Raw genomic sequence first — 72,089 nt, 5'->3', positions numbered from 1 at the left:
GCTTCAAACATCTGCCCCAGCCGTCTGCTTAACCTCCACTAGAGACTAAAATTATGGGGGATCCCACGCCAATTTTTTTTTTAATAAATCCTTTATTTTAACACTAAATGACACTTGAGGGGTTAATAAAGATGCCGTCCCTAAATTATTATTTATTTTTTAATTAATTTTTCCCAAAATTTTGACGTGGGCTTCGCCATATTTTTGTATGCCAGCAGGTACAGCATCCAGGAACGGGCTGCCCCCAACTCCCGGCTGCCTATTTGTACCTGGCCGGACACAACAATATAGGGAAGCCCTTTTTTTTTTATTATTTCATGAATTTCATAAAATAAGTTAAAAAAAAAATACGTGGGGCTTCGCCCTATTTTTATGTCCAGCCAGGTACAACTAAGCAGCTGGGGGCTGGAATCCACAGCGCAGGGTGGCCCAAGCTTTGTGGGCCCCCCCTGCTGCGAACTGCAGTCCGCAGCCACCCCAGAAAATGTTGCGTTCATAGAAGCGCCATCTTCTGGCGCTGTATCCAGCTCATCCAGGGCCCTGGTGTGGTGGCTCACTGGCTAATAAAGGGGTTAGGGCCAGCTTTGTATTATCCGCTGGCCCTAAGCCCGAAATTCATGGGGTCACGCCAATATTAGGCTATGTGCCCACGATGCAGAAATGAAGCAGAAATTTTCCGGAGTTCAGGCAGCGCTGCTCCTGACCGTGAGAAATTCCCACGGTACAGCAGGGCCGTAAAGGAGGTCACCAGAGCTGCGCTGACTGAATGCACTCTGGTGACCTCAGTCAGGGGCTCACGCTGCCGGGAGCGGACGTGTTCCCGGCAGTGTGAGCTTACAGCAGAAATGACAGCTGTCACATCTCCAGATGTGACAGCTGTGCATGGGAGATCAGCGCAGGAAGGTGGACAGGTAACTATTTTTTTTTTTTTTAGTAAACTAAGAATTAAATAAAATGGTGTGATTTATTTCAAATAAATTATTTTTTTCTGGGTGTAGTGTGTGTTTTTTCTTTCTAACACTTTGTAGGTTAGTAATGGGGGTGTCTTATAGACGCCCATCATTACTAACCTGGGCTTCATGGCAGCTGGCGCTGACATGAACCCCACCACTTTTACCCCCTGCCACCGCACCAGGGCAGTGTGGAAAAGCGAGGCTAAGCGCCAGATTTGGCGCACAAATAGGATGTGCCAAATCTGGGGCGGCTGAGGGCTGATATTATAGCCTGGGAAGGGGCCTATAACCATGGCCCCTTTCTAGGCTATTAATATCAGGTCGCAGCTGTCCGCCTAGCCTTTGCTGGCTCCAATTTATAGGGGGACCCTATTTTTTTTTTTGGGGGGGGGGGTCCCACCTGTAGAATGGGCTGTAAAGCCTAAGCTAACTGCTGCGGACTGATATTAATAGCAAGGGAAGGGGCCATGATCCTTGGCTACTTCCCAGACTATTAAATCAGCCCTCAGCTTTCCCTCTTTTCCTTAAAAATACGCGTGAGCCCACCTTTTTTTTATTTATTTTTTTATACATTGATTAGGGGTTGGACTAGGAAATGACATCAAATTGGCCTTTTTTTTTTTTTTTTCTTCACTAACTTTATTTGTCTTCAAAAATGCTTCAAAAACGCGTCAAAAACACACATAGAATCCGCATGCGTTTTACTGGCAAGGAGATTCGGAAATGGTCAGGAAAATTTCTGCTTCATTTCTGCATCGTGGGCACATAGCCTAATATTGGCGTGACCCCATGAATTTCGGGCTTAGGGCCAGCGGATGATACAAAGCTGGCCCTAACCCCTTTATTACCAGTGAGCCACCACACCAGGGCCCTGGATGAGCTGGATACAGCGCCAGAAGATGGCGCTTCTATGAACGCAATATTTTCTGGGGTGGCTGCGGACTGCAGTTCGCAGCAGGGGGGTCCACAAAGCTTGGACCACCCTGCGCTGTGGATTCCAGCCCCCAGCTGCTTAGTTGTACCTGGCTGGACACAAAAATAGGGCGAAGCCCCACATATTTTTTTTTTTAAATATTTCATGAAATTCATGAAATAATAATAATAAAAAAAAAGGGCTTCCCTATATTGTTGTGTCCGGCCAGGTACAAATAGGCAGCTTGGAGTTGGGGGCAGCCCGTTTCTGGATGCTGTACCTGCTGGCATACAAAAATATGGCGAAGCCCACGTCAAAATTTTTGGGAAAAATTTATTAAAAAATAAATAATAATTTAGGGACGGCATCTTTATTAACCCCTCAAGTGTCATTTAGTGTTAAAATAAAGGATTTATTTTAAAAAAAATTGGCGTGGGATCCCCCACAATTTTAGTCTGTAGCGGAGGTTAAGCAGACGGCTGGGGCAGATGTTTGAAGCCTGGGAAAGGGGTAATACCCACGGAGCTTCCCAGGCTACTAATATCAGTCCCCAGCTGAATACCTAGCCTTTACTAGCTATTAAAATGGGGGACCCAAAAAAAAATGGTGTGGGGTCCCCCCTATTTTAATAGCTAGCAAAGGCTAGGCAGACAGCTGGGGGCTGCTATTAATAGCCCAGGAAGGGTACCATGAATATTGGCCACCTCCCAGGCTAGAAACACCAGCCGTCAGCCGCCCCAGAAATGGCGCATCCATAGGATGTGCCAATTCTGGCACTTAGCCTCGCTCTTCCCACTGCCCTGTAGAGGTGGCAGTGGGGTAATAGGGCTGGGGTTGATGTCAGCTTATAATGCTAGCTGACATCAAGCCCAGGTTAGTAATGGAGAGGTGTATATAAGACACCCCCATTACTAACCTACAAAGTGTTAAAAAGAAAAAACACACACTACACCCAGAAAAAAATAATTTATTTGAAATAAAACACACCATTTTATTTAATTCTTAGTTTACTAAAAAAAAATAGTTACCTGTCCACGTTCCTGCGCTGATCTCCCATGCACAGCTGTCACATCTGGAGATAGTGACAGCTGTCATTGCCGCTGTAAGCTCACACTGCCGGGAACACGTCCGCTCCCGGCAGCGTGAGCCCCTGACTGAGGTCTCCGGAGTGCATTCAGTCAGCGCAGCTCCGGAGACCTCCTTTACGGCACTGCTGTACCGTGGGAATTTCTCACGGTACAGCAGGGCCGTAAAGGAGCTAACCGGAGCAGCCCTGCCTGAACTCCGGCGAACCCGCTTATGCAATGATGGGGCTGCTTTACGGCCCCGTCATTCTAGCGGCGGCAGCGGTTTAGAGCGGTCACATTTTATGTGGCTGCTCTAAACTGGAGATCTTCGTGGGACACTCGTGGACTACTACGGAGGGGTAAGGATAAGGTTGTGGTTTATTATTTTATATTTTATTACAGGAGATCGATGGCTTCGGGGAATTAGGTGTCTAGGTGAGTATAGGTGTAGTTTTTTATTTTTTACTTTATTTTAGGTGGCGATCAGGTAATGTATGAACTAATTTATTTTAGGTAACCACTGGCCACCAATGAAAAATGTATTTAAAATTTATTGGGGACCAAAAACAAAAAAAATATATGGGGGGCCTAAAAACATAAAAGATGTATAGGGGCAAAAATAACATATGGGGCAGTTTAAATAGCAGGATCAGGCTGATGGGAACTACTGCTCCCATCGAGCTGATCCTGCTGGCACGAGTGGACGGGGGACAGACATAGGCCGATGGGAGTAGTAGTGTCACATCGGCCTATGTCTGCCTGCACGCAGACACCCGCAGACATCGCGCACACACCCGCACACATCGCACAGACACCCGCGCACACACCAATCATGATGGGTCTGATGGTCTGGGAGGTGAGGCTGACCTGTGCGGCCGTGGGAAAGTTCATGTGAGTTCATGCAGTGAAGCATGAACTCACATGAACCCTCTGAGGGCACCACAGCTACTTCAAATGAACAGCTGATCAGCATCACCTGATACCTCAGCTGTTCATTTGAAATAACCGGCGGGAGAGCGCAGCACAGAACGGGAAAGCCGGCGGTGAAGTCTTTTCCCTGCCGGCTTCCCCGCCTGGGTCCTTCGCTCCCTGCTCCTTGGTGCTGCGCTCCCCGCCCGGTCCTAACTTACGATCGGGATGTGAGGTGGCGGGGGGAGCGCAGGATCGGGGTGGGAGGCTGCGGGGAAGCAGTATGGGGCTGTGTGATTGTTTAAAAGCCGGCGGCTTTTTACCGCCCGCCGGCTTTTAAACAATCAGGAGAATTCTCTCACGCTGGGATGGCATTCCGATATTAGCGTCCCATTGACTTGCATTGGTTTCCGGTATCGGAATCGGCGACATCCGATACTTTTTGGGTATCGGTCCGATCCAATCCGATCCGATATTTCCCGATATCGGAAGGTATCGCTCAACATTAAGTAATACATAAGAATAATATGTACTATGTCTGACCACTACAAACACTCATCTGAACTGGTCCAAGTGCTGTCAGGTTTTTTCACGGGCAGCACTTAGACAATACGGTCGTGTGAATATAGGCTTATGATGCATCTGGTAATAAACATGTTAAGGATGGGCCGCTACTCATGGGCCACTGCTGTGTGCTTGCCCCCCAGGCTAAAATTTGCCAGCCAGCCCCTGCTGCACCGGGTGCCAGAAAAACTAGATACACTTTTGGAATAGGTATCTTGCAAAGTAAGGATGGGGTTTGGTGTTTTTAAGTGATTTTATTGACTCTGTGCATTTATATTTTGTATCAATAATATGATATGGTTATATATATCTTCTGGATATCAGGAGGGCTTATCCCTGTGCATTGACTCTCTCCTTCTCCTTCGATGTCCTGTATAGGCCAAAAAAACTACGCGTTTCGAGGACTCACAGTTCCTCTTCGTCAGCTTCTCGCTGGTAGTCAAACTGGTAACCTAATAAAGTCCAAACGCCCCCCACAAAGATAATACAACCAAAGAAATGGAGGAAGATCCAATTCTATCAAGATGGTGCAAAAGGACATATGGAGGTGCAATAGAACTAAGATAGAATTCCAATAAGAATAGACTGTGTGTGAAAAAAATAATAATAAAAAAGACTTTGTTCAAACTTTCACAATTAGTTAAAAATGAATAAAAATTATATACTTATATTTCTGATGGCTATAAAAAACAGTCTGTTAATCAGTGTATATTACCAGGATAGTATAAATTCGGCACTTAGTACCATCCAGAGATAAAAAGGAAAAAATGAAGGAGAAAAATAAAAACATTATATTGTATCTCCAATAGGGGTATCAATGTATAGAAACAAATACAGATATAAAATAGGTGGATTCAAAGGAATATATCCAAAAGACATATTATATTGATAAAATATAAGGAGGTTCATAAAAGTGCAATGTAAATGTTCAATTGGTACTGGGATAAAAAATACATACAGTATATACCGCTGCGAGTTGAAGGCATACAGCTGACTCTCGTGATTAAGGCCCTTCAGAGCCAAGCTATTTAATGTGAAGAACCATTTGGATTCCATCCGCGACATTAATCTCCGGTAATCACCTCCCCTCCATTTTCTGGGGACTAATCGGATCCCACAAAACTTAGTGTCCTTATCAGATTGGTTGTGGAACTTCCGGTAGTGCCGGGACAGTGGATGCCCTTCAAAACCTTCATTCATGTTGATAAAGTGTTCCTTCAGCCTTTTGATAACTTGCGCTTTGTACAGACATCTCCTCCTGCCAAGGTATAAAAAGGGCGTGGCTTGGGGTGTGGATAGGGGCGTGGCCAGACTACGCGTGCCGCATGGTTTCGCCCTCTTTCTAGTCCTCATAGGTTGGCGGTATGCTTGTACTGAGGAGATCTGGGATATCAGTGATTAGGTCCCATATTGTGCACTGTAAGTTCTGGAAAAGCTCCTTCTATCCGTCTCTGTAGCACCAGAGGAAGAACAGAGGGGAAAAGACAGGATTTTCTACATGTCGCGTTATGTAGATGTTCTGCAGATTTATCACAACCGTCCACAAGAAGAAACTGCCATCACAGAGCCGCCTTTAGCTGTTGGAAAAGTTTAAACTTAGTTTTGAATAGTTGCTATAGGCAGCAAGGATTTTCTATTTATGCTGGGTCACATGATGCTGGTGCTGGGTGATGTCATGTGACTGAATGTTGTGGGTGATGATGTCACAGAGGGCGTTGTGATGTCACCCTTGGGGTATATAAGGGGGCTCCATCCACCTGGAGCTCATATCTCATTGGCCATATCTTGGTGCTGAGATACCCCCTGGAGACAATGAGGATCGCCATATTGTTTCTGTGCTGTACCCTGTTCTACCCTGTGAATTACCATAGGCTGCCGGTGAGTACCTGTCTATTATTACATATGGAGGACGTTTAGAATCAGCTGCGGCAGGGGAAGGGGATGGGGAGGGGGGTCCTGTAAGAATTTACCTGCGGGAATAAGAGGTTATGGCAGGGAAAGGAGCTTAGGAAGTGACAGTCAGAGGGGATATAAGTGTGGGGTGACCCCTCTGACTCCCACATTCCTGCCTTGTCCTTGTAGTGATTAATGACTTTGGTGTTGTCCCTTATATATCACTTTGCAGTCACCAGTGATCGCTCCGCACTGTGATCCTAAACTACAGTCTCATTTACCTTTTTGCAAACGCCCAGAAGGGGAGGAGTGACATCACACCCATGTGAGCAGATCCCGCCCACTTTTACTGCAGTCGTAATGCGAGCTAGCTGTATTCTGTTTTCATGGAAATATCAGCAGCTGCTCCCCCTAGTGTTTACAAGATGAAAACATCAAAAGAGTTAAAATATTTTTTTCAGATTTTATACCATTAAAACCTTTTTAAATATATATGTGTATTTATATATAAATATAAATACTTTACAATTTTACAATTGTAAAAAAATTGCTGACACTTTCCCTTTAAAAGATCTAAAGACGCTCTGCTTCATGTGCCATTGTGACCAATCACAGCACAGATTATATTTTTTAAACTTTTCTTGAAAAACTGAAGCTGCTCCGTGATTGGAAATCATGTGGAAGGGTTCTCTTTTAGACATTTAGTTAGGTCCAAAGTATTAGTGACATGATGGATAGAACTGTGCAATGATGTCACAGAGGGCTTTGTGATGTCACCCCTGGGTATATTAGAAGCCTCGGCCCATCTGCAGCTTGTATCTCATTGACCATACCTTGGTGCTGAGAGACCTCTGGAGATGATGAGTATCATCCTATCATTTCTGTGCTTTACGTTGCTCTACCCCCCACATTACAGTACACTGAGGGCGAGTATGTTCTCATCAATATGGAGGTCACAAGGATCAGCTAATGAGAATATCGCCTCTTGCAGGACTTCTCATACTGGACACGTGACCGTGCGTCATATGAAAGTCCAACTGTAAACAATATTCCATGGACCCTGGAGGTGAATCCCAAACTTCTTCCTGATCTTCTCAATGGGATATTTCTGAAAGTTGCTTGATAATGTATCCATCACTGTATAATAACAAGGGCTCTCTGTTTGACTGGATTGGGTATAAATATACAGGACTTTATTATGTTTTTTTTCTTTATTATAGGATGACCCACTACCCGTGGATCTCAGGAGAAGCACCTATCAAGCTTCCATCAATCTTCCTCTTTGGCTCTTCCGTGACGCAGTTTTTGTTGCGGTGATGACACTACTGACAATACTAGAGTATTTGGCCTTAAGTCTTGTCCTGAGCAAGTGGGCAATGTCTGAACCTGGTGAAACAATCAGAAAACTCCTGAGAACAAAACCATTCTGAAGGAACAAAGTGCTTGTAAGGAGCCGATTTGCATCCCTCAGATTCAGGAGCAAGACTCCAGGAGAACACCTGTCCTGCCCAATGGCAAATGTTCTACTCCATCCATGGCTCCTGCACCGCAGGATGCGAAAAAGGTTCCTAGTTGCAACTATAAAGTGGCGTTCAGTGATATTGTCTGGGTCAGAACGATCCCTCACAACAATATAGGAAGAAGAGCTCAAAGTTCCACGGAGCTTAAAGAGAGGTTACTGATTTTTCAGAGAAGCCAACAACCCAGAATTCCAGAGCCAAGAGCACCAGAACCTAGAACACCAGAACCTACCATGTCAGAACCTAGTATGTCAGAACCTAGAATGCCAGAGCCTGAAATGCCTACAACACCTCAACCCAAAATCAAGAGAAGATGCTTCCTTAGATGTCTTAGAGGCGAGGAAGATTGAGAAGGCAACTGCTTGAACTTTCCCATTGCTCGTGTTTTCATCACAGGTTAGTCGTATACATGCTGTCTGATGGGCACCATCTTACTACATACAATGCAGCATTGCACCTGAAATCGAATGGATATTTCGTCACACACTTGCACTTTAGCACCTTATCATATGGCGCATATATCTATGAACGCTTTGCTAAGTATCACTGTCTAGTATGTGCTTCTGATGAACCTATTTTAGGAAAACGTGTCGAGGTTTGGCATACTATGTACTTGAGTTTGGCGTACTATGTGCTTGTTGGTAAATTCTATTGCCATCTATAATCTACTAGATATTATAATGTCTCTGGTGGGATGCCCCATGCCGAATTGTTGATAACTGACTGAGCATTGTCCTCTATTTCTTATCTACTATGGTTACAGGTTGATGTGAAGAGAGCTGTGCCATTGATAGCGATTTTTCTACTGATTTGTCAGTTATATTTATGTTAGTTTAGCAAATTTCTGCTTGTGGGGTCTAATGTTTTAGCATAGTGTATGTTCTGTGAGCTAAATTGTCATACTTATGCACTAGATAGATTATAAATTGTGATGCTTATGTACTAGATAGATTATTAGTTTAATCGGTGATTTTTTAAATATTTTTTAACACCAGGAGACTCAAGAATCGCATCTTACAGAAGACAAGAAGCCTAAATGCCGAAGGGTGATGACCTGTTGATGGCCCACAGCTGGAGGGTCATTACCTCTTGATGGCACAAAACTGGACAGAAGATAAAAACATTTGATGGCACACAGCCGGAGGGTGATGACCTATTGATGACCATAGCCAGAGGGTCATTACCTGTTGATGGCACACAGCCGGACAGAGGATAATTTCCTGTTGATGGCACACAGACGGATGGTCATTACCTGTTCATGGCGCACTGCCAGATGGTCATTACCTGTTGATGGCACACAGCCGGAGGGTGATGACCTATTGATGGCCATAGCCAGAGGGTCATTACCTGTTGATGGCGCACTGCCGGATGGTCATTACCTGTTGATGGCACACAGCTGGAGGGTGATGACCAGTTGATGTCGGACTGCCGGATGATCATTACCTGTTGATGGCACAAAGCCGGTCAGAGGATAAGATCTTTTGATTGCATACACCGGATCCCTCCCTGATAACAAGGAACCCTGGGGAATACTGGTCATCTTGATCCCCCACTGACTATATACTTGCTCCACCTCAGCCTATACCATCATGGAGGACACTTCCACCTGTGTCCACTGTAAGGTTGGACTTTCTTTTATAATTACAGCAGATTAATAAACATCATAAAGCTGTAAAACTATCGAGTAATTTATTATAAATTATTATAAAGAAATATAAAGTATAATAGATAGCTATAGAGGGCACATAAGACGACTAACTATAGAAAGCATAGTATCGCCTGATATATACTGTATATTCTAGATGGCGCTATTATACTAAATACCTCACAACCTCCAGGGTGATATTACCGTACAATGCGAGATCACTAATAATGGCCACAGATTATGAGAAAATGACCAGCTCCATAGTCCTGGAGTTATTATAAATGTCTCTAGTGTGAGGCAGGGACTGGACGAGTGTTGGTGGGAGGTATATTCCCCCAGGACGTCCTTTATGTATCCATGCTGCAGAATCTGCCGTATACTTCTGTTCTAGCAGTCAGACATTTCACTCTGCAAATCACAGGCTCAACATTGTGTAAAACTACCACCGTATATAAGAGCACTCAGAATAAAAACTAGCGGCATGCCGTGCACTGCCCACGTCATGTGTACGGGATACAGGACCTGCAGGACCTGGTACGGCCATTATAGTTGATAGATTAATGATACCTGTGCAGATGAAGGCAAAAAAAATATGTGCAACAACAGGAGGAGAAAGTCTCAAAATGTAATTTGAAGAGTATAATAGAGAAATGGGAAACTTCTGGAGATGCAGATAAGTGGTACCAGGGCGAAACGTAAGTGTAGTCAGACAAGGGAAAAGTGCAAATGATCCAGCGTAAAGGTTTGTTTAGTAGAAAAAATATTAAAACTTAGCTTTTATTAGCCATATAAAACACTGCTCCACAAAGAATACAGCAAATGTGCAACTATCATAGCTTACAGACCTACGCGTTTCAACAAATCATGTCTTAGTTATGGCCCTACTACTAGAATGACAAAAAGGCATATATATATATATATATATATATATATATATATATATATATATATATATATCCACGTGCCTGTATGACCTCCCTACAACGCCTGGGCATGCTCCTGATGAGGTTGCGGATGGTCTCCTGTGGGATCTCCTCCCAGACCTGGACTAAAGCATCCGCCAACTCCTGGACAGTCTGTGGTGCAACGTAACGTTGGTGGATGGAGCGAGACATGATGTCCCAGATGTGCTCAATCGGATTCAGGTCTGGGGAACGGGCGGGCCAGTCCATAGCTTCAATGCCTTCATCTTGCAGGAACTGCTGACACACTCCAGCCACATGAGGTCTGGCATTGTCCTGCATTAGGAGGAACCCAGGGCCAACCGCACCAGCATATGGTCTCACAAGGGGTCTGAGGATCTCATCTCAGTACCTAATGGAAGTCAGGCTACCGCTGGCGAGCACATGGAGGGCTGTGCGGCCCTCCAAAGAAATGCCACCCCACACCATTACCCACTGCCAAACCGGTCATGCTGAAGGATGTCGCTCTCCACGGCGCCTCCAGACTCTGTCACGTCTGTCACATGTGCTCAGTGTGAACCTGTTTTCATCTGTGAAGAGCACAGGGCGCGAGTGGCGACTTTGCCAATCCTGGTGTTCTGTGGCAAATGCCAAGCATCCTGCATGGTGTTGGGCTGTGAGCACAACCCCTATCTGTGGACGTCGGGCCCTCATACCACCCTCATGGAGTCGGTATCTAACCGTTTGTGCAGACACATGCACATTTGTGGCCTGCTGGAGGTCATTTTGCAGGGCTCTGGCAGTGCTCCTCCTGTTCTTCCTTGCACAAAGGCGGAGGTAGCGGTCCTGCTGCTGGGTTGTTGCCCTCCTACGGCCCCCTCCACATCTCCTGGTGTACTGGCCTGTCTCCTGGTAGTGCCTACAGCCTCTGGACACAGCCAACCTTCTTGCCACAGCTCGCATTGATGTGCCATCCTGGATGAGCTGCACTATCTGAGCAACATCTGTGGGTTGTAGAGTCTGTCTCATGCTACCACGAGTGTGAAAGCACAACCAACATTCAAAAGTGACCAAAACATCAGCCAGAAAGCATTGGTACTGAGATGTGGTCTGTGGTCCCCACCTGCAGAACCACTCCTTTATTGAGGGTGTCTTGATAATTGCCAATAATTTCCATCTATCGTCTATTCCATTTGCACATCAGCATGTGAAATTGATTGTCAATCAGTGTTGCTTCCTAAGTGGACAGTTTGATTTCACAGAAGTTTGATTTACTTGGAGTTATATTCTGTTGTTTTAAGTGTTCCCTTTATTTTTGGAGCAGTGTATATAGATACATACAGTGAGTACGGAAAGTATTCAGACTCCTTTAAATTTTTCACTCTTTGTTTCATTGCAGCCATTTGATAAATTCTAAAAAGTTCATTTTTTTTCTCATTAAAGTACACTCTGCACCCCATCTTGACTGAAAAAAACAGCAATGTAGAATTTTTTTGCAAATTTATTAAAAAAGAAAAACTGAAATATCACATGGTCATAAGTATTCAGATCCTTTGCTCAGACACACATATTTAAGTCACATGCTGTCCATTTCCTTGTGATCCTCCTTGAGATGGTTCTACTCCTTCAATGGAGTCCAAATGTGTTTAATTAAACTGATAGGACTTGATTTGGAAAGGCACACACCTGTCTATATAAGACCCCACAGCTCACAGTGCATATCAGACCAAATGAGAATCATGAGCTCAAAGGAACTGCCCAAGGAGCTCAGAGACCGAATTGTGGCAAGGCACACATCTAGCCAAGGTTATAAAAGAATTTCTGCATTACTCAAGGTTCATAACAGCACAGTGGCCTCCATAATCCTTAAATGGAAGAAGTTTGGGACCACCAGAAGTCTTCCTAGACCTGGCCGTCCAGCCAAACTGAGCAATCGTGGGAGAAGAGCCTTGGTGAGAGAGGTAAAGAAGAACCCCAAGATCACTGTGGCTGAGCTCCAGAGATGCAGTAGGGAGATGGGAGAAAGTTCCACAAAGTCAACTATCAACCACCAGTTGGGCCTTTATGGCAGAGTGGCCAGACGGAAGCCTCTCCTCAGTGCAAGACATATGAAAGCCCGCATAGAGTTTGCTCACAAACACATGAAGGACTCCCAGACTATGAGAAATAAGATTCTCTGGTCTGATGAGACAAAGATAGAACTTTTTGGTGATAATTCTAAGTGGTATGTGTGGAGAAAACCAGGCACTGCTCATCACCTGCCTAATACAATCCCAACAGTGAAACATGGTGGTGGCAGTTGTTAGAACCCTCCTGTTAGTTTTTTCTATTTTGTGGTCACGTGACCTTCTGCCTATTTATTCCAGCTCCGCCCTTCAGGCTTTGCTGGACTTCAGTGTTACTTTGACTCTTAATCTAGCCAGGTGCTTTGTACCTACTGTATCTCTCTAGTTTGTTTGGTCCTTGGACCACTAAGTACTTTTGTCTGTTTGTCTTCTTCTGCTACTACTTCTGCCAGGAGGTGTCCAATTTTGTCCCAGTCCTTAGTTCTTTTAGGGACCCCTCCCTTTAATCTATAGGTCTGCGTTCAGACTAGCCGCGGACGAAGGCGGGTCTGTTCACAAGGAACAGGTTGCCCGCTGCATCGTAGGGAATCAGCTTAGTCCTATTGTATGGACAGATTTCCTCTCTTTCCTTAGTTCTTGTAGCAGATCATAACAGCAGTATCATGCTATGGGTGTGTTTTTCAGCTGCAGGGACAGGACGATTGGTTGCAATTGAAGGAAACATGAATGCGGCCAAGTACAGAGATATCCTGGATGAAAACCTCTTCCAGAGTGCTCTGCACCTCAGACTTGGCCAAAGGTTCACCTTCCAACAAAACAATGACCCTAAGCACACAGCTAAAATAACAAAGGAGTGGCTTCAGAACAACTATGTGACCATTCTTGACTGGCCCAGCCAGAGCCCTGACCTAAACCCAATTGAGCATCTTTGGAGAGACCTGAAAATGGCTGTCCACCAACGTTTACCATTCATCCGGACGGAACTGGAGAGGATCTGCAAGGAAGAATGGCAGAGGATCCCAAAATGCAGGTGTGAAAAACTTGTTGCATCATTTCCAAGAAGACTCATGGCTGTACTAGCCCAAAAGGTGCTTCTACTCAATACTGAGCAAAGGGTCTGAATACTTATGCCCGTGTGATATTTCAGTTTTTCTTTTTTATTAAATTTGCAAAAATTTCTACATTTCTGTTTTTTTTCAGTTAAGATGGGGTGCAGAGTGTACTTTAATGAGAAAAAAATGAACTTTTTAGAATTTACCAAATGGCTGCAATGAAACAAAGAGTGAAAAATGTAAAGGGGTCTGAATACTTTCCGTACCCAGTGTACATGCATGGAAATAAATGCAGAATTATATTTCTTAATACTGCAGTATCAGATCCGGTCTTGAATTTAACCCCTGTGGTATCCAATGTGAAAATCCACAGGGACTCCCGGTTCAGAAGTTTGCACTTATGATCCCCCCCTCGTGTGGATCTATATACCTTCTCTATCTCCATATATTTAAAGAATGAGGTGTCACCTTTATGAACTCTCGCAAAATGCCTCGATACTGCTGATGTATTTATGGCTTCCAAATTAATGGCATCAGAAAGATGTCTTCTGATACGGACTTTCAGCGCACCTGTGGTACAACCCACATAGTGGACCTTACACAAGGTGCATTCTATAAGGTATATAACCCCTGATGAATTACAATTGAGGAAATCATGAATTTTATATTCTCTATCATTACTTAAGGACATAAAACTATCTGTTTTAACCGCTTGTAGACACGCTTTGCACCGATTGGCTCCACATCTGAAGAAACCTTTTGTGCTGAGCCAATTTGGTTGTACAGTATTAGTCTCACTGGTGTATAAGCTAGGAGAAAGGATGGTTCCCAGAGCGGGCGCTTTCCTGGCTACAAAGCGGATGGCATTAGAAAGTAGGTTTTTTAGTTTCTTGTTCTGATATATAATAGGGTTATACTTTTTAATTCTAGATGTAATTTTATTATACTGAGGACTATAGGTGGTAGAAAACGTTACCCTAGTATCCAATGTGTTAATGTTATTTTTCTGCTTATTTCGGAGTATATCTTTCCCATTTATATTGGAGACAATTCTACTCGCTTTTCTTAACCACTTCGCACCAGAGCCTGTTTTTGCCTTTGTGACCGGGCCAATTTTTTCAATTCTGACCACTGTCACTTTATGAGGTAATTACTCTGGAACGCTTCAATGAATCCCCTGATTCTGAGATTGTTTTTTCGTGACATATTGTACTTCATGATAGTGGTAAAATTTCTTCGATATAACTTGCGTTTATTTGTGAAAAAATCGGAAATTTGGCAAAAATTGTGAAAATTTTGCAATTTTCAAAATTTTAATTTTTATGCCCTTAAATCAGAGAGATATGTCACACAAAATAGTAATAAATAACATTTCCCACATGTCTACTTTACATCAGCACAATTTTGGAACCAAAATTTTTTTTTGTTAGGGAGCTATAAGGGTTAAAAGTTGACCAGCGATTTCTCATTTTTCCAACAAAATTTACAAAACCATTTTTTTAGGGACCACATCATATTTGAAGTCACTTTGAGGGGTCTTTATGACAGAAAATACCCAAAAGTGACACCATTCTAAAAACTGCACCCCTCAAGGTGCTCAAAACCACATTCAAGAACTTTATTAACCCTTCAGTTGCTTCACAGGAATTTTTGGAATGTGAAAGAAAAAAATTAACATTTAACTTTTTTCACAAAAATGTTACTTTAGACCCAATTTTTTTTTATTTTCACAGGGGTAACAGGAAAAAATGGACCCCAAATTTTTTTGTGCAATTTCTCTTGAGCGTGCTGATACCCCATATGTGAGGGAAAACCACTGTTTGGGAGCACTGCAGGGCTCGGAAGGGAAGGAGCGCCATTAGACTTTTTGAATGTAAAATTTGTCTGAATAATTAGCAGACGCCATGTTGCGTTTGGAGAGCTCCTGATGTGCCTAAACAGTGGAAACCCCCCACAAGTGACACCATTTTGGAAACTAGACCCCTTAGGGAACATATCTAGATGTGTGGTGAACACCTTGTACCCCAAGGTGCTTCACAGAAGTTTATAATATTGAGCTGTAAAAATAAAATTTTCACATTTTTCCCACAAACCCGTTTTTCATCCCTTAATTTTGCATTATCATAAGGGTAATAGGATAAATTGCACCATGAAATTTGTTGTGCAATTTCACCTGAACACGCCGATACCCCATATGTGGAGGCAAATTACTGTTTGGGCGCACGGCAGGGTTTGAAAGGGAAGGAGCGCCATTTGACTTTTTGAATGTAAAATTTGCTTGAATAATTAGCAGACGCCATGTCGCATTTGGGGAGCCCCTAATGTGCCTAAACAGTGGAAACCCCCCACAAGTGCCACCATTTTGGAAACTAGACCCCTTAGGGAACTTATCTAGATGTGTGGTGAGCACCTTGCAACCCCAGCTGCTTCACAGAAGTTTATAATATTGAGCCGTAAAAATAAAATTTTCACATTTTTCCCACAAAAAATGTTTTTCATTCCCTAATTTTGCATTATCATAAGGGTAACAGGATAAATTGCACCATGAAATTTGTTGTGCAATTTCTCCTGAGTACGCCGATACCCCATATGTGGGGGAAAACCACTGCTTTGGTGTACGGCAGGGTTCGGAAGAGAAAGGAGAGCTATGTTGGCTGGGATAGGTTGCAGACACCATGTCACATTTGAAGAGTCGCTGACATGCCGAAACAGCAGAAACCCCCACAAGTGACCCCATTTTGTAAACTACACCTCTCAAGGAATTCATCTAGGGAAGTAGTGAGTATTTTTTAATTTTTCAATTTATACCATTGGGCAGTGAAAAAAGCATAATTATATTTTTACCACAAAAAAATGTTTTACCCTCAGATTATGCATTTTCACACAGGGCAATGGGTAAAAATGGTGCCGAAATGTGTCACACAATTTCTTCTAAAAGTGTCAATACCCCATATGTGGCTATATCATACGGCGAGATCTGGGGGGGATGGAGTGCTATTTGACAATTGGAGAACAAATTATTGTAGAATAGGCATTTGGATTTGGTAGCACAACATTTTCTGAATTTCTTTTGGGGGGCAAGGGCCATTTCGCTTTTCCAGAGCCTTTCTGCTACCAGTAACTTGGAAGTCCCTTATATTTTTAACAGATGATGGACCTGAGTGGGGACTAGCTTTTTTGAGGACTGAGTTGAAACTTTTATTGGGAACATTTTACGTAACATTTATCCGGCGCTCTAGGCTGAGCACTTACATCGGGGTTTCCATCTAAATTTCCATGTGATGTAATTCAGATGAAACCCCTGCGGGATCCATTCACTATAATGAGGCAGCAGAGTTACTCTGGACTCCGTCTGGCCTCTGTTTAGCGGTGTCCTTTTTTTCAGAAGTGCACAAAACTGTAGCCAACCGCACTTTTATGCACGCCTAAAACAAATGACACCGTGGGATCCCAGGCTAGATGGCATCCACAGTGGCCTATATCTGCCTCATCACAGGGAATCTTCCGTCATGGATTCCGGCTGAATCACGTATTTCAGAGAGTTACACGGAAACTCTGGTGTAAGTGCTCAGCGCAGAGCGCAGGATAAATGTGAGCAGAGCCTTACTCCGATCTTTGGGAGACATAATAAACAAATCAGTAGCAGGTGAAGAATTGGTTTTATTTATTTTTTACGCCGTTCCTCGTGCGGTATAAGTGATGAGATTACTTTATTCTTCGGGTCGGTGCGATTACAGAGATACCAGATTTATATCGGGTTTTTATGACTGACAGCTGTCACACACTAAGAGACGCTTTTTTTTGCAAAATCTGGTTTTTGCATCGCCATATTTTGAGAGCTATAATTTTTCCATATTTCAGCCGACAGAGTCATGTGATGGCTTGTTTTTTGCGGGACGAGTTGACATTTTTATTGGTACCATTTTTGGGTACGTGACATTTTTTGATCGCTTTCTATTCCGTTTTTTGGGAGGTAAAATTAACAAAAACCAACAATTCAGGAATTGTTTTTTGAGGTTTTTTTTTTATGCCGTTCTGTGTGTGGTAAAAGTGATCAGGCAGTGTTATTCTTTGGGTCAGTACGTTTACAGCGATACTACACTTACTGTATATTTTTTTTATGTTTTGGCGCTTTTACACAATAAAACAATTTTATAGAAAAAATATTTTTTTTACATCGCTTTATTCTGAGCGCTATAACTTTTTTATTTTTTGGCTGATGGAGCTGTATGGCGGCTTTTTTTCTGCGGAACAAGATGACATTTTCAGCGGTACTATTTTTATTTCCATTTTGCTTTTTGATCGCATTTTTTTACACTTTTTGTTTGGCGATATGATGAAAAAGCATATTTTTTTGCTCGGTTTTTTATTTATTTTTATTACGGTGTGCACAGAAGAAGTTAATTAGTGTGACAGTTTTATAGATCGGGTTTTTTCGGACGCGGCAATACCAAATATGTGTACTTTTTTTGGTTTTGCATAAATATACGGATTTATTGGTTTAATATTTTATTTATTTATTTTTATTTATTTTGTGATTTTTTTTAACAGTTTGAAAACATTTTTTTTAACTTTTTTTTTACATTTTTACTTAGTCCCTGTATGGGACATTAATTTTTATTTTTCTGATCACTGATCTCATGTAATGTAATAGACATGTATTACATTACATGAGATCTTCGCTGACTGTTTCACAGTCAGAGTCTCCTGCCAGGCTTCAGCTGCAGGCTGACCCTGGCAGGACACCATATATGGCAGATCTGGAGGCGGTCATGTGACCTCCAGCTGCCATAGCAACGCCAGGTCCTGGAAGGTATCAGGGGTCGTTGGAGAGGTAAGTAAGACGACCCTCTCTCCTCTGTCTATCTTCTATATGCTGTGATCACTATAGATCGCGGCATATAGAACATAGCAAAGGGTTAACATCATTGGGACCTGATCCAATCAGGTCTCGATGATGTTCCATGTCAGAGCTAACGCTCTGCACCGGAATTGCAGCGCTTGCAGGACCCTGGGGGTCCTGAGCGCTGCGAGACCACCCACCGTTTTTCAAACGTCAGCGCTGCACAGAGCCCAGCAAGCGCCGTCGTTTATCTACAGTGGGCGGTCGGGAACCGGTTAAACTGTATGATGGCCCCACAGCCCCTTATAAAGTGTATTCTGGCACCCACTCCCCATTTTATATAATATGATGGCCCCACTGCCCCTTATATATAGCATGATGACTCCCATAGCCCCTTATAGTATGATGGCACCCACACCCCTTATACAGTACAGACCAAAAGTTTGGACACACCTTCTCATTTAAAGATTTTTCTGCATTTTCATGACTATGAAAATTGTACATTCACACCAAAGGCATCAAAACGATGAATTAACACATGTGGAATTATACACTTAACAAAAAAGTGTGAAACAACTGAAAAAATGTCTTATATTCTAGGTTCTTCAAAGTAGCCACCTTTTGCTTTGATGACTGCTTTGCACACTCTTGGCATTCTCTTGATGAGCTTCAAGAGGTAGTCACCGGAAATGGTTTTCACTTCACAGGTGTGCCCTGTCAGGTTTAATAAGTTGGATTTCTTGCCTTATAAATGGGGTTGGGACCATCAGTTGTGTTGTGCAGAAGTCTGGTGGATACACAGCTGATAGTCCTACTGAATAGACTGTTAGAATTTGTATTATGGAAAGAAAAAAGCAGCTAAGTAAAGAAAAACGAGTGGCCATCATTACTTTAAGAAATGAAGGTCAGTCAGTCCGAAAAATTGGGCAAACTTTGAAAGTGTCCCCAAGTGCAGTTGCAAAAACCATCAAGCGCTACAAAGAAACTGGCTCACATGAGGACCGCCCCAGGAAAGGAAGACAAAGAGTCACCTCTGCTTCTGAGGATAAGTTTATCCGAGTCACCGGCATCAGAAATCGCAGGTTAACTGCAGCTCAGATTAGAGACCAGGTCAATGCCACACAGAGTTCTAGCAGCAGACACATCTCTTCAACAACTGTTAAGAGGAGACTTTGTGCAGCAGGCCTTCATGGTAAAATAGCTGCTAGGAAACCACTGCTAAGGACAGGCAACAAGCAGAAGAGACTTGTTTGGGCTAAAGAACACAAGGAATGGCCATTAGCCCAGTGGAAATCTGTGCTTTGGTCTGATGAGTCCAAATTTGAGATCTTTGGTTCCAGCCACCGTGTCTTTGTGCGACACAGAAAAAGTGAACGGATGGACCCTACATGCCTGGTTCCCACCGTGAAGCATGGAGGAGGTGTGATGGTGTGGGGGTGCTTTGCTGGTGACACTGTTGGGGATTTATTCAAAATTGAAGGCATACTGAACCAGCATGGCTACCACAGCATCTTGCAGCGGCATGCTATTCCATCCGGTTTGCGTTTAGTTGGACCATCATTTATTTTTCAACAGGACAATGACCCCAAACACACCTCCAGGCTGTGTAAGGGATATTTGACCAAGAAGGAGAGTGATGGGGTGCTACGCCAGATGACCTGGCCTCCACAGTCACCAGACCTGAACCCAATCGAGATGGTTTGATGTGAGCTGGACCGCAGAGTGAAGGCAAAAGGGCCAACAAGTGCTAAGCATCTCTGGGAACTCCTTCAAGATTGTTGGAAGACCATTTCCGGTGACTACCTCTTGAAGCTCATCAAGAGAATGCCAAGAGTGTGCAAAGCAGTCATCAAAGCAAAAGGTGGCTACTTTGAAGAACCTAGAATATAAGACATATTTTCAGTTGTTTCACACTTTTTTGTTAAGTATATAATTCCACATGTGTTAATTCATAGTTTTGATGCCTTCAGTGTGAATGTACAATTTTCATAGTCATGAAAATACAGAAAAATCTTTAAATGAGAAGATGTGTCCAAACTTTTGGTCTGTACTGTATATTATATAGAGTCATTACAATCAAAGAGATCTATTTCAAGTGTTTTTTTCTGTTAATGTTGATGATTATGGCCAGGGGCACACATAGAAATCGCGAGGCCCCATAGCAGAAGCTCTAATTGGACCCCCCCCACCAAAAAATAAAGAAATATTTGTCTGTGTCACAGAAGAGCCGATCTCACAACTTTCCAGCCTTTACTTTGTTTTTCTAATTTTCCTCCTACTGAAGTCCTAGATCCCTCTTTCATTGCCCCCATGAAGTATGATGCCAATAAAAGTGCCCCCCAAACACAGTATGATACCCCCATGGTGCATTCCTCCACATTAGCTTCTACATGAACAGTATAATGACCTTATTGTACCCCACTTCAACTCCCAAGGCAAAGTATGGTGACCCTAACACAGTATGATTCCCCCAACTGTGACTCCCACACAGCCCTCCATACAGTATAATGGGCCTACATACAGTATAATGGCCCACACTAGCCCTCCAAACAGTATAATGGCCCCACACAGCCCTCCAAACAGTATGATGGACCCCACACCAACCTTCACACCGTATAATTGCTTTCATACAGTATAACGGCCCCCCACATAGCCCTCTAAATATCATAATGGCCACACATAGACTTCCATATAGTATAATATGCCACCCATAATCCTCCATATAGTATAATGCACCCTCCAAAATCCTCCATATAGTATAATGCACCCCCCATAATCCTCCATATAGTATAATATGCTACCCATAATGCTCCATATAGCATAATGCACCCTCCAAAATCCTCCATATAGTATGATGCACCCCCCATAATCCTCCATATAGTATAATAAACTTCCCATGGTCCTCGATAGAATATAATGCACTCCCCATAGTCCTACATACAGTATATTTCACACCCCAAAGGGTAAAATGCAGCCCCCATATAGTATAATGCACCACACAGTCCTGCAGTATTATGGGCACCACGTACTCACTGATTTTAAAATACCGTATGTTTTAAATAAGACGACCCGAGTATAAGCCGAGGCCCCTAATTTTACCACAAAAAAACTGGGAAAAAGTATTGAGTTGAGTATAAGCCTAGGGCGGGAAATGCAGCAGCTACTGGAAAATTTCACCATCCTGGTATGTATGGCTCCCTCATCCCCCAATCCTGGTACACATGGCACCCCTCATCTCCCAATCCTGGCAAGCGTGGCCCCCTCATCCCCCAATCCTGGTATGTATAGCCTCCTCATTCCCCAATCCCGGTATGTGTGGCCTCCTCATTCCCCAATCCTGGTATGTGTGGCCTCCTCATCCCCCAATCCTGGTATGTATGGCCTCCTCATCCCCCAATCTTGGTATCTGTGGCCTCCTCATCCTCCAATCTTGGTAAGTGTGGCCTCCTCATCCCCCAATCCTGGTATCTGTGGCCTCCTCATCCCCCAATCCTTGTATGTGTGGCCTCCTCATCCCCCAATCCTGGTATGTGTGGCCTTCTCATCCCCCAATCCCCTTGTATGTGTGGCCCCCTCAACCCCCAATCCTGTTATGCATGGCCCCCTCATCCTCCAATCCTGGTATGTGGGGCCTCCTCACCCCCCCAATCCGGGTATGTGTGGCCCCATCATTGCACACTATCTGTCATCACTGTATTCCTGTGACAGCCAGCCTGTTGCTAATGTTCATAGGAGACCGTGATCTCTGCTATATATAGCAATGCTGTATATAGCACAAGCAATCAGATGATTGCAGGTTCAAGCCCCCTAAAGAGACGAACAAATACAGTGAAAAGTAAAAAAAATGAAAAAAGTATAAAAGTTCAAATCATCCCAGTTTTCCCCCCATTAAAAATTAAGAAATATAAAACATTTAAAAAATACACATATTTGGTATCGCTGCGTTTGTAAAAGTCAGATCCATCAAAATATAAAATAAATTAATCCATTTAGTAAACGGCGTAACTAGAACATTACATAAAATGCCAGAATTACAGATTTTCAGTCATTGCAACAAGAAAAAAATATATAATAACAGGCAATCAAAACATTGTATATACCCCAAAATGATATCAATATAACCATCACTTTGTGGTGCAAAAAACGAGCCCTCACGCAGCCCCATTCCCGAAACATGAAAACGCCGCGGCTTTCAGATCTCGGAAAGTGGCGACACAAGCAAATTATTTTTATTATTTTTTTTTTACCAATTTCTGAATTTTTTTTCATCACTTAAGTGACGATTTATAGGATTTATATTTAAGTAGAAGAGATGAAGCTTTACTACCTCCTGCTCCAGCTCCAGCACTTCACCGCTGCCGCTGATCTTTAGTCACTGGCTTCAAGGGTGACATCATGACTGCAGCTCTGCAGCCAATCACTTGGCTCAGTGGGCCATGCTGACAGAGTTTCTAAGCTCAGTGATTGGCTGCAGCAATGATGTGTGCTGAAGTTGAGCCATCACCCCTGCAGCCTGTCACAATAGAGCACAGGAAGCGCTGAAGATCTAGAGCTGGAGCAGCAGGAGAAAGTAAAGCTCTGTGTGTTTTCTCTACCACTGGGAACCTCCTATATATTACATAAAAACATTCCTGAAAACCTCTTTAATCTGACTTTATAGAAAAAGTCTATATCCGGCTACTGTCCTCCCCTCATGAATCACAAAATATGCCAAGTGTGAACAACTCCTGTCCCCAAATGAGGACTTGCAGGCGATCAGTTGATAGTCGGGGGTCTGGCAGTGAACACCCTCAGCAATCAGCTGTGTTTTGCTGGACGTAGCGGCCTCTCCAGGACACATGTGGTATTACATGGTTCGCTTTCAGAATAATATGTAATATGTAATACATGATATCTTGAAGTCTTCCAGAAGAAGATATTGGCAGACAGGTAATGACTTATTACCTACCAGCCATTGTCTCCTTTATCACTCGCTAGTTCTTATACACATTTGGATGATTTCACATCTTCGTTGGAAGCCGTATTAGGAACCTCCATCGCAGATTTTATCATACAGGACGAGTTCTCAGCCAACAGCTATTTGGCCATTGTTCACATGACGTAAGCCTATGTTATATACAGCAATATGCAGCAGGATACACCAGATCCAGGGAAATATCCGATCGCCAGAAATGGGGTCAGGAAGGAATTTTTTTCCCCCCCTGAAACAGAATTCTTTTGGGGGGTTTCTTTGCCTTCTTCTGGATCTTTGGGTCCCAATGACTCTCAGGTGGTCCCCAATGACCGCAGCTCGTTTTGTGGTCTCCACCGGGGCCAATCTGAGAGTGACTGTGACCATAGTTTAATTTCTTAAAGGACCAGTAATATTTTCATTACAATGTTGCTTATTGCTATTTCAATAAAAAAATTAATTCTATATATATATATTGTTTTGTGTGTTTTTTTCCTGGATTTCACCTTACACAGTGAGAATGATAAGAGTAATCACAAAATATGGGGGCTCCATACACAGAGAGAACTCTGGTACCAAATTCCATGACAATTGTTCTGGGGTTCAGTCTGTGATGGAGCAGTAACATTGTATCCAGGACGTCGTACACACCATGCTACAGAAAGAAGACTGAAGAAAGGGACGCAGCCGCAGAATACAGGAGACACAGGGTCTTGTGTAACAGTAAAAAACAGGAAAGATGTTCAATAAGTGGCCGGGGGGCTCCAGGACCAAACCAGGAGGGAGGCCTCAGTCATCAGTGGCCAATATTCGCATGAAGTGGCCCACATTTACCAACCGTTCTGCAGCCACTCGTTTACCTTTGTCCAACACCTCCGTCGGTCCTTGCAGTTATTAGGCCACCACTGAAATGCTTTTCTGACTACACACAGACACGTACATAGAAACCGTGCATGCCACCATCACCGTCCACAACCAGAGTCCTGGTCCAGACCAGTGGCCTTTCCAATTCAAGTCTACTTGGGTTTAAACAAGGGCACTGTCTCTAAGAGAACCATCTGCTTGCCACTTGGAACAGCAGTAATACAGTAACACCAGGTTAATATTCTTCGGGCACAGAGATGCACAGACAGTGAACCCTCTTAAAAAGAAGAATTGGACTGACATTCCCTAAGCAATAAGTACCCACACAATTGGAGGGACAGATTGCTAGCCCTTGCTGCACCATGGTGTATGCCCAGTGGTGGCCACTCTTAGTCTAAGTTGGCTCTTCAGATTGCATGGTGATAAAGAACCTGAGGGCCATATACCTTCAAGAAAAAGATCTCATAAGGACATGTCGCCTTGAATTGTGAAGAACACAATAATGTTTCCATACAATTCTATTGTGTTCTATTCAGGATATATTAAAAAAAAAGTCTGGTCCTTAGAAGTTATAAAATGAGGTCAATACAACCTCAGGTGAACAACAACACATCACAAATTACACCAGGTCACCGAATATTTACCAAAACATAGACTTAAATGCAGAAACAGTGTGTGAAAAATTAAAGGGGTTGTCCAATGAAAACAAGCTCCAATCTACAGGAACCTTCATCCCCTTTAGATTGGAACGGTGGTCCGCATGCTAAAATGCTGCTCCATTCATTCTATATGAGGCGGCCATGAAGTGCGCCTGACTTTTTTGGACCGATGAGACAGAGTAGCCTTACAGAGAAGGGTCCTTGGATTGGACGCCGAGTTACGGACCCCAAAGCAGCACTGAATATGATGTACTAGTGGGAGTCACGAGTGCAAGGGTTCAAGGGCGCCAGTAGTGGAAGACATAATGCGCGAAACCGAAGAACAAGTAAGCAGACCTGCTGATCAGCACTGCAGTGCCGAGGCCGAGTTATGGAGAAATAGGGAGCGACAGTGCGCCTCACCAGTCCTGGAGTATATTACAGAGGAAGGATACTGTGTGGAAAATGCTTCATACTGTAAAAGAAACGGCCAGAACACTTTGTGCCCCCCGATATCCCTTGTATGCCGGGACGTTGCTAGGTTCCTAAAAGATCAGGGGCCAAAGCCCCAAAGTAGGTGTTTCCTCCTACAACCTCCCCGCCACTTAAAAGAGGACCTATACATATATAATTACAGTACACCATTGTTGCTAACCTAAAATACACAACTGAAAGACCAATATTCCCCAAATTACTTCTATACAAGGCAATAATAATCCCGCTACACAATGCCCTCTACCATCAACACTACACAGTGAGTACATAGTATTATGATATGACCATTGCCTCTACATAAAAAACACACCGTACAAAGACCATCTGACTTCTCACATTTCCAGCACCGTCCCCATCTATTCCCACCCTGCACAACCTCCCCATGCTGCCTGCTCTTCCCACATGGAATAGGAACCTCAATACTTCAAAAATTATGTCATTACTATGATTACCCTCCACCAATTAATGCTACAAAGACTGCGTGCCAGATAGAGGGGACCTATAAAAATAATAGCATCCCATAGAAAGTAGTAAAGACCCCACTGTGCTACCTAGCAAGTAATAATGCCAGATATGCTCTTATGAAAGTTTCAATATCTGAAGTGTTCCCTCCAAGCAACAAATACTGTTGAGTATCCACTTTAAGTAATAATGCCCCCTTAAAGCCACAATCAAACTACACCCAACTACAAAGTTCTTCTTCAAGACTATGGACGATGATTTCGGGGTGGTGAAAGAAGAAATTTCTGATGATGCACCCATTTAAAAGAAATAATGTCCTGAGTGCCCCCATAGCACCCTGTATATTGTATGATAGTCCCACAGCTCACTACACACTGTATGATGGTCCCCACAGCTCCCTATGCACTGTATGATGGTACCCACAGATCCCTATACACTGTATGATGATCCCCACAGCTCCCTAGACACTGTATGATGATCCCCACAGCTCCCTATGCACTGTATGATGGTCCCCACAGATCCCTATGCACTGTATGATGGTCCCCACAGATCCCTATGCACTGTATGATGGTCCCCACAGCTCCCTATGCACTGTATGATGGTCCCCACAGATCCCTATACACTGCATGATGGTCCCCACAGCTCCCTAGACACTGTATGATGGTACCCACAGCTATCTACGCTCTGTATGATGGAACCCACAGCTCCCTATGCACTGTATGATGGTCCCCACAGCTATCTACGCTCTGTATGATGGAACCCACAGCTCCCTATGCACTGCATGATGGTCCCCACAGCTATCTACGCTCTGTATGATGGAACCCACAGCTCCCTATGCACTGCATGATGGTCCCCACAGCTCCCTAGACACTGTATGATGGTCCCCACAGCTATCTACGCTCTGTATGATGGAACCCACAGCTCCCTATGCACTGTATGATGGTCCCCACAGCTATCTACGCTCTGTATGATGGAACCCACAGCTCCCTATGCACTGCATGATGGTCCCCACAGCTATCTACGCTCTGTATGATGGTCCCCACAGCTCCCTATGCACTATATGATGGTCCCCACAGCTATCTATGCTCTGTATGATGGTCCCCACAGCTCCCTATGCACAGTATAATGGTCTCCACAGCTCCCTATGCATTGTCTGATGGTCCCCACAGCTCCCTATGCACTGTATGATGGTCTCTACAACGCCTTATAACTGGCATGATGGTCCCTACAACTCCCTATATCCTGTATAATGGCCCTCACAGCCCTATATATACAGTAGTGTATGATGGCCCCCGCAGCCCAATATATACTGTATGATGGCCCCCACACCCACTTGTACACTATATTATGGCCCCTACAGCTCCCTTTATACTGTATGATGGCCCCACAGCCCCTTATAAACTGTATTCTGGCACCCACTCCCCATTTTATATAATATGATGGCCCCACTGCCCCTTATAAATAGCATGATGACTTCCATAGCCCCTTATAGTATGATGGCACCCACACCCCTTATATATACAGGTGCATCTCACTAAATTAGAATATCATCAAAAAGTTTATTTATTTTAGTTCTTCAATGCTGAAAATGAAACTCATATATTATATAAAGTCATTACAATCAAAGTGATCTATTTCAAGTGTTTATTTCTGTCAATGTTGATGATTATGGCCAGGGGCGCACATAGAAATCATGAGGCCCCATAGCAGAAGCTCTAACTGGACCCCCCCACCAAAAAATAACTAAATATTTGTCTTTGTCACAGAAGAGCCGATCTCACAACTTTCCAGCCTTTACTTCATTTTTCTAATTTTCCTCCTACTGAAGTCCTAGATCCCTCTTTCATTGCCCCCATGGAGTATGATGCCAATAAAAGTGCCCCCCAAATACAGTATGATACCCCCATGGTGCATTCCTCCACATTAGCCTCTACATGAACAGTATAATGACCTTATTGTACCCCACTTCAACTCCCAAGGCAAAGTATGGTGACCCTAACACAGTATGATTCCCCCAACTGTGACTCCCACACAGCCCTCCATACAGTATAATGGGCCTACATACAGTATAATGGCCCACACTAGCCCTCCAAACAGTATAATGGCCCCACACAGCCCTCCAAACAGTATGATGGACCCCACACAAACCTTCACACCGTATAATTGCTTTCATACAGTATAACGGCCCCCCACATAGCCCTCAAAATATCATAATGGCCCCACATAGACTTCCATATAGCATAATATGCCACCCATAATCCTCCATATAGTATAATGCACCCTCCAAAATCCTCCATATAGTATAATGCACCCCCCATAATCCTCCATATAGTATAATGAACTTCCCATGGTCCTCGATAGAATATAATGCACTCCCCATAGTCTTCCATACAGTATATTTCACACCCCAAAGGGTAAAATGCAGCCCCATATAGTATAATGCACCACACAGTCCTGCCGTATTATGGGCATCACGTACTCACTGATTTTAAAATACCGTATGTTTTAAATAAGACGACCCGAGTATAAGCCGAGACCCCTAATTTTACCACAAAAAAACTGGGAAAACTTATTGAGTTGAGTATAAGCCTAGGGTGGGAAATGCAGCAGCTACTGGAAAATTTCACCATCCTGGTATGTATGGCTCCCTCATCACCAATCCTGGTATGTATGGCCTCCTCAACCCCCAATCCTGGTACATATGGCACCCTCATCCCCAAATCCTGGTATGCATGGCCCCCCCCTCATCCCCCAATCCTGGTATGCATGGCCACTCCTCATCCACCAATCCTGGTATGCATAGCACCCCTCATCCCCCAATCCTGGCATGCATGGCCCCCCCCTCATCCCCCAATCCTGGTATGCATGGTCTCCTCATCCCCCAATCCTAATATGAATGGTCTCCTCATCCCCCAATCCTGGTATGTATGGCCTCTTCATCCCCCAATCCTGGTATGCATGGCCTCTTCATCCCCCATTCCTGGTATATATGGCCCCCCTCATCCACAATCCTCGTATGCATGGCACCCCTCATCAGCCAATCCTGGTATGCGTGCCCCCCCTCTTCCCCCAATCCTGGTATGCGTGGCCCCCTCATCCCCCAATCCTGGTATGTGTGGCCTCCTCATCCCCCAATCCTGGTATGTATGGCCTCCTCATCCCCCAATCTTGGTATCTGTGGCCTCCTCATCCCCCAATCTTGGTATGTGTGGCCTCCTCATCCCCCAATCCTGGTATGTGTGGCCTCCTCATCCCCCAATCCTGGTATGTGTGGCCTTCTCATCCCCCAATCCTGTTATGTGTGGCCCCCTCAACCCCCAATCCTGGTATGCATGGCCCCCTCATCCCCCAATCCTGGTATGTGGGGCCTCCTCACCCCCCAATTCTGGTATGTGTGGCCCCATCACTGCACACTGTCTGTCATCACTATATTCCTGTGACAGCCAGCCTGTTGCTAGTGTTCATAGGAGACCGTGATTTCTGCTATGTATAGCAATGCTGTATATAGCACAAGCAATCAGATGATTGCAGGTTCAAGCCCCCTAAAGAGACTAACAAATACAGTGAAAAGTAAAAAAAAAAAAATGAAAAAAGTATAAAAGTTCAAATCATCCCAGTTTTCCCCCCATTAAAAATTAAGAAATATAAAACATTTAAAAAATACAAATATTTGGTATCGCTGCGTTTGTAAAAGTCAGATCCATCAAAATATAAAATAAATTAATCCATTTAGTAAACGGCGTAACTAGAACATTAAATAAAATGCCAGAATTACAGATTTTCCGTCGTTGCAACAAGAAAAAAAAATATAATAACAGGCAATCAAAACATTGTATATACCCCAAAATGATATCAATATAACCATCAGTTTGTGGTGCAAAAAACGAGCCCTCACGCAGCCCCATTCCCGAAACATGAAAACGCCGCGGCTTTCAGATCTCGGAAAGTGGCGACACAAGCAAATTATTTTTATTATTTTTTTTACAAATTTCTGAATTTTTTTTTCATCACTTAAATATAAATCCTATAAATCGTCACTTAAGTAGAAGAGATGACGCTTTACTACCTCCTGCTCCAGTTCCAGCACTTCACCGCTGCCGCTGATCTTTAGTCACTGGCTTCAAGGGTGACATCATGACTGCAGCTCCGCAGCCAATCACTTGGCTCAGTGGCCCATGCTGACAGAGCTTCTAAGCTCAGTGATTGGCTGCAGCAATGATGTGTGCTGAAGTTGAGCCATCACCCCTGCAGCCAGTCACAATAGACCACCGGAAGCGCTGAAGATCCAGAGCTGGAGCAGCAGGAGAAAGTAAAGCTCTGTGTGTTTTCTCTATCACTGGGAACCTCCTATATATTAAATAAAAACATTCCTGAAAACCCCTTTAATCTGACGTTATAGAAAAAGTCTATATCCGGCTACTGTCCTCCCCTCATGAATCACAAAATATGCCAAGTGTGAACAACTCCTGTCCCCAAATGAGGACTTGCAGGCGATCAGTTGATAGTCGGGGGTCTGGCAGTGAACACCCTCAGCAATCAGCTGTGTTTTGCTGGACGTAGTGGCCTCTCCAGGACGCATGTGGTATTACATGGTGCTCTTTCAAAATAATATGTAATATGTAATACATGATATCTTGAAGTCTTCCAGAACAAGATATTGGCAGACAGGTAACGACTTATTACCTACCAGCCATTGTCTCCTTTATCACTCGCTAGTTCTACACATTTGGATGATGTCACATCTTCGCTGGAAGCCGTATTAGGAACCTCCATCGCAGATTTTATCATACAGGACGAGTTCTCAGCCAACAGCTATTTGGCCATTGTTCACATAACGTAAGCCTATGTTATATACAGCAATATGCAGCAGGATACACGAGATCCAGGGAAATATCCAATCGCCAGAAATGGGGTCAGGAATGGTATGTGTGGCCTTCTCATCCCCCAATCCTGGTATGTGTGGCCCCCTCATCCCCCAATCCTGGTATGTATGGCCTCCTCACCCCCCACTCCTGGTATGTGTGGCCCCCTCATCCCCCAATCCTGGTATGTATGGTCTCCTCACCCCCCAATCCTGGTATCTGTGGCCCCATCACTGCACACACAAAAAATAAACACTTATACTCACCTTCCTTCCTCACCTCTGCTCCAGAGCTGCTGTGTTCTGTCTGCCAGCAGCTCATGTTGGTATCTGAGCAGCGCGCGCTCTCAGCTGTCGAGGTGAGCTGCTGCTGCTGCTGCCGGCATATTAACTCCTCTCCACGCCGGGACTATGAGCGTTGACAAGAGTGAATATGCATTCTCTTTAGTAGCGGGCACTGTAAGCAGGAGCCACGGCTCAGCGCTCCTCCGTGCCCGCTACTAAAGAGAATGAATATTCCCTCTTCTCCACGCCCATGAAAGTGGAGAAGAGGGAATATTCATGTCCCTTTAGCAGCGGGCACACATGATAGCTACAGCAGTCACTACTGAGTTTGCCCGCTCCTCCGCCGCCGCAACCTCCCACCCCCCCAATACTCACCTATCCTACTCGCTCCCCCGAGGCTCACGGGCCCCATAGCAGTGGTGTGGCCTGCCACCATTGGCGGTACGCCACTGATTATGGCTTACAGCCAATGAAATCACAAAAGTCATTATCTCAGTAAATTAAAATACTTTATAACATCAGCTTGAAAAATGTTTTTAAAATCCGAAATGTTGTCCTACTGAAATGTATGTTCAGTAAATGCACTCAGTACTTGGTCGGGGCTCCTTTTGCATCAATTTCTGCATCAATGCGGCGTGGCATGGAGGCGATCAGCCTGTGGCCCTGCTGAGGTGTTATGGAAGCCCAGGTTGCTTTGATTTGGTGTCTCTCATCTTCCTCTTGACAATACCCCATAGATTCTCTATAATAGATTCTCTATGGGGTTAAGGTCATGCGAGTTTGCTGACCAATTAAGCAGAGTGATACTGTTGTGTGTAAACCAGGTATTGGTACTTTTGGCAGTGTGGACAGGGGCCAAGTCCTGCTGGAGAATGAAATTTCCATCTCCATAAAGCTTGTCGGCAGAGTGAAGCATAAAGTGCTCTACAATTTCCTGGTAGATGGCTGCGCTGACTTTGGTGTTGATAAAACACAGTGGACCTACACCAGCAGATGACATGGCTCCCCAAACCATCACTGATTGTGGAAACTTCACACTAGACCTCAAGCAGCTTGGATTGTGGCCTCTTCACTCTTCCTCCAGACTCTGGGACTTTGATTTCCAAAGGAAAATTGGAACTCTGGGACCTTGTGGATGGTGTCAATGACTGCCTTCTTGGCATTTGTCAAGTCAGCAGTCTTCCCCATGATTGTGGAGTATACTGAAACAGACTATGGGACATTTTTAAACACTTAGGAAGCCGTTGCAGGTGTTTTTTGTTAATTATTCTAATTTACTGAGATAATGACTTTAGTGTTTTCATTGGCTGTAAGCCATAATCGTCAACATTAACAGAAATAAACACTTGAAATAGATCACTCTGTCTGTAATGACTCTATATAATATACGAGTTTCACTTTTTGTATTGAAGAACTCCAATAAATTAACTTTTTGATGATATTGTAATTTAGTGAGATGCACCTGCATATGATGACTGTTGCCCCCAGTGGAATATATGCGGTGTCTATTTTGGGATATTTTAGTACACCCATGATGATACTATAGACAGCCATTATACCTGGAATGGCCCCTTCCTTGCGTGCCTTGCTTTTTTTTGCTTACACGTCTAACAATCACATATGTGTTGTGTCCCTTCCCCCATCATCCTATTGTTCTATTGCTGAATAAATATGATAGATTTTATACTCCCTGGACTCCTTTGATAGTCTTTTACCCTGCGGGGTTTTCTTTCATATATGGACTCGCTGTGTGGTGGTGATGGTAGAGGACATTGTGTAGCAGGATCATTTTGGCCTTGTATAGTAGTAATTTTGGGAATATTGGTCTTTGTATAGTGTATTTTAGATTAGCAGCAGTGGTATACTGTAATTATATATGTATAAATCCTCTTTTAAGTGGCAGGGAGGTTATATGGGGAAACATGTACTTTGGGGCTGGGGTCCCTGACCTCTTAGGACCCCAGCAACGCTCCTGCACTGGGGAAAAGCAGGGTCTGGAGGCCACTTTAATATGATCATTTTATGGATATGACGCCAAAGAAACTAATGAAGTGCTTTGCAAAGTGCCATAATTTTCACAATTCTGAAAATAAATTGTAAGTTTAGTTCCACTATAAGTGATCTTAATTCTGCTATGAGAGCTAACCTTCTGAGACAATTTATCAATGCGGTGTGTGAATTGTCACATTATGCTTTGCTACATCTATAGATAGTGAAGTTCAGGATCAAAATGCTGCAGGTCCCATCTCTTCTACAGAACAATCCCATGGAAATAAAGCTGATCATTTTATCAGACGTGATAATTAGAATTTACCTGGTTGGATCCTTTGTTTCTGGTGGTTTCTTTCCCAGGTCGTCATTAAGGCCCTTTACAATAAGCTCCAAAAACTCATCGGACTTTCTGAATCTTTCAAGCGTTTTCTCCATCACAGAAAGGACGCGCTTATCCCAGCAGAAGAGAATCAGAGATATATTGTTCTACATCTTCCAGATATTTGGATTTATTTACAGACTAATGATTAATCTCACATGAAGAATGATAATATTATAAGAGATCACAATTTTGGGGTAAAATTATTCAATTTTTAAAAAATATATATAGCAATTACATTATTCTGACAAGAGCAATTTTATGTTTTTTTCCTCCCCTTTTTCCCAAAAAAATATAACTTTGTTTTTTCATTCACATAGACGGAGGGCTTGTGTTTTGTGGGACTAGTTGTTGTCTGGAATGACAACATTCAATTTAGCACATAAAGTATTGAAAAATGGGGAAAAAATCAAAGTAAGGTTATTATTTTTGTTTGTTTTGGGTTTTTTTTATGAACATTTAAAAAGAATGTGGTTTGTGAGACCATTTTCATCTTGCGAAGACCTAATTTTATAAAATGATCCCATTGATGGAGTTGTCGGCCTTTTCTTGTGGAGAGATCAGTAGTTACAAGTTTCTGATTGCAGTTTTGGGAGGGAAGTAGAGTGACCCAAAAACCACAACCACAACCATGGCACTTTACTGTCCTTTACAGCATTGACCCGACGTGTAATAGATTTATATATAATGAAAGATTGTACTTATGTCAATGCAGCAGAAACAAATATTGTTTTACGCTTTTTCTTTTTTTATAGTTGGCCAGAAAACAGCAGAACCTTAAGCAGAAAATGATATGAATGAGAACATCTGCCCGGCTTGTACCGGATCCGGGGGTGTTACGTACAAGGCGAAGTCCCCAGAATAAGGATTTGCTTCATTTTGGTGCAGAGTTTCTAGTAGTTTCTGGTTACTACTGTTACAGGCAGATGCCGTCTGCATAATACAGCCAGCACCGCCTCAACCCCCTCCATGCATGTGGACCCCGGCACAAACACTCAGGTCCATCCTTTTATGCTAAGACATTAATAATTCTACAATTATCACACACAACTTATATACAGAAACCCCCCAACCGTCCCCGATCCAATGGGACTGTCCGGCGGTCGCTGGAGGTCGGGGCTATGTGCTGACGAGCTGTGTTCTGTCAGGACAGTCTGTGTAGTACAAGAACGTCTCATGCCGTGCATGCTGCTGTGATCGCTCCTGGAGAGGGGCAGCATCCACTCCGCACGCCTCGTACACGCCCGGCTCCGCACGCCTCGCACACGCGCGGCTCCGCTCCGTTCGCCTCGCACACGCGCGGCTCCGCTCCGTACGCCTCGCACACGCGCGGCTCCGCTCCGTACGCCTCGCACACGCGCGGCTCCGCTCCGTACGCCTCGCACACGCGCGGCTCTGCTCCGTACGCCTCGCACACGCGCGGCTCCGCTCCGTACACCTCGCACACGCGCGGCTCCGCTCCGTACACCTCGCACACACTCGGCTCCGCTCCGTACACCTCGCACACGCGCGGCTCCGCTCCGTACACCTCGCACACGTGCGGCTCCGCTCCGCACACCTCGTACACACGCGGCTCCGCTCCGTACACCTCGTACACGCCCGGCTCCGCTCCGCATGCCTCGTACACACGCGGCTCCGCTCCGTACACCTCGTACACGCGCGGCTCCGCTCCGTACACCTAGTACACACGTGGCTCTGCTCCGTACACCTCGTACACACACGGCTCTGCTCCGTACGCCTCGTACACACGCGGCTCTGCTCCGTACGCCTCGTACACACGCGGCTCTGCTACATCCACACTGTAAACCCCTCCTGACCCCACACATAAACTTCAGCTCATCCAGCACCATGACAACCAGCACAGCAGAGTCCTGCATCCACTGAGGCCCCTGATCATGTGACCCCTGACTCCTCCCCTCCTGTGACCTCATCACAGCTCCTGTGCGCACAGAGCAGCCATATATGTGGTGGCGGCTCTGCAGGTGGAGGTATGTGGAGACCCCCATTACTGGGCGCAGGGGGCATTAACCCCTTTAGCACGGAGACTCTTTTGGGGTCTTGTGTTGCCCCTTTATAAGAATCATAAGGTTTTTGTTCTGTTTCCTGTAATAGATACATACGACCCAACTATGGAGACAGGAAGGGAGGAAACGTATTGTTCTCATAGTACAGGACCCCTTTACTGCCCCACAGTGTAATGCCCCCATTATGCCCCTTATGCAGGATGTATGATGCCCCCACACAGTGTAATGCCCCCATTATGCCCCTTATATAGGATGTATGATGCCCCCACAGTGTAATGCCCCCATTATGCCCCTTATGCAGGATGTATGATGCCCCCACAGTGTAATGCCCCCATTATGCCCCTTATGCAGGATGTATGATGCCCCCACAGTGTAATGCCCCTATTATGCCCCTTATGTTGGATGTATGATGCCCCCCACAGTGTAATGCCCCCATTATGCCCCTTATGCAGTATGTATGATGCCCCCACACAGTGTAATGCCCCGATTATGCCCCTTATACAGGATGTATGATGCCCCCACAGTGTTATGCCCCTTATACAGGATGTATGATGCCCCCCACAGTGTAATGCCCCCATTATGCCCCTTATGCAGGATGTATGATGCCCCCACACAGTGTAGTGCCCCGATTATGCCCCTTATACAGGATGTATGATGCCCCCACAGTGTAATGCCCCCATTATGCCCCTTATGTTGGATGTATGATGCCCCCCACAGTGTAATGTCCCCATTATGCCCCTTATGCAGGATGTATGATGCCCCCACACAGTGTAATGCCCCCATTATGCCCCTTATGCAGGATGTATGATGTCCCCACACAGTGTAATGCCCCCATTATGCCCCTTATGCAGGATGTATGATGCCCCCACACAGTTTAATGCCCCCATTATGCCCCTTATGCAGGATGTATGATGCCCCCACACAGTGTAATGCCCCCATTATGCCCCTTATGCAGGATGTATGATGCCCCCCACACAGTGTAATGCCCCCATTATGCCCCTTATGCAGGATGTATGATGCCCCCACACAGTTTAATGCCCCCATTATGCCCCTTATGCAGGATGTATGATGCCCCCACACAGTTTAATGCCCCCATTATGCCCCTTATGCAGGATGTATGATGCCCCCCACACAGTGTAATGCCCCCATTATGCCCCTTATGCAGGATGTATGATGTCCCCACACAGTGTAATGCCCCCATTATGCCCCTTATGCAGGATGTATGATGCCCCCACACAGTGTAATGCCCCCATTATGCCCCTTATGCAGGATGTATGATGCCCCCACACAGTGTAATGCCCCCATTATGCCCCCACACAGTGTAATGCCCCCATTATGCCCCTTATGCAGGATGTCTGATGTCCCCACATAGTGTAATGCCCCCATTATGCCCCTTATGTAGGATGTATGATGCCCCCCACAGTGTAATGCCCCCATTATGCCCCTTATGCAGGATGTATGATGCCCCCACACAGTGTAATTCCCCCATTATGCCCCTTATGCAGTATGTATGATGCCCCCACACAGTGTAATTCCCCCATTATGCCCCTTATGCAGTATGTATGGTGCCCCCACAGTATAATGTTCCCCCAGTACCACCTGAGGTCCTGCAGTTGGAATAATCCCTCTGGAATTGGTTTTCCCTTTGGCTGCTCCCCTACATGTATACCCTCGAGCATGTATACATGCATGTAGGGGAGCAGGCCTTACTAGATATCGAGGCTTTATACAGTAATATACCGCATGAGGATGGTATCAGAGGAGAAAGACATTTCTTGAAATGGAGATCAGTAGAGTGTAGCAGACATAATGACTTCATGGAGGATCTTCTAAAATTCACTATTACTCTTTTTGACAGGAAGTACTTCCACCAGCTCAGGGGTACTGCGATGGGGAGCCCCTGTGCCCCCTCGTATGCTAACCTATTCCTTGGCTGGTGGGAGGAATCCACAATATTCAGGGATGATCATAAGTGGTGGCATCCATATATTGGGGTATGGTACAAATATATTGACTACATTTTTATCATCTGGTCGGGGACGAGTGAACAATCTTTTGAATTTGTCAGGGAACTCAACATCAATAGAGTCTGCCTGAGATTTATATCAGAGATTAATTATTACCAGTTGCCTTTCCTGGATGTAATAATCAAGAAAGTACGAGATGGGACTCTAGGGACATTCATCTACCATAAACCTTCAAGCACTAATAAACTATTGAAGTGGGATAGCCACCACCCCATCCCCATAAAAAGAGGAATACCCCGGGGCCAGTTTTAACGGTTGGGTACTGCCATAATGTCACAGATTTTAATATACAGGCAATAGACCTGAACATCAGATTCAGGGAAAAAGGGTACACCTGGTACATTTTGGATTCCACATCATCGTTTGCAGAAAAATGGGAGAGACAGACACTTCTCCATACCTATCCAAGAGACCAAGAAAAAGATGGTATAACACGAGTAAGAAAAGCTTACAACCATCAGAGTGACTGTATCTTTCATATCCTCAGAAAACACTGGGATATACTTGTGGCTGAACCGGACCTGAGGGTGCTGTAGGATCTACTCCCATAATAACTTTCAGAAAGGGTCTGTCAGTTAGGGACCATTTAGTGCATAGTTTCTGTCAGGAAAATATTGAGAAAGTATTAACAATTTCTCTCTATCCCTGAAACCCCTCTTCATCCCTCTCTTATCCATCATTTGTCACCAGAGGAGAGCTGACACTCCACGCAGCTGTTGGTATGCAAATACAAGTACAAGAAGCTCAGTAGCCTATTCTACTCAACATACGAATGATTCTCCTCTTGGCACAGACCTGGGATAGATTGACACCTTCCAACATAGGAGCAGAGATGGAAGGAAAGAGGAAATTGCTCTTTTAGGCTCAAAAGGGGTTTAACAAAGACTGCAGGATCTTCGGAGTCAAAACAAAATATGGAATAACTAAAGTTTCATAATTCTGATAATGATGGGACCCATATTTTTAGTGACAGGGTCAGCTAGGGAATGATATATATATATTTTCCTGTCTCTGTAGGCCCCTCTGGGGGGGCTGTGGTGCAAAAGTCCCAAAATAACAGATCGCAGCTATATCGTGTGAGGTCTCTGGAGAAAGGTAAAATCATAGCGGAAAAAATTGTATCACTTTCAGGTCTCTATGATCAACCCACGATAAGATATCACTAAAATCAGATTTCTAATAAAGATATGAAGGCTGGAGACCAGCCCCTGTGATGTCATCCAAGGGGTGTGTGGGCAGGTCTTTCCCTTCAGCAGCATAAAATAATCTGCTGAGGTTAGAGTAGTATTCATTGCGTTAGTATATATTTATTATAGCAACTGATCCTGCTGAGTTTCTCCCCTCCACCTATATTGAATCATCTCAGCGATCGTTATAGTAAGTTTTCTTTAATCCTGTTTATTTTGTGTAACTGCTTATATATTGTATTGTCCCCTTTTGTAAAATCTTGTATATTTTTCATAACACTGCCTCCCTTTTGGTTTAAATATAAAATTTAATAGTGCTGTTTCTTTTGTGCTGTAATTGTTCCCTCCCACGAAGCCATACGCTACCAGAACGCAGGCGTCCTCCCAGGCCTGTATTATAGTTCAAATCTGGAGGGTGGTGGCAGCGAGTAATATTAAGTGGGCTATCGTGAAGCTGACAGTGACCGTACAGCGGCATATACACATGTTCCATGCGTTGGAATCCGGAGATGTGATGCCATATGCTCACTGGTCGCTTGCTGATACCTATGTAGTGGATAGTCGGGATCGTGTGCTCCCCACTCCCTGACGAAATCCGGACAGAGTGACGGCAACGGTGAGATATTGTGTGATCTCCCTGGTGGCGTCGCTGCGGAACCCTGACAAATTGGTGCCAAGTGGTGGGATATTACAGAACATCAGTGGTTGGATTGAGCAATCATTCCTGTCACTGAAAACTTAAACGGTTCTTGCGAGAATACTGTGCAGATTTTTAAGAAATAAGAGTCAGTGTTTTAATATTTTTTTATTTGGGACATTATCTGTACGTATAGCAGTTGCATCCCCTACCCCTCTCTTGTTTTTCTGTCCTATATTTTATTTGGCAATGATAGCTGCATGTGAAGAGCCCTGGTATCACCAGTAGTCAAAGGAGACTCTCACTGCTCTCTGTGAGCTGAGACAGATCGACCCCACAGGCAAGACCAGGCACCAAATGATTGCTGAACTGTTGCAAGGTGCTGCAGAGCTCGGATGATGGGGTGGCCAGCCAAGTCCCGGATGGTACTGCTGCAGGGGTCCCACCAGTGATTGCCAGCCAGACCCGCAGCCAGGGTAGTGTGGACCCCCACCTGCAGATGGCCTTGGAGCTGCTCACAGCAGACAATCGTGATGGACAACTGCAGCTGGTCCTGAAATTCCAGGAGCGAGCAGAGCAGTGAGCCCAAGCTGACCGAGAGGCTGCTGAGCAACAGGCCCAAGCTGACCGAGAGGCTGCTGAGCGAAAGGCCCAAGCTGATCGAGAAGCTGCTGAGCGACAGGCTGAGGCTGAGAGAGCTGAGCAACAGGCCCAAGCTGACCGAGAGGCTGCTGAGCAACAGGCCTAAGCTGACCGAGAGGCTGCTGAGCGACAGGCAGAGGCTGAGAGAGCTGAGCGACAGGCCCAAGCTGATCGAGAAGCTGCTGAGCGACAGGCCGAGGCTGAGAGAGCTGAGCGACAGGCCGAGGCTGAGAGAGCTGAGCAACAGGCCCAAGCTGATCAAGAAGCTGTTGAGCGAAAGTGGCAAGATGAGCAGCGGTACAAGCTGGAGTTAGCCCGAATCCAGCTGCCGAAATCCACCGCATTGGGCAATGAGACCGGCAACACCAACTGCTTTAAACCCCGTCCGGAGCATTTTCCTGTAATGGAAAAGGACAGGGACTTGAACACATTTCTCTGAGGATTTGAAAAAGCCTGCAGACAGTACCAGCTGCTTGAAGCCCAGTAGGCCAGGTATTTAACCCCAGGGCGCCAAGGATAAGCTCTGGAGGTGTTTGCTTCTCCAATTCGAAAACAAGATGGAGACTATGAGGCCGTCAAGCAGGCCAGGTTAAAAAAAAGTACCAGCTGACTCCGGAGGTTTACTGGAAAAAGTTCAGAGCCCTCCAACGTGGACCACATGACTGCTACAGTGACGTGGTGGATGGGCTCAGGACCAACTTTGAGCAGTGGGTCCAAGGACTGTCAGTTACCACCTTCGAGGACCTGAAGGATCTGATGGTGAACGACCAGTTTCTTGGTCTTCCAGTGGAAGTTCAACAGTTTGTGCTTGACCGGGAGCCAAAGGGGGCTGCCAAAGCAGCCCAGATCGCAGATGCCTGTGAGGCCAACCGCACACCAGAGGTGCGTAAGTCAGCCGCCGCCAGCTGGAAAGGGGGTAAACCCACAACCACCCCCAGTGTTCCAACCAGCTGGCCCTCAGCGGGTTCTGCCCCATCTTCCAGCACCTGGCCTGCATTTGACTCCCATAAGTGTTATGTTTGTGACCAAACGGGTCACACAAGCCTTGTCTGCCCGGAGAGGCAGAAGATGAACACCACACCTGAGGCCCCAGGACCTACTGCAGCCATTCTTTATGTGGGTGAGGCGGTTGGCAGGGCCCGGGAAAACTTACAACCTGTTACTGTGGGCAACACCGTTGCTGTTGGCCTTAAGAACACTGGCGCAGAATGTACCCTCATCCGCCCTTAGTTCGTGTTACCAGAGGAACTCATTGCTGGGAAGACCCTGACTGTCACTGGGTTTGAGGGTATTTGCCGATAGCCCGAGTTTTTCTGGACTTGGATGCGGGGAGGGGGTTAAGGGAAGTGGGGGTATTGGAGATTCTCCCCACTAATGTGCTATTGGGAACTGATCTGGGACAATTTATTGCCCGATACATCCCTGACCACCCTCCCAGATCTGATATGTCATGTAATGCCACTGTCAATTGACGGTAATGACAATAATGTAAATTTCATGCATAATAAAAATGTATGTTGTGTTAAAGGGAATTCAGCCACCTCACCCTGCGGGGTGATGCTGCTGAGGATCCCCTAAAGCGAGCCAGCATAAGTGCTATGGGCAAGGGGAGCAGGCACGGACACATCAGGAAGCAGGTTGTCCCGTGCGGGTGACCAGTGTCACTCCAGATAGTGACCTGGTCAATGGTAGCTGTCCCATGACTAGCACAGCTCCAGAGGTGATGAGCAGGGATGGGGAGAAACATGGGGATCATAGGGAAAGTGGTTCCGTGCCGCTGACCAGTGTCACGACGGACTGTGACATGGCCGGTCGTAGCTCCCCCCTAGTGAGCATGGCTCCCAAGGTAAAAATGATGGTAGGAAGGGTAGGCCCCACAACTGGGCAAGGTAAAAGAAAGGTGTGTCCCCCCCCCTGTCTGTCAGGAGTATGGGAGGAAGGTACCCATAGCCTGTAAGAGGTGTGGGGAAAATGTACCCCGAACCGATCAGGGTGATCGGAAAGCTGGATCTCCATTCGGTCAGAGTGGGGGGCAAGTTGGGTCAAAGGCATTTGGGCAGTATACGCCATGGTTGGGACACCCCATTAGCGAGACACATGAACAGTGTACATTGAGATCAAACCGAAGACATCTCCTTTTGTATCATTGAGATGATTAAACCCAACGTGAGAGGAGGTGATCACAATAGATGTATCCTCAAAAAAGAATGAGTGGATTTCCAAACTGGATTCACTGGCCCCTAAGGGACACAATGAGCAAATTTCTTATGCCTATTTTGTGTGAATACAGCCCCATTCTGGATTACATTTTTGGATTGTATACTCTACCCATTACTACTCAGTTCCCTGTGAATGAGGTTCACATATTGTTGTACTTCATCGAGATATCTGAGCTCCTATATCAGAATTATTTCTTATCAGTTATCTCCCACATACTATTTGTAATTAACAAGTGTGGTGATCCTTGTGTATCTCTATTTGTGCAATAGAGGTCAAATTTGACCATTTAGGAATATACTGTGGGCCATAACCCCATATCTTATGTAGTGATAAAGTACATCTACATGCCTATTGGGAGGATGTGCAATACTTGTTTTTAGTCTCCCATGACGCTGATCTCAGAGACAGAAAAATCCTATGTTGGTGGAATGCAATCCAAAACCATTAAGCGCTCCGGCGTGGATCGCATGCTTCTGGACATGCGCATTTGCAGATAGGAGACCTTGATGCACTCCGGCATGGAACGCACATGTCCCGCCACATTTGAGCTTTCTGCCCGCCCGTTGTTTTGTGCTGAATTGTGGGGAATACTTGAGAATTTATTTTTGTTCCATCTGTCTTTAGTTGATCCCACTGATGCATCAGATAAGTCCTCAGAGAATTATGATTAGAGGAACCCATGGACACATTAGGATTTGTGAAGCTGACCTCCGCTCTCCTCTATTTCCTTTGAATTTATTGTGTGACCTGTATTTCAGAACAGTAGCTCTTGGTTTGTTTCATTTCCATGTGTAAATTGAATTTGACTCGTAGTCTTTGATATCTCTTTCAAACTTAGTTTTTTTTTATGTCTGAGATCCGTCCTCCAGACTTTGTAAATTCTTTTACATACTTTGTTTGAGTTTTGTATTCAAAAAGGCTTCTACACTCGGTGGAAAACTTTCACCTAGGTTTTTTCAAGAAACAAATATCAAATGCAATGTGACTTGATTATCCTTGGTTAGGGTTTTTTTTAATTTAGATTGTGAGCCCAATGAGGACAGTGATGATAATGTATGTAAAGCGCTGCGAAATATGTTGGCGCTATATAAAAATAAAGAATATATCTATAATATAATCGTACAAGCGTCCCTCTGTCTGAATCCTCTATAGACTGCGCAAGCGTGACACGCCTGCACAGTCTGGCTCTTACGGGTAAGAGGAGTGTGTAGGCACTGAACACATACCGCGATCTCCGGCGCCATACTTACCTGACCGGGAGGAGCGTTGCCACAGCGCCTCTCTTCTTGCCGGAGACTGGGGCAGTAGTGAAGGCGTCGGAATCGGCGCATGTGCATAGCGCTATCAGGTGCCATTTTACTGAAGACACATTTGCAGTGTGTCTTCAGCAAAATGGCACCGGACAGCGCGGTATGGGCACGTGCGTACTCCGGCGCCACACTCCTCCCCCGGCTGAACAGGACACCACAGCGCTGGAGCATAGGGAAGAAAGGTGAGTTTGTGCTTTTGTTTTTTTTTTGTATGTGTGCAGCGTGAAAGGGATGAGGGAGCCACCCATACTAGGATTTGGGGGTGAGGAGGCCACGCATACCAGGATTGGGGGGTGAGGGGGCCACGCATACCAGGATTGGGGGGTGAGGGGGCCACGCATACCAGGATTGGGGGGGGGTGAGGAGGCCACGTATACCAGGAATGGGGGGTGCTCGCCACCCGGGTGTAGAAAAATGCTCGCCACCCGGGTGTAGAACGGGCTCAATAGCTAGTTTATATATATAAATGTGGACATACACCCTGTAAAGCATGCAACTATGTTAATAAAACTGACAAATTTGAAGAAAATCTAATGGGACAACAATTTGCAATACACAATTTCATCAATTGTACCACTATAGGGGTCATCTATTTAATAGAGTGTATAAAGAGTTACCTGCAATATGTGGGATGGACGTCAGTTCCGCTATAAACATGTATTAGAAGACATTTATCTGACGCAATCAATCCCACAACATTAAACCTGTCTGTGGTTTCAAGACACTTTTCACAAAAACATAAAGGGGATATCAGATCCTTCAGATATTAGGAATAGAAAAGTCTTATAAACCATTAAGAGGTGGAGATATGAAAAGAAAAATCTTAAATAGAAAGTCATATTGGATATTTAAATTACACACTAGAGCCCCACAGGGAATGGACATCAGACAGGATTAATATTACAGTGCAATTAATTGTATTTGTCTTTGATTTCCAGTGATTTTATTGAATGTCTCATGTATGAGTTGTATTTGTGTATTATCTTTTTCTTCCATACAATACAGGGTTAAATTGTCTGAGAAGTGCTCAGTAATCAATGGACACCCAGGAAAGGGAAGGATATAAAAGTATCACAGAGGCTCACATGTTGTAAATCAGGAGTAAGCATTGGTTTGGTATGTGGGCACTTGGTGGTATGCCATCACAACAGTTTTTATGAATTCACAATAAATGTGAGGTTTTAACAATATAGAGAATGCTGGAGAATCCATCTCTCCTACTTTCTCTACTTGGACCTTGAAATGTCCCTGACCAGGGCGGCTCCATGCGGTGATCTTCAGACAAGGTGCATTGAATAAACAGTGAGCTGACCTCCCTCTCCATTTTCCCATTATATCCATATTTTCCCTATAGTGATGAATATTTATTTTTGCTAAAACTGTGATATTTTCACTTTAAAACTTTTTTAAACCTTTTTTTATAAACATTTTTAAACAACTCTCATTCGTGCTATCATACAACACAGAAGCCTCTGATTGCTCAGGTGATGCACTGTACTACTGTAGTGCCATGTATTATTACTGCCTGTGCAATAGTAATGTCCCCATACACATGAGATAAGTGTTGACTGATCGGTCATTTGGTAGACGGCTATCTCTCCAGACTCCTCCATACACACAAATATTCCAGGTTTCCTGTGGTCTGTATGAGAGAGTCACCACCAGACTCCTCTAGCGGAGGATTATCTACAGGAAGAACAAACATTTTAGCCTCTGAAATTCAGGATCCCAGATCCTTCTCTGCCCTGACATCATCTGTCGGGAGGCCCCCAAATACATTATATAGTTGACCAAACCCCCCGAAATCAGTGCTTTCATGCAGCTTTAGTCTAATGTGTCTGGGGGCGTTAAAAGGTAATTTATTGATTGCCACCTCTGGCCCGGCCTAATAGACTTTCGTACATTGCAGGCCCAGGCACCATTATTATTATTATTATTAATTTATATAGCGCCATTGATTCCATGGCGCTGTACATAAGGGGTTACATACAAAATGAGAATATCACTACAGTAGACAAACTAACAAAGATAGACTGGTACGGGGGGAAGAGGACCCTGCCCTTGCGGGCTTACATTCTGCGGGACATTAGTATTGTAGGAACTAGTCAGCCCCATACTATTGAGCACTTGGGGGAGGAGGGGCATTCAGCCAAACTCTGTCACACCTTCTTAGATGCCATGTTTGCTTTTTGCAGGAGCAAGTGGTTAAACTGCCAGGGATTTTATTGCAGCTGCAACTGTGCCAGCCTTGCAGTGTACATCTATGTTCTGGTGTCCAAAAGAGTTCATATAAGAACAGAAACAAATGTTTAACATGTTAAAAAATGACAATGTGTCTTCTGCTTTTTGCATGTTTTTTTTTTTACAAGAATTGCTGGTGACAGTTTTCTTTTGAAACATTTTAATATCTGCTTTTTTCTGTTTTTTTTTCTTGTAACATAGGAAAGCCTAAGGCCAGAAGTAAACCCCATAATACACTGTATATGTAGACTTTAGTATCAAATCATTTCTGTCCACGGTGTTTGTGCAAACAAAACAGCTTTTATAAAAGCCTCAAACTTCTGTGTGTGAATCAGACTTGAGATCTAACTTGATAGAAGATTACAGTCTGGGGAAGACGGGAAACATTCATATAGACGGCCAGTGGTGCAGTAGTCAGTGACGGACTCTGGCCAAATATGGTTTTTGAGCCATAGTAAAACATGTTGCCTCATCATGAAGTAGTTATTTCTCATGTTGCTTGTAATGAATATCTCCTGCAGAATTGCTAATGCCAATTCCAGTGTCGGAAAATGAGATGAGAATTAGCGTTATGGAAGGTGAGTGTCAGGAACTCACAAAGAGACGACACTGGGGAGATCACACAATCTCTCACCGGTGCCGTCACTCTGTCAAAATATGTGTATATGCCTCTGTATGGTCACTGTCAGCTTCACCATAACCCAATTATTATTATTCGCTGCCACCACCGTCCAGATTTGAAATATAATACAGGCCTGGTCGGACGCCTGCGTTCTGGTATATGGCTTCGGGGGAGGGAACGATTACAGAAAAAAAGAAACAGGACTATTACATTTTATATTTAATCCAAAAAGAAGGCAGTGTTATGAATAATATACAAGGATTTTACAAAGGGGACAATACAGTACAGAATATACAGTTACACAATAAAAACAGGATTAAAGAAGACTTGCGTACTAGCCAGATCGCAGAGACAATTCTGTTTAGCTGAAGGGAGGCGCCCCACTTATTGATTTGACTGTTATCGAACAAGATCCATTTATTATAGTCTCTATACCCCCCTGGCAACAAATACTCCTCCATCCTCCGTGGATTCTTTTATGCCTAAGGGGAGACCTGCCCACACAGTACCTGGGATGACATTACGTGGGCTGGTCTCCAGTCTCCATATTTTTATTAGAATATCTGGCTTTTGCGATAATTTATCGTTGGATAACTTATCGTTGGTTATTACTTCCGGAAGTAATACCATTTTTTCCGTTACCTTCCTTTAGAGACCACACATGACATAGTTGCGGTCTGTTATTTTGTTACTTTTGCACCCCAGCTACCAAGAGGGGCTCACAGCTGCGAAAAAATAAGCATATTGTTCCTTGGCTGACTCTGCCACTAAAAATATGGGGCCCATTATTAGCGGAGCTATGGAACTTCCAACATTCCATATTTCATATCAGCTCCGGACATCCTGGAGTTTGTGTTAAACCCTTTTGAAGCCTAAATGAGTTTTCCTTCAAACTCTGCCCCTGATGGAAGGTGTCAGTCTATCCCATGTCTGTGCTAAGAGGAGATGCATTCGTATGTTAAGTGGGTCAGTAGCACCTTTTGTGCTGCATTTGTCTACAAGTGACTTCTGCTGTGTGTGTTAAATTGCATGGAAACAGTTGGCCCAAATGGTGGATAAAGGAGGGGTGAGAGGGAAATGGGGTTTGGGACTAATTGTTATTATCTTCTCAATATTTCCCTGACCGTGGGTCTATGAGAAACGTATTAAGCTGCAGACTCCGAGAAAGAAATTGCTTATTATCTATGGCCTAAAATATATAGGTTTTATTACTAGATGTAAAGAAAAAACTAAATACTGTCAAATAATAAATCTCCTCATATGTTTCCCCTCGTTATCTCCAATGGTTGTATTATTACACAGGATTTTTATGATGTTACATCGGCTCATCATCTTCTCATTCAGGTCTCTACAATATCGGATCCTCTCAGTGAAGATCTTCTATATAACACAATTTTCCTGATTTCCCCATCAAAGATGGATATGGACAGAGACAAGATGGTGGAGAGGATATTACACCTCACCCTAGAGATCCTCTTCCGGCTTACTGGAGAGGTGAGACATTCTGATGACGTCACATTACATCATTCTTATCTATGGGAATAACAGATGGACAGAACTGAAGAGGTGAGGACTCTGAAAATGTCTGGAGGGAGATTTATGAATGTGTCTCTCCATAACCAGGATTACACAGTAGTGAAGAAAACCTCTAGTGAGCGCCATCAGGTCCATGTGTCTGAGGGATGGGAAAGAACCCTGAGCCCATTCACGGGGCCTTCATCTCAAGCCTTGATACATGATGACATCAATGACCAGAAGATCCTAGAACTCACCTACAAGATGATTGAGCTGCTGACTGGAGAGGTGACACTGCTGGGACATTATATAGCAACACTATGAAGGGATCGGGGAGATGACTGTATCATTGTATGTGTCAGGTTCCTATAAGGTGTCAGGATGTCGCTGTCTATTTCTCCATGGAGGAGTGGGAGTATTTAGAAGGACACAAAGATCTGTACAGGGACGTCATGATGGAGGTTCCCCAGCCCCTCACATCACCAGGTAATAGGACTAAATACACACGGCCTATAATTATCTGTATGTAAAGAATGAATTCAGTCCCTGTATGTGTTTCCTCCAGATCTATCCAGTAAGAGGACAACACCAGAGAGATGTCCCCGTCCTCTTCTTCCACATGACTGTAAACTAGAAGATCCCAATGTTCCTCAGGATCATCAGGTAGATGGAGAGAAGGTGTCATGAGATTTCCCCTATGATGTGTAGACGGCTGTAAAGGTCTTGTGCTCAGTCTTGTTTTATCCACCAGTATTATATGTTTTATACTTGTGTAATGAGAACGGTGGAGATGGCAGGATTAGAGCCGATCATACATGTCACTTCTCCATCTACTTTTATATTTGTTTCAGGGTGAAGATCTGATCCATATTAATACTACAGAGACATATGTGAGGGGTGATGAGTGGTGTAAAGAGGAGATTCCTACATATGACTACCCAGGTGAGTAGTAACCACTAAATACACAGAAGTCACAGATTCTTCTTAGTCACCAGCTGTGGCTGCTTTATCGGTGGTGTAGTCCGGCTGTGTCACAATTGTGTGATCACCATTTTGCCGCTAGACCACAACATTCTCCTCCGTTCAAAAATGTTCAATTTACTTTGTGTAATTGTAAAAGCCCTTTTCTATATAACTTACAACCTGGAGAATACCCCTACCCCCTGGGATTAGGAGACGCTGACCGTTACCTGCCCAGATCTGTAAACTACAAAGCCAAATGACAGCGTACGTAGAATGTGCTGACAAGTGAGAAAATCACTTGAAGAAAAATATTATGATGGGCCTGTAAGAGAAAGCGGAGGGTAATGATGCTGTTGGCTTCCTAGAACCCTGATATCTTATTGGATGAATCTACCTTCTCTCCCTTCTGTGCTACTGAATGTGCTCATATGGTCCCTACAAGACCAGGGCCAGTCTTTCTGGCCAAACTTCACTTTTATTATCGACAACATTAAATGTGCAGTGAGGGCCAAGTGTGAATTTCTGTCCAATAACAACAGAGTTTCCCTTTATCCTGACTTTTCTATTTCTTTTAAAACCAACTAACTTCAAACAGGATTGCAATAAACTATACAAAAAACATTACTCCTGTGCCATGATATATCTCTAAGCTGTGCATGGCTGATGGCTGTAATATACATCTTTACCAGTACGTCCATCATAACGGCACGACAGGAGTTAAGTCCTCTGTTCCTCTAGGGACAGGAAACACATGAGAGGTTAAAAGGCCCCCCCTCCCCCCCCTCCCCATCACACCCTCAGTATGTTTTTCCTGTCCCTAGCAGGACAGGACGCTATGGAGAGGTTCTCCGAAGATAAGTTACCTGAGAGCCAGGGGGATTGGGGGGGTCTGAGAACTCTCCCCTTCCTTCGGTCCAGAGGCTCCATGCTGATACTCCTTTGCGGGGTCCCTCAGCCAGAAGACCGCCGCTTGCCGCTGTATCCCCCGGACAGGGGGCTCTGAGCGTTGCGCTATCCCACCGGCTGAGGGGCCGGCGTGCGCTCCACGGAGGAGCGCGGTGTATGGCTTCCGGCGGGAGGCGGAGTGATCAAGGAACATCCGCTTTGGGGCCGGCGTGCGTTCCAGGGTGGAACGCACGCCGAGCACGGTGCGAGACTTCCGGCCGGGAGGCGGAGTCAGAAGAGCGGACTTCTGCTTTGGCCAGCGTGCGTTCCAGGGTGGAGCGCACGCCGCTTCTCCCTTCCGGCATTGAGAAGAGGCTTCGGCATCCAGTACGCACAGGTGCCCGGAAGCAGTGGTGAGCCTCCAGGGCATTAAGAATAACAATTATCGTTGGGGCGTGGCTACCACCTGGATCAGGTAAGACCCTATAAAAGGGTACACCTCAGCCACACACACACACTGACACCATGGAAGCTAATCCTTCACGGTCAGAGGCCCCTTCAGAGTCCCTGGGCAGTGTGAGTACAGCCTTAGGCCCTTCTCTGGATAAATCAGAGTATTCTAGGACAGGGTTTTATAGTAAATCTCCGGTGTCCTTTTATATTTTTTTATGGATTAGGAGAGGGCAACCCAGAGGTCTGGACCTTCTTCCAAGAAATCAAGACGATGTATAGACTGCAACACAAAGCTTCAGGACTCATATAAAAAGCAGCTGTGTAAAAAATGTATAGCCGAGGTCCTAAAGGAAGAAAAAACTTCCTTTTTGACGGATATAAGATCTGATACGTGAGGAGGTCCAGAGTACAGTCTCGAGCCTCATGCCTTCCCGTACACAGCCGTCACCCCAAATAGTTCAGCCCTCTCCTCGCCAGAAAAGACCTAGGTGGGAGAGGGAAGAGGCGTCTGAGGAAGGAGAATATTCAGATTCCGCATCAGAGCACAGTCTAGAAGAGGATGAGGATCGCTTCTCTCAGTTACCCTCACAAGAGAGAAAGAAATAGGTCTTCTCTACGGAACATACGGATGAGCTGTTAAGGTCCATCAGGCATACTATGAACTTAGAGGACACTCAGGTCTCCCATTCCAGACAAGATGAAATGTTCGCAGGTCTGAGAACTCAGAGAAATAGTGTTCCCTGTAAATGAGCATTTAAAATCAATGATTATGGAGGAATGGGAAGAAGTGGAGAAAAGACTCATTGTGCCAAGAGACTTTAAATCCCGTCTTCCTTTCAATCCGGAGGACATCAAACTTTGGGAGGAAATCCCTAAAGTAGATGTTCCAATAGCGAAAGTGGCTAAGAAAACATCCATCCCCTTTGAGGACTCTTCTTGCCTCAAGGACGCAATGGATAGGAAGGCAGAGAGCATGCTCAAGAGGAGTTGGGAGGCCTCAGCAGCCATAATTAAGTCAAATATCGCTGCCACTTCAGTGGCAAGATCCATGTGCCTTTGGTTAGACGAGCTGTCAGATCAAATTAGGTCGGACTCCCCTGTAGAGATGCTATCAGACTCTCTTCCCATGTTAAAGCTGGCAACTCAATTCATGGCTCATGCCTCGGCCAAATCAGTCAGATTCGCAGCTAGATGTAGCGTATTATCTAATACAGCTAGACGGGCGATATGGCTAAAGACGTGGTTGGGGGATAGCCACTCAAAGAATAAATTGTGCTCAATCCCCTTTTCGGGTGCTCGGGTCTTTGGTCCAGTGTTGGACGAGATCCTAGAAAGAGCATCCGACTAGAAAAAAGGATTTAGGGTTAAAAGATACCAGCCCTTTCGTGGACCCCGTCGATCCCATAAACGTGATTACAGGGGTAAGGGTAAGACGGGGAGATGGTCTTACAGGAAGGGAGGAAAGGACAAAGCAGATCAGGTCACCTCTGGGGCCCCAGCTAGACCATGACACCATTGGAGTAGGGGGTAGGCTTCTTTTCTTTCAGGACAAGTGGGCGTCCATTAAAAAAAACAATGGATCCTGCGTTCCTTAGGGGAAGGTTTCAAAATAGACTTCTCCCATACCCCCCCTCGTCGTTTCCAAATCACTCGTCCTCGCTCCCCCGTAGATCTCAAAAGTCTATGGCAGGATATATTAGTCCTTCAATCCCTACACGTGGTGAAACAGGTCCCCCCTTCAGAGCAGGGTTTAGGCCATTATTCCTCCCTCTTCTCGGTGTTAAAACCCTCGGGCAAACGCCGTACGGTTATAAACCTCAAGCCCTTAAACCAGTGGGTGGAATACAAAAGGTTCAAAATGGTAACTATAAAAGCCAGCATTCCATTGATAGAGAAGGGATCGGTAATGTGCACCCTAGACCTCAAGGATGCATATTACCATGTTACAATTCACCCAAGTCACCAGCAATACCTAAGGTTCGCTCTAGAGCAGGAAGGCACAGTACACCACTTTCAGTTCACTTGCCTACCCTTCGGTCTATCCTCGGCCCCCTGAATATTCACAAAGGTTATGACAGAAGTAGCGGCCTTCTTAAGAACACAGGGGATTATAATCATCCCTTACCTGGACGATATATTGAGTCAGAGTCTCTTCTTCTCAGTCAACAAGAGCATACGATCGAAACCCTGGAATATTTGGGGTGGAACATCAATTGGGAAAAATCAAGCCTCCATCCAAGTACTACAAAAGTATTTCTAGGGGTACTCTTAGATTCCAGTCTTCAAAAGTCCTCCTTGCCCCAGGAGAAAAGAGAAAAAATAAAACTGGAAATTTACAACTTTGAGAAACGGAAGACCACCTCAATCAGATACGCCATGCGGATCTTAGGACTGATGACCTCATGCATTCCAAGCATGAAATGGGCACAGGCCCATTCAAGGCCGTTACAGAAGTCGATCCTGTCAGTTTGGAACAGACGACCATCGGGGTTAGACAAGAAAATGAGACTGTCAAGAGAGCTAAAAAACTCCCTTTCCTGGTGGACAGACCTTTCAAACTTGGAAAACGCAGTAGACTGGATCCTTCTTCCTTCAATCCAGATCCATACGGATGCCAGCCAAAAAGGCTGGGGAGCAAGCATAGGAAACAGACATCTACAAGGGATGTGGCCCAAGGAGATACAACACAGGTCGTCAAATTTCAGAGAGCTAAAGGCGGTCTGGGAGACTCTTCAAAGATGCCAGCATTTGCTCAGAGGAAATCATATAAAAATTTTCTCAGACAACAGCACCACCATCGCTTTTCTTCGTAGACAAGGAGGTCCAAGAGGAAAATGGTTACAATCCTTGGCGTCAAGAATTTTCTACTGGGCGGAGAGAAATGTCCTTTCAATATCGGCTATTCATCTAAGGGGGTCCGAAAATGTGGTAGCAGACTTTCTCAGCAGAGCAAGAGTTGGTTCCTCAGATTGGGTGCTGAATCCGGAGGTGTTTCATCAAATCATTCAACGATGGGGCACCCCGTTCATAGACCTGTTCGCAACAAGGAAAAACAGGAAGCTGCAGCGCTTTTTTTTTCCTTGGACCCAGCCGACAGCCCAGAAGGAATAGATGCCCTTTCTCAATCGTGGGGGACCAAACTGGTGTACGCCTTTCCTCCAGTCCCTCTCATCTCAAGAGTACTAAGGAAAATCCAACAGGAGAGGGGAGCTCTTATTCTGATAGCGCCCTACTGGCCCAAAAAGAGCTGGTTCCCTCTGCTACACAGGATGGCGGTGGATCACCCATTCAGACTCCCAGCCAGGAGAGATCTTCTATTGCAGGGTCCCTTGTTACATCCGAACATCCAATTCCTCCAATTGATAGCATGGAACCTGAGAGGCGGATCCTAGCCTCTAAGGGCCTTTCTCATCGGGTAATTACAACTCTACAAGCCTGTAGGAAACCAGTAACGTCAGCCATCTATACTGTAATGCACACGCCCGGACTGACTGGCGTGTTCGTGTTTATGTAGTGATTCCACTGTGCCATGAACCGGAGAGTGCCTGGAGGGGCGTAACTAAGTATCTGCCCGATCCGACCAAGGTCGCACGACGGCATACGACGCCAGTGCACCAGGGAGGAACCGAGCAGAGGAACCAGGGTCTACTCCAGGTCAGACTCCGGACACGGCTGTTGACCCACACCGGGGAATACAGGAACAGGAAGACTAGAGCACAGGCTGGGTAGGGTCCAGTACAGACTGAGAGACAAATTCGAAACCGCAGACGCGGTAGACAGAGCTGAGCAAAGCGAAAACCGCAGACGCGGTGGACAAAGCTGAGCAAAGCGAAAACCGCAGACACGGTGGACAGAGCTGAGCAAAGCGAAAACCGCAGACGCGGTGGACAGAGCTGAGCAAAGCGAAAACCGCAGACGCGGTGGACAGAGCTGAGCAAAGCGAAAACCGCAGACGCGGTGGACAGAGCTGAGCAAAGCGAAAACCGCAGACGCGGTGGACAGAGCTGAGCAAAGCGAAAACCGCAGACGCGGTGGACAGAGCTGAGCAAAGCGAAAACCGCAGGCGCGGTGGACAGAGCTGAGCAAAGCGAAAACCGCAGGCGCGGTGGACAGAGCTGAGCAAAGCGAAAACCGCAGGCGCGGTGGACAGAGCTGAGCAAAGCGAAAACCGCAGGCGCGGTGGACAGAGCTGAGCAAAGCGAAAACCGCAGGCGCGGTGGACAGAGCTGAGCAAAGCGAAAACCGCAGACGCGGTGGACAGAGCTGAGCAAAGCGAAAACCGCAGACGCGGTGGACAGAGCTGAGCAAAGCGAAAACCGCAGACGCGGTGGACAGAGCTGAGCAAAGCGAAAACCGCAGACGCGGTGGACAGAGCTGAGCAAAGCGAAAACCGCAGACGCGGTGGACAGAGCTGAGCAAAGCGAAAACCGCAGACGCGGTGGACAGAGCTGAGCAAAGCGAAAACCGCAGACGCGGTGGACAGAGCTGAGCAAAGCGAAAACCGCAGACGCGGTGGACAGAGCTGAGCAAAGCGAAAACCGCAGACGCGGTGGACAGAGCTGAGCAAAGCGAAAACCGCAGACGCGGTGGACAGAGCTGAGCAAAGCGAAAACCGCAGACGCGGTGGACAGAGCTGAGCAAAGCGAAAACCGCAGACGCGGAAGGAACAGGGCTCTGTTCACACGGAACAGACTAGAAGGGAAAGGCAGAACCAGATACCCACAGGGTACTTGCAGAGAAGTAGCGAGTGGACCACAAACTCACAAACGGAAGTACAGTGACAACGAGCAGGAGTAGGTACGAGTTCAGACTCTGCAGAAAAAGGAAAGGAACGGACATAGAGAAAAAACAGGTAAAAGATAGGAGAGAGTTCAGACTGGAACTGAGTGTACGGAGGAGACCGACACTGCAGCGGGATACAGGAGCGGGTCTGGGAATACGGCCCCCAGAGAGGCAGGACGAACAGGCAAGGAGCGTGTTCAGACTGGCCTGGAAATACAGCCTCCAGGAAGGCGGAACGAACAGGCAAGGAACGAGTACAGACTGCAGGTTAAGGTACACAGATAGGACACAGTACAGACATGGGAACAGATACTGCAAGACAGGTAACATAGACAGGACCTGGCATGTCAGAGACAAAAGCCAACTGACAGGGCAAGATGCTCAGGCCTGGGTTAATGGGGCAGCTGGTTTAAATACCAGGTGACAGACAGCAATATGCTGAGGACGCACAAAGGGTGTGCCTGCAGCAGGTACAAAAAGCAGGAAGTGATCGGGCGCCGCCCTTAAGCAGCAGACACAGAAGCAAACAGACAGCATGGAGGGAAGCCAGAGAGACACCCTGGACTGGAGATCAAGTGCGCGCTCTTGCACAGTGGGAGATGGACCACTATGCAAGGACGCCGCCAGGTATGTTACAGTACCCCCCCCCCTTACGCACCCTCTTCTTCAGGCCTGCCAGAATGTTCCGCAGGGAATTCGAGGGCCAATCCTTTACTTCAAGGAGATCACTTCCACTGTCCACTGGAGAAACTGGTCTCATCTGGGTAGCTAGGATGCTACCTCCTATCCAGCCATCCTCAGCAACAGACGAAACAGGTGGAGTACCAGGAACAGCACACAGGGAAGTCTCTCTCCACTTATTATCAGGTAGCACCCCAGAGGGTTCAGGAGACAACTGGAAGTCCTCCGCCGGGTTGAAGGAGTGCAGAGACTCGGGGGTAACCTCTGCTTCGGGGTACATCTTGTCAAACTCACAGGATGAAATGGGCGAGGTATCAGGTACAAGGTGTAGAAAAGTCCCTGTTACCTTGTTATCTGGTGGTACCCAGGAGGATTCAGAAAACAACTGGGAGTCCTCCGCCGGGTCGGAATAGTGCAGAGACTCGGGGGTAACCTCTGCTTCGGAGTACACTAGGTCAGACTCGCTGGATGAAGCGGGCGAGGTATCAGGTACCGAATATAGAAGAGTACCTGTCCATTCGTTATCAGGTAGCACCCCGAAGGGTTCAGGAGACAACTGGAGGTCCTCCGCCTGGTCGGAGGGGTATAGAGACTCGGGGATAACCTCTGCTTCGAGGTACATCTTGTCAAATTCACAGGAAGAAATAGACAGGTTATCAGGTACAGGGTGAAAAAAAGTCACTGTCTCTTTGTTATCTGGTGGTACCCCGGAGGAGTCAGGAAACAACTGGAGGTCCTCTGCCGGGTCAGAAGAGTGCAGAGGCTCGGGGAAAACATCTGCTTCAGAGTACACTAGGTCGGACTCACTGGACGAAGCAGGTGAGGTATCGGGTACCGAGTATTGGAAAGTCTCTGTCCATTCACCACCAGGTGGCACCCCGAAGGGTTCTGGAGACAAATGGAGGTCCTCTGCCTGGTCAGAGGGGTGTAGAGACTCATGGGTAACCTCTGCTTCAGAGTACACTAGGTCGGACTCACTGGACAAAGCAAGCGAGGTATCAGATCCAGGATATAGGAAAGTCTCTGTCCATTCACCACCAGGTGGCACCCCGAAGGGTTCTAGAGACAACTGGAGGTCCTCCGCCTGGTCGGAGGGATGTAGAGACTCGGGAGTAACCTCTGCTTCGGAGTACACTAGGTGGGACTCACTGGACGAAGCGAGCAAGGTATCAGGTACAGAGTATAGGAGAGTCTCTGTCCTTTCGCTACCAGGTAGCACCCCGAAGGGCTCAGGAGACAACTGGAGGTCCTCCGCCAGGTCGGAGGGGTGAAGAGACTCATGGGTAACCTCTGCTTCAGAGTACACTAGGTTGGACTCACTGGATGAAGCAGCCGAGATATCAGGTACCGAGTATAGGAAAGTCTCTGTCCATTCGCTACCAGGTAGCACCCGGAAGGGTTCAGGAGACAACTGGAGATCCTCCGCCTGATCGGAGGGGTGTAGAGACTCAGGGGTAACCTCTGCTTCAGAGTACACTAGGTCGGACTCACTGGACGAAGCAAGCGAGGTATCAGATCCAGGATATAGGAAAGTCTCTATCCATTCACCACCAGGTGGCACCCCGAAGGGTTCTGGAGACAACTGGAGGTCCTCCGCCTGGTCGGAGGGGTGTAGAGACTCGGTAGTAACCTCTGCTTCGGAGTACACTAGGTTGGACTCACTGGACGAAGCGAGCGAGGTATCAGGTACAGAGTATAAGAGAGTCTCTGTCCTTTCGCTACCAGGTAGCACCCCGAAGGGTTCTAGAGACAACTGGAGGTCCTCCCCCTGGTCGGAGGGGTGTAGAGACTCGGAGGTAACTACCACTTTGGGGTACCCATTGTCAGGCTCACAGGACGAAGCGGACAAAGTATCGAGTACCGGGTGTAGAGAAGTCTCTCTCCATTTGTCATCGAGTGGTATCCCGGAGGATTCAGGAGGCAACAGGGGGTCCTCCGCCAGGTAGTAGAGGTGCACAGACTCTGAGGTAACCACAGCTTTGGAGCATCCTTGGACATGCACACCGGTTAAAGTGGGTGAAGCATCTGATGCCGGGTGCAGGAAGTTCTCCTGTGTGGAGTCTGGATGGGCAGAAGTCTCTTCGGGCAGGAGAACTGGTGCACTACCCACGCACATTACCCGTTGGGGCTTCTCCGGGATACAGGGAGATGAAGCTTCAGTAGGGACTTCAAGGTTGGGGTCAGGAGGTCTCAGGGAGGACAGACCCTGGCGTGACCGCTTGCCTCTACGCCTAGCACGTCTGGACTGCCTCTTGAGGTTGGGAGAAGTATTCCGGAAAGCGTAGTCACCCTGTGAGGATTCTGGGTGGGCAGTAGTCTCATTGGACTGGAGGACTATTGCGCTACCCACACACATTACCCATTGGGGCTGCTCCGGGATATTGGGAAGTGAAGCTTCAGCAGGAGCCTCCGGATTAGGATCATCGAAGACCATTAGAAAGGCCACCAGGAAGGCCATTAGGTCCAGGAGGATCGGATCCTGTGTTTCATATAGGGGGTTGATCCATTCCAAGGCATCACCCGCCAGGTAAGACATAATGAATGCCACCTTAACCCGATCGGTGGGAAAACATAGAGGGTAGAACTTGAAGTGTAGCATGCATTGCTCCACAAATGCACGACTTTGTCTTGGATCCCCATAATAACGTAGCGGATCCGCAGGAACGAGAGCAGATAGATCCATCTGGACGGGTGCGTAATTCGCCTGGAACTCAGCTAAAGGGAAAAAAAAAAAATTATTTATTTATTTTAATGCATGTATTCGCTGGAAAACTTCTCAGAGAGCGAAGGCCGTGGGGCTCAACGGGAACCATGGCCTGAGCATGCTGTAATGCACACGCCCGGACTGACTGGCGTGTTCGTGTTTATGTAGTGATTCCACTGTGCCATGAACCGGAGAGTGCCTGGAGGGGCGTAACTAAGTATCTGCCCGATCCGGTCGCACGACGGCATACGACGCCAGTGCACCAGGGAGGAACCGAGCAGAGGAACCAGGGTCTACTCCAGGTCAGACTCCGGACACGGCTGTTGACCCACACCGGGGAATACAGGAACAGGCAGACTAGAGCACAGGCTGGGTAGGGTCCAGTACAGACTGAGAGACAAATTCGAAACCGCAGACACGGTAGACAGAGCTGAGCAAAGCGAAAACCGCAGACGCGGTGGACAGAGCTGAGCAAAGCGAAAACCGCAGACGCGGTGGACAGAGCTGAGCAAAGCGAAAACCGCAGACGCGGTGGACAGAGCTGAGCAAAGCGAAAACCGCAGACGCGGTGGACAGAGCTGAGCAAAGCGAAAACCGCAGACTCGGTGGACAGAGCTGAGCAAAGCGAAAACCGCAGACGCGGTGGACAGAGCTGAGCAAAGCGAAAACCGCAGACGCGGTGGACAGAGCTGAGCAAAGCGAAAACCGCAGACGCGGTGGACAGAGCTGAGCAAAGCGAAAACCGCAGACGCGGTGGACAGAGCTGAGCAAAGCGAAAACCGCAGACGCGGTGGACAGAGCTGAGCAAAGCGAAAACCGCAGACGCGGTGGACAGAGCTGAGCAAAGCGAAAACCGCAGACGCGGTGGACAGAGCTGAGCAAAGCGAAAACCGCAGACGCGGTGGACAGAGCTGAGCAAAGCGAAAACCGCAGACGCGGTGGACAGAGCTGAGCAAAGCGAAAACCGCAGACGCGGTGGACAGAGCTGAGCAAAGCGAAAACCGCAGACGCGGTGGACAGAGCTGAGCAAAGCGAAAACCGCAGACGCGGTGGACAGAGCTGAGCAAAGCGAAAACCGCAGACGCGGTGGACAGAGCTGAGCAAAGCGAAAACCGCAGACGCGGAAGGAACAGGGCTCTGTTCACACGGAACAGACTAGAAGGGAAAGGCAGAACCAGATACCCACAGGGTACTTGCAGAGAAGTAGCGAGTGGACCACAAACTCACAAACGGAAGTACAGTGACAACGAGCAGGAGTAGGTACGAGTTCAGACTCTGCAGAAAAAGGAAAGGAACGGACATAGAGAAAAAACAGGTAAAAGATAGGAGAGAGTTCAGACTGGAACTGAGTGTACGGAGGAGACCGACACTGCAGCGGAATACAGGAGCGGGTCTGGGAATACGGCCCCCAGAGAGGCAGGACGAACAGGCAAGGAGCGTGTTCAGACTGGCCTGGAAATACAGCCTCCAGGAAGGCGGAACGAACAGGCAAGGAACGAGTACAGACTGCAGGTTAAGGTACACAGATAGGACACAGTACAGACATGGGAACAGATACTGCAAGACAGGTAATATAGACAGGACCTGGCATGTCAGAGACAAAAGCCAACTGACAGGGCAAGATGCTCAGGCCTGGGTTAATGGGGCAGCTGGTTTAAATACCAGGTGACAGACAGCAATAGGCTGAGGACGCACAAAGGGTGTGCCTGCAGCAGGTACAAGAAGCAGGAAGTGATCGGGCGCCGCCCTTAAGCAGCAGACACAGAAGCAAACAGACAGCATGGAGGGAAGCCAGAGAGACACCCTGGACTGGAGATCAAGTGCGCGCTCTTGCACAGTGGGAGATGGACCACTATGCAAGAACGCCGCCAGGTTTGTTACATATACTAGGATTTGGAAACAGTTCTGTAGCTTTGCAGGTCAGTCTGTGGGAAATTCGCCTCACCCCAATATTCCAACGTTATTGGATTTCCTCCAAGAGGGATTTGATAAGGGTCTGAGGCCAAATACGTTAAAAGTTCATATCTCGGCCCTAAGTGCTTTTTTGGACTACTCCTTAATAGACCACCCATGGATATCAAGGTTCATAAAAGCAACTTCTCGTTTAAAACCCACGATAAGGAGTCTAGTACCGCCATGGGATCTGAACCTGGTGTTGAGGGCTTTATGTAAGCCTCCCTTTGAACCCCTAGAAGAAACATCAGTAGACCTGCTTTCTATGAAATCAGCCTTTCTTGTGGCAGTTACTACAGCGAAACGGGTAGGCGAGATCCAGGCCCTCTCAGTTCTGGACCCATACCTTAAGATTCTGGAAGACAGATTGGTTCTTAAATTGGACCCCTCCTTTCTCCCTAAGGTGGTGTCCAGTTCGAACCTGAATCAAGAGATAATACTGCCGTCTTTCTGCCAGTCCCCCAAAAATGAAAAGGAAAAATCCTTCCATACCTTGGACGTCAGGAGGGCAATTGTTCAGTATATAGAAATCACAGCCCCCTCCCCAGTTTTGTGTTCCTAATCAGAACCCATTTTTCAAATCTGACGTGTGTCACTTTATGTGGTGATAATTTGGAATTCTTCACAAAGGATAATAGGAAACAAATGGAGCTTACAAATTATTTTCCAACTTCTTTTGAATCCGACAATCCCCTATATGCGGTTGTACACTACTGTCTGGGCACATGGCAGGTTAAGAAGGGAAGAAGCGCCATTTAGCTATTGGGAATGCAGATTTTGCTGGAATAGTTTGCAGACACAATGTATTGGGGGCACTGGTCATGGTCACCCGGAAGATCAAAAGATGGCTACCACAAACAGGCTTGGCACGATCTACCCTGTTTACAGATTTCACAAATTACTTTGCTCATCACCCTTTAACCCCTCTACATGGATCTGTTCTTACACAGAGACCCCTAGGCTTGGGCCACGGTGTTACCTGCTGTTCTGTGGCGTGAGATGGGAAGAAGAATAGTCAAGTGGCCGGGTCAGAACCAGGAGGTCAAAGAAAATACAAAATCAGAAGACACAAGATTAGTCAGTAAACGGGCCGAGGTCACAACAGGAAACAAATACACAAGCCGGGAGCTGAGCACAGAGGACTGAACCAGAGGAGAACAAGGCTGTATCTGGCTGCTTCTGGCAATATGCTTCCAGCTTTAGTAGGGTGTGGTGCTCTCCAGTTGGCTAAAGCAGGGAGCAGATTACTCCAGCTGGACAGCACACACACCCATACTGCCAGACTGGATGGTACTACTGGTCCCAGGCACCCTAATCTTAGTGGCTGGACAGAGCCTGCGCCCCCCAGAGCTTCTGATTCTGACATCTCCTCCATCACCAGCGCCGCCTGCAGGATGAATAAGGCGGCTCCTGGTGAGAGAAGCAGATGTAAGAGGAGATGAAGCAGAAGGAGAAGCTGACGACCCAGAGGAGATGGGACACACCTTTTGCAGAAGCCCTAATATGACAAAATGTCAGAATATCAGAGCAGTAGAAATCCCCATAAAGTGACTCCATTTTGGAAATTATAACCCTCAGTGAAATAATCTATAGGAGTAGTGACTATTTTGACTCCACAGTCACTTTTCAGAAATTAGCACGCAGTGGATGTTGGAGAGTGAAAATTGTTAATATACCATTTTATTACCCAACACATAGTGCCCAGATTGTGCTCCGTAAATTAAGTGAGTTGTTGTCACTATATCAATGCCAAATACATGGAGGCTAAATGCGGTTTGGGCACACTGCAAGGCTCAGAAGCGAGGGGGAGATCTGACTTTGGGAGAGCGGATATTGCTGGATTGGTTTATGGAAGCCATGTTGCTTTTCAAGAGCATTTGATCCACTAATAATGTGGAAACCTCTGTTTTCCACTGACAGATGATGGACCTGAGTGGGGACTTGTTTTTTTGTGAGATGAATAGAAGTTTTTATTGGTATTATTTTCGCCTACATAACATTGGTGGCTTTTTATTCCATATTTGGGAGGCAGAATGAACAAACAGTTGAACACTACGATCTACTGGTTCATCCTATGAGGTTTTCTATTAGACTGTGAACTGTCATTGTCCTGGTGAATAATTGCATTTTTTATATAACTTGCCTTTTTTACGGACAGTTTAAGTAGAAATGTTCAAAAATATAAAATTCAAGGATTTTTTATTAAATAATAATTGGTTTTATTCTTGGCAGATGACTGTACCAGGAGATCAGAGGGACAGCTGACATCTTCAATTTTTAAATCCGATGATCTTGAGATTCCACGGGATACAATTGAAGTGAATGCCATTACTCCAGATATACCATCATCCCTTCACAGCAAAGGTCTCTCATTTGATCCTTTGCAACAGGATCTGTCTTCTGATTCATTACTGACTACTAAGGAAAATCAAAGTCACAAAATAAGCATTAAAAAACAAATTGCTCCTAAAGCAAAGAAGCCATTTTCACGTTCAGAATATACAAATAGTTTTCCCCTCAAAAAGTCTTTTCTTAAACATCAAAAAATTCACACAGCGGAGAATAGATTTTCTTGTTCAAAGTGTGGGAGATGTTTCAATCAGAAATCAGATCTTGTAAGGCACCAGAGAACTCACACAGGAGAGAAGCCATTTTCCTGTTCAGAATGTGGGAAATGTTTTACAGAGAAATCAACTCTTATTGCACATCAGAGAACTCACACAGGGGAGAAGCCTTTTTCATGTTCAGATTGTGGGAAATGTTTTGTTCAGAAATCACATCTTAATATACATCAGAGAACTCACACAGGGGAGAAACATTTTTCATGTTCAGAATGTGGGAAATATTTTACAAAGAAATCAACTCTTATCGCACATCAGAGAACTCACACAGGGGAGAAGCCTTTTTCATGTTCAGAATGTGGGAAATGTTTTACAGAAAAATCAACTCTTATCACACATCAGAGAACTCACACAGGGGAGAAGCCATTTTCATGTTCAGAATGTGGGAAATGTTTTGCAAAAAAATCAAATCTTATCAAACATCAGAGAACTCACACAGGGGAGAAGCCTTTTTCATGTTCAGATTGTGGGAAATGTTTTGCACAGAAATCACATCTTAATATGCATCAGCGAACTCACACAGGAGAGAAGCCATTTTCCTGTTCAGGATGTGGGAAATGTTTTACAGAGAAATCAAATCTTATCGCACATCAGAGAACTCACATAATGGAGAAGCCATTTTCCTGTTCAGAATGTGGGAAATATTTTACAGAGAAATAAAATCTTATCGCACATCAGAGAACTCACACAAGGGAGAAGCCTTTTTCATGTTCAGAATGTGGGAAATATTTTACAGTGAAATCAACTCTTATCAAACATCAAAGAACTCACACAGGGGAGAAGCCATTTTCATGTTCAAAATGTGGGAAATGTTTTAACCAGAAAGTGCATCTTGATAGCCACCGGAGAACCCACATAGGGGAGAATGCCGCAACTACACCCAACAAGTCTCTGTACTGACTAAAAAGGCCCTAGCTGCACAACTAAAAATGCCACTACGGATCTACCGTATTTTTCGGACTATAAGACGCACCCAGGTTTTAGAGGTGGAAAATAGGGAAAAAAACTAGAATGTCCTTCAGCTTCTATGGCATGCTGGGAGTTATATGAACCAGAGAGACCATAGGTATTTTCAAAACCCCAAAGTAACATAATCAAAACACCATATGTTAGACTAAAAAAGATCAATGCTTTATTTATATATTTTTTTTAAAAAGAGAACACATAGGTATAAATAACATGTGTGAAAGGGCATAACATGGGCATGTGAGGCAGCAGGGGGTAGATGGAGACACAGCTGGTATCCAATTCACATTGGACCTATAATAGGTCACATAGTCCAACCCATACAATCCATAAGTCAAGCAATGTGTGCAGAAAAAAATTATAGAAAAAGTTATAATGACATAGATCAAGTGACCTGTAACAAGTCACAGTATAGACAACCATCAGATGTTTTTTCAGCAACACATAAAAAGTACAAGCATCACATGGAAAGGGTTAAGTAAGACATACTTAGTGAAAGTAAACAGATAATCAGCAGTGTCAGGGGAGGCCCCGACACGTGTTTCCGTACTTCCTCAGGGGGCGTGGTGGGATGTGTGTGGATTCAGGGCCTCTTATATATACACATGGGTCCCATGTTAAGCAATCAGTTACTGACCAATAACGGTGCATGTCTCCACATTGCAGCAGACATTGGGGGCAGCGGCGCGGTCTCAGGCGGCGTCAGTGGGCGGGAACTCCCCCACTGACGTCACATATTCCAGGGTGCCGCCCACCCGAGACCACGTCGCAGCTGCATGACCACAGCATCCGGCGCATGCGCACAAGGTCGGACCACAGGAATCGATCGTGAGCATATAAGGAATAAATATGGAGCAGGACAGACTACTTAACAACAAAGGAAGAGATACATCATATCGGTGGAGTGACAAGTGTTACCCCATTCACCCTGCACCAAAAGGTCATCCATGTAATACATAACAGATGATATTGCAGTAAATGTCCATACTAAACAGGTGTCCATGTCCGCTCCTTATCCTTAAAGGGAAAGAGTTCAATTTGATCCAACCAATTTGTCATCAAAAACAATCAGGTTCTCTTCCAATGGTCTGATGAAGCCCCAGACACAGAGAGAGGCCGGGGGAAATAGAAGTGAGCTAAAAAAATAAGATAAAAACACACACTTACTAAAAGACAGACTGAAAAGAGAGAAATATAGGGCAGAAATGCAGAGATAAATCAATAAAAAAAAATTATTATTTGATTAATACTAAACCAGTATATATAGGGAGTGGGGGGATGGGGTGGGGATTTTTTAATTGCCCCCCTCAAAGTACACCAGGGGGAGGCATCTAGGTAGGAGGACTTATAAAAATCATGTTGAGGGCAATCACAAGAGGAGTCAAAGAACATGCTAAATCTAATAGGTAAAACCCATAGATAAAAGTAGCCAAGAGAGCATGGATCATACCCCGAGGGCGCTCACGTCCAAGGAAGAGGAGACACGGAGGGGGCAAACAACCACCAATGGCTAGAGGAAGGGGGAAAAACTCAATCATTCGTTTAGGCCTGCTAGTGACATAGTTCCCAATCTATAGATCCAGTGGCATTCTAATTTGACCAATGCCTTCTTTACATCATCACCTCTTAGGCCCAAATGGACCTGATCAATGCCACAGATCTGCAGACTCTTAGGGTCGCAATGATGATATTGCTTAAAATGTCTTGGCAGGGTCTGAAGTGATGATACATCCTCCACCTCCCCAGCCCCCAAATTATCCAAAACGTGCTCCCTCACGCGTCTCCTCAACTCCCTAGACGTGAGCCCCACGTAGATGAGCCCACATCCACAGGTGGCATGATAAATGACGCCAACGCTGCTACAAGAGATATATTGCCTGATGTCAAAAACTCTCGTGCCATCTGCATTAGAAAATGTTTTAGTCCTAACCATGTTCCTTTTAAAGGAATAGAGGAATCCAAGTTATCTGTAAACAGAAAGATTGTGAGGGAATATTTAGCTAACATAAATGAGTTCAAGTCTCCAGGTCCAGATGAATTACACCCCAGAGTACTGAAGGAGATCGTAGAAGAAATTTTAGAACCACTCTCCATAATCTTTGAAAAATTTTGGAGAACAGGAGAAGTCCCAGAAGATTGGAGAAGAGCAAATGTTGTTCCTATCTTCAAAAAGGGGAAGAAGGTGGACCCAGGGAACTATAGGCCGGTGAGTCTGACTTCTATACCAGGAAAGATCTTTGAACAAATTATTAAACAACATGTATGTAAGTACCTGGATAAGAATGAAGTGATTAACCAGAGTCAGCATGGGTTTGTAACTAACAAGTCCTGTCAGACTAACTTAATTTCCTTCTATGACAGAATCACTGACTGGGTGGATCAGGGAAATGCTGTAGATATAGTATATCTTGACTTCAGCAAAGCATTTGACAAAGTATCTCACACCATCCTTATTGAAAAAATGACCATGTATGCAATGGACCAGGCAACTGTTAGGTGGATTCATAACTAGCTTAGTGATCGGACTCAAAGGGTGGTTGTAAATGGCTTCACATCCAGCTGGATGAATGTCTCAAGTGGGGTACCACAGGGCTCCGTCCTGGGACCTGTATTGTTCAACATTTTTATCAATGATTTAGATGAAGGAATTGAGGGTAAACTGATTAAATTTGCTGATGACACAAAGCTAGGAGGGATAGCTAATGCTAGAGAAGAGAGAGAGAGGATTCAAAAAGACCTAAATAAACTGGAGCAGTGGGCAGCAACCAACAGAATGGTTTTTAACAGGGAAAAATGCAAAGTACTACATCTGGGCAATAAAAATGAAAAAAGCATATACAGAATGGGAGGAATAGAGCTAAGCAACAGTACATGTGAAAAAGACTTAGGTATACTAATAGATCATAGACTGAACATGAGTCAACAGTGTGATGCAGCAGCAAAAAAGGCAAATACAATTCTGGGATGTATTAACAGAAGCATACAGTCTAGATCACGTGAAGTCATTATCGGTCTTTACTCCTCTTTGGTCAGACCTTATCTGGAATACTGTGTACAGTTTTGGGCACCACATTTTAAAAAAGACATAGACAAACTGGAGCAAGTTCAGAGAAGAGCGACCAGAATGGTGACTGGTCTGCAAACCATGTCCTGTGAGGAACGTTTGCAGGATTTGGGAATGTTTAGCTTGCAAAAAAGAAGACTGAGAGGAGACTTAATAGCTGTATACAAATATGTCAAGGGCTGTCACATTGTAGAAGGATCATCTTTATTCTCATTTGCACAAGGAAAGACTAGAAGCAATGGGATGAAACTAAATGGGAGGAGACACAGATTAGATATTAGAAAAAACTTTTTGAGAGTAAGGCTATGTGCCCACGATGCAGAAATGAAGCAGAAAATTTCTGCAGCATTTCTGCATCTCCCTGGCAGAAAAAAACGCATGCAGATTGTGCATGCGTTTTTCCTGCAGAATACATGCGGATCCACATGCGGGTTCACATGCGTTTCTGCATGCAGATTGACAAGCACTTTCCAGGCGATAGCATCACTTGGAAAGTGCTTGACAACTAGGTCACACTGTATAAATCCATGCAAACAGCATGGATTTATACAGTGTGAACCGTAAAAATTAAAACAAATAAAGCTATACTCACCCCCGAGGCCCCGGCGTGGCTGCAGCGCTGCTTCCTGGCTGGTTCCCGGCTGCCGGCATATCGCGAGACAGAGCGGTGAAGGGCCTGCGGTCACATGACTGTGACGTCACCGAAGGTCCTTCAGCGCTGCTGGCATTTAGAGAGAAGACGCCGGACGGGTGAGTATAAACTTTATTTGTTATTTTATTCTTTTTTTACAGGTATAATGGTACCCAGGTCTGGATGAGAGTCTCCTCTCCTCCAGAACTGGGTACCATCCGCACATAGAGACGCATAGAAGCCGCTTGTAAAAATGTACAGTCGCGGTTTCTGTGCGTCTCAATGCAAGTCAATGGCGGGAGTTCCGCTGCGCTTCCGCAAAATTAAATGACATGCTGCGGATTTTTGTACGCAGCATAAACGCTGCAGAAAAATCCGCAGCATGTGCATAGAACATGCGGAATCCCCTTGGGGACCATGGGGTGCGGATTACCTAGCGTTTTACAAGCGTTTCCGCTGTGGAAATTCCGCAGCATAAACGCTTGAAAAACGCTACGTGGGCACATAGCCTCAGGGTGATTAATGAGTGGAACAAGCTGCCACGAGAGGTGGTGAGTTCCCCTTCAATGGACGTCTTCATACAGAGGCTGGACAGACATCTGTCTGAGATGATTTAGTGAATCCTGCTTTGAGCAGGGGGTTGGACAAGATGACCCAGGAGGTCCCTTCCAACTCTACCATTCTATGATTCTATGTTTCTGCAGGAGAGGCAAGAGCCACAGGGATAGCAGCCCCACGTAGGGTTGCCAACATTGAAAGGCAGGACACTCTGGCATACATAGTGACTATGCACCAGAGTATCCCTGAGACTCCTGCCCCTCCTTGCTGTCATAAGAGGACGATCCGGCAAAACCTCCCGGAGACTTGGGTCAGTTTTTAGGATCCGCCAGTGTCTATCAAGGATGTTCCCGATGGCGTGCCACTGATTATTAAATGTAGATATGAACCTCACCACGGGTTGGGCGGTGCAAGCAGCTCTTGTCTGGAGGCACTGTATCCACACACATCCCACCACGCCCCCTGAGGAAGTACGGAAACACGTGTCGGGGCCTCCCCTGACACTGCTGATTATCTGTTTACTTTCACTAAGTATGCCTTACTTAACCCTTTCCATGTGATGCTTGTACTTTGTGTTGCTGAAAAAACCTCTGATGGTTGTTTATACTGTGACTTGTTACAGGTCACTTGATCTATGTCATTATAACTTTTTCTATAACTTTTTCAGCACACATTGTTTGTGACTTATGAATTGTATGGGTTGGACTATGTGACCTATTATAGGTCCAATGTGAATTTGATACCAGCTGTGTCTCTATCTACCCCCTGCTGCCCCACATGCCCATGTTATGTCCTTTCACACATGTTATCTATACCTATGTGTTATCTTTTTAAAAAAATATATAAATAAAGCATTGATCTTTTTTAGTCTAACATATGGTGTTTTGATTATGTTACTTTGGGGTTTTGAAAATACCTAGGGTCTCTCTGGTTCATATAATGTTTAGTGGTATGCGCCTTATTACATTCAAGGTCCTATTGGTCATTGTTATTTTGTTGTATTATGCTGGGAGTTATAGTTCGCCCTACATTTATTTCATGTGATTTCCCTAAGGAGAACTATAACTCCCAGCATGTCCTGCAGCTTCTATGGCATGCTAGGAGTTATAGTTCATCACAGTGGTAGTGTTTTGCTGTATGTGCTTTAATGCTTGCCTCACTGTTTCTTGTTTGGAGGGAGCGGGGTCGCACTACAGGGAGAGGATCATCAGGGATCAGTGGCGCTGTTATGAATTCACTATGGCAGTGTTAGACATGAGTTAGTGGGTGGTCCCGGGCCAGATCACATGCTGCAGTGACAATACCAAAGAGGCAGGGCTGCGGGGGACTGCATGCTGTGCTGTTTTGTGTTGCCCTGGCCCTGCAGCATGTGATCTGGCCCAGGACCACCCACTAACTCCTGTCTAACACTGCCATAGTGAATTCATAACAGCGCCGTTGGATTCACTATGACAGCTCCATCGGGCTAAGCAGGGAGAGGTATCACACACAGCAAAATCAGCGGTGCTGCCATTAATGCACTTACGCTGCATTACACAGGAGAAAGTGGGGTGTCCCGGGCCAGATCACATGCTGCAGTAACGATACAAAAGAGGCAGGGCCGAGACAACACATAACAGCACAGCGTGCAGTCCCCCCGGCCCTGCCTCTTTTGTATCGTCACTGCAGCATGTGATCTGGCCCGGGACCACCCACTTTCTCCTGTGTAATGCAGCGTAAGTGCATTAATGGCGGCGCCACTGATTTTGTGGTGTGTGATACCTCTCCCTGCCCTGCCACTCGCTACCTGCAGTACGACCACACTCAATCACCACTGCTGCTGCCTCCGCCCCACAACACCACAGTAAGCACCATAATATCTATAATTTGACTAGATTCGGACCATAAGACGCAACCCCTTTTCCCCAAAAAATTTTGGGGGGAAAAAGTGCGTCTTACGGTCCGAAAAATACGGTAACTCCCTAATAGGCCATTGAGGAGTTTCTCGTACCTTCGGAGGAACCAGAGGGGAGGTTGCAACACACTGTCAACCAGGGGAAAGGAAAGTATGAAGTAAAATATGAAAACTCTGAATGAGAAACAAAAACACATTCATATAGGGCAAAGAAGGCAAGCTAAGGAGAACCAAAAATAAAAGGAACAAGTATAATCTCCCAGAAACCTAACATTGTTAGAATGAAAAGGTACTGGGAGGGAAAGCAAACTGACCGGGAGGATAGTTTCACCTTTGTGGTTAAACTTACAACATTCATCCTCACCAACTGTAACTGTAAACCTGTCTATTTATAATGACCACGGGCAAGATAAAGATTCCCAACTCACATCAGGACCACAAGATCCCAGGTACTTTCAGCTGCATCACATCCAATGTAGTGTACTTAATTATATGTAGCAAATGTCCAACTGGGGGTCTGTATGTAGGGGAGACAAGGCAAAAACTTAGAACAAGGATGAATTCTCATCGCCACACAATAAAAGAATCGATCTACTTGTGGCCAAACATTCACGGACATGAAATTACTTGTATTAAAAGGTAACTTCAAATCTCAGAGAGACAAAGTTATGACAACCTTTGACACACTCAGAGCAGGAATGAATGTGTCTCATGGATTTATGTCTTTACATCAACTAAGGAATGTGCTCCTCAGACCGTTTGGGGGCATCACAATCATGGACCAGACCTCAATCACAGGACAATAAAACTTTCATACTCCTGATCTTTGAACCTTTCCAATATTTACGGCCACAACTGCTTCTCCCTCTCCCATACTGATAGTTCTGCTTCATGTCACTTGTCTTATCTATTGCATTATTCCTGTGCCCTCTTGTGTATAAATATGTGACTCTTCAGATTTTATGTTATACTATGCCTGATGAACCAACTTGAGTAGTCTCGAAAGCTTCAAATTTATTACCTTTTAATGGCTAACTGAAGATGGTATCAACCACTGATGACTCTCAAATTGTAATATTTTTCTCCAAACAGCAATTTTAAGATCTCTCCACAGGTGTTCAATGGGATTTAGATCCTAGCTCATTGAGGGTCAGAACTCTCCAGCACTTTGTTTCCATCCATTTCTGGGTGCTTCTTGAAGTATGTTTGGGGTCATTGTCATGCTGTAAGACTGATGACCTAGCACACAAACACTGCTTTCTGACACTAGGCAGTACATTGTGACCCAAAATCCTTTGCTAATCTTCAGATTTCATGATGCGCTGCACATAGTCAAGGCACCTAGTGCCAGAGGCAGCAAACCAATTCCAAAACATCTTTGAACCTCCACCATATTTGACTGTATAGGTTGTAAATGTATTAATTATGTTGCGCACCATGGACAAAGGAACATCTGGATCTCTGAAGATGGACCTTGAAATTGTTGATATTTTTCAACAATTTTGGTTCTTAACTCCTCAGACAGTTCTCTTCTTTTTCTGTTTTCTCCTTTCTTAGTGTGGCGCACATATGCACCCAATGCAAAGATTGAATCAACTTCTCCCTTTTTTATCTGGTTTTAGGTGTCATCTTCATATTGCCCACACCTGTTACTTGGCACAATTGCATTTGAAGAAGCTTCACATGCTTGAAACTAAGTTATTTACCCACAAGTTTGGCAAGGTGCCAACAATTGTGTCCGGCCTATTTTATGTGGTTTTGTGTGAAATTATGTTCAATTTGCCTTTTTTCTCTATTTTATTGTGTTGTTCCAATACATATAAAGGAAATAAACGTGTATAACAAAATGTGTAATTGCAATAATTTTCTGGGAGAATTACTTCATTTCTGGAACAATTTCAAGGGATCCAACACTTTTGACCATGACTTGTTTTTGTTGCCTTTTTAATTTGCTGCAGCATATCATCCTCTACGTGTTCAGCTATATTAGGAGGCTTGTGGCAAACTCCAATTAGCAGCTTTCCATTATTGCCATTTCCATGCACATTTACTCAGACTGACCCTCTACATCAGGGATATAAAACTCAAAACATGCAGAGGGCCAAAATGAAAAACGTGGACAAAGTCGTCGGACAACCAGTTTACAGGATAATGGGCCCAACATAGTCCTCCATACAGAATAATGGGCCCCACATAGTCCTCCATACAGTATAATAGGCCCCACATAGCTTTCCATACAGTTTAATGGGCCCCAC

General features: G+C 45.4%; 1 protein-coding gene across 1 annotated transcript; it reads left to right on the top strand.

Moving 5' to 3' along the window:
• Nucleotides 1-47,512: 47,512 nt before the first annotated feature.
• LOC141176030 (uncharacterized) lies at nt 47,513-64,204 on the top strand. Its single transcript, XM_073660004.1, has 6 exons — nt 47,513-47,658; nt 47,788-47,967; nt 48,042-48,165; nt 48,245-48,342; nt 48,531-48,621; nt 62,333-64,204. The coding sequence occupies exons 1-6, from the start codon at nt 47,581-47,583 to the stop codon at nt 63,379-63,381; spliced, it is 1,620 nt and encodes a 539-aa protein (XP_073516105.1). The 5' UTR covers nt 47,513-47,580; the 3' UTR covers nt 63,382-64,204.
• Nucleotides 64,205-72,089: the final 7,885 nt, after the last annotated feature.

Source organism: Phyllobates terribilis, unplaced genomic scaffold (assembly GCF_046119375.1).
Source record: "Phyllobates terribilis strain yellow unplaced genomic scaffold, ASM4611937v1 Scaffold_17__1_contigs__length_24005725, whole genome shotgun sequence".
Classification (NCBI taxonomy): Eukaryota; Metazoa; Chordata; class Amphibia; order Anura; family Dendrobatidae; genus Phyllobates; species Phyllobates terribilis.
Note: the sequence above shows the minus strand (reverse complement) of the source record. Positions and strands in the feature narration are given on the sequence as shown.

Bases quoted from the DNA above. Each gene is read 5' to 3' on its own strand.
- LOC141176030 (XM_073660004.1), top strand. From the start codon at position 47,581: ATGGATATGGACAGAGACAAGATGGTGGAGAGGATATTACACCTCACC. The intron at 47,968-48,041 runs GTGACACTGCTG...TGTATGTGTCAG, and splicing joins TTGAGCTGCTGACTGGAGAG to GTTCCTATAAGGTGTCAGGA. The intron at 48,343-48,530 runs GTAGATGGAGAG...TATTTGTTTCAG, and splicing joins ATGTTCCTCAGGATCATCAG to GGTGAAGATCTGATCCATAT.